Raw genomic sequence first — 72,089 nt, 5'->3', positions numbered from 1 at the left:
CCCTCGCACATCTAGAATATATCCCACTTAATTGTGGTGTATAATTCTTTTTATGTGTACATTGTTATAGTCAATATCCTAACACTTTGTTAAGAATTTTTGCTTCTATGTTCATGAAAAATATTGGTCTGTAGTTTTCGTGTTTGAAATATTTTTATCTGTTTTTGACATTAAATTAATGTTAGTCTTATAAAATTAGTTAGGAAGTATTCCTTCTGCTTCTATTTTCTGGAAGGACTTATAAAAATTCATGTAATATCTTCCTTAAATGATAAGTAGAATTCATCAGTTAGCCTATCTGGACCTGGGCTATTTAATAATAATTGATTCAAATTCTTTATTAGTTATGAGCCTGTTGAGATAATTTATTCCTCTTTCTGTGAGATTTTGTAGATTGTATTTCCAGGTTTATTAGTCCATTTTCACACTGCTGTAAATAACTAAGACTGGGTAATTTATGAAAGAAAAATGATTTATACAGTTCCACAGGCTGTATAGGAAACATGGCTGGGAGGCCTCAGGAAACTTACAATCATGGAGGAAGGCAAAGGGGAAGCAAGCACATTTTACCATGGTGGAGCAGAAAAGAGACAGGGAAGGGGAAGTGCTACATACCTTTAAACAGTAAGTTCTTGTCCGAACTCACTCACTGTGATGAGAACAGCAAGGTGGAAATCCGCCCCTATGATCCAGCCTCCCGCTAGGTCCCTTTCCCAATATTGGGAATTGTAATCTGACATGAGATTTGGATGAGAACACAGAGGCAAACGATATCATTCCACCCCTAGTGCCTCCCAAATCTCATATCCTCCTCACATTTCAAAACAGAATCATGCCTTCCCAAGAGTCCCTCACAGTCTTTACTCATTCCAGCATTAACTTAAATGTCCAAGTCCGATGTCTCATCCGAGAAAAGACAAGTCCCTTCTGCCTATGAGCCTACTTAAAAAAAAAAAGGCTTTGGGCAAATTCTTCCATTCCAAGAGGGAGAAATCAGACAAAACAAAAGGTCTACAGGCCCCATGCAAGTCTGAAACCCAACAGAGCAGTTATTAAATCTTAAAGCTCCAAAATAACCTCCTTTGACTCCATGTCTCACATCCAGGTCACATTGATACAAGCAGTGGGCTCCTAAAGTCTCAGGCAGCTCCACTCCTGTGGCTCTACAGGATACAGCCCCCACTTCTATTTTCACAGGCTGGCATTGGGTGCCTGCAGCTTTTTCAGGCACATAGTGCAACTTGTCAGTGGATCTGTCTTTCTGGGGTCTGGAAGATGGTGGCCCTCTTCTCACAACTCCACTAGGCAGTGCCCCAGTGGGGGCTTTGTGTGGGGCTCCAACCCCATATTTCCCCTCTGCACTGCCCTAGTAGAGTTTCTCCAGGAGGCTTCTACCCCTGCAGCATTTTCTGCCTGTACATCCAGGCATTTCCATACATCCTCTGAAATCTTCGTAGAGGTTCTCAAGCCTCAATTCCTGCCTTCTGGGAATCTGCAGCCCAACAGCATATGGAAGCCACCATGGCCTGGAGTTTGAGCTCTCTGAAGCAATAGTCTGAGCTATACCTTGGCCCCTTTTAACCATGACTAGAGCTGGAGTGGCTAGGACACAGGGTACCATATCCCAAGGCTCCTCAGAATAGTAGGGCACTGTGTCTAGCACAGAAACCCTTTTTCCATCCTAGGCCTCTAGGCCTTTGATAGGAGAGGCTGCCACAAAGGTATCTGAAATGCCATGGAGGCATTTTTTCCCCTTGTCTAGGCTATTAACATTTGCTTCTTCTTTGCTTATGCAAATTTCTGCAGCTGGCTTGAATTTCTCCTCAGATTTTCTTTTTCCTACCACATGGTTGGGCTGCAAATTTTTCCAACTTTTATGTTCTGCTTGATTTTAAAATATAAGTTCTAATTTCAGATCATTTATTTGTTTATTCAAATGTGCTTATCTTGATATGCCAGGCCATCTCTTAAATGCTTTGCTGCTTAGAAATTTCAAGATATGCCAGGCCATATCATGAATGCTTTGCTGCTTAGAAATTTCTTCTGCCATGTTTCCTAAATCATCTGTCCCAAGTTCAAAGATCCACAGGTCTCTAGAGCAGGAACACAATGTTGCCAGTGTCTTTGCTAAAGCATAACAAGAGTGACCTTTTCTTCACTTTCCAATAAGTTGTATCATCTCTATTGGAGAACACCTCAGCCCGGACCTCACTGTATACATCACTATGAGCATTTTCAGCACAATCACTCAACAAGTCTCTGGGAAGTCTCAAACTTTTCCTCATCTTCTTTCTTCTTCTGATCCCTCCAAACTGTTCCAACCTCTGCCCATTACCCAGTTCCAAAGTCACTTCCACGTTTTCAGGTATCTTTAAAGTAATGCCTCACTGCTGGGACCATTTTTTATTCTTCAGTTTTCACCCTGCTATAAAGAACTACCTGAGACTGGCTAATTTATAAAAAGAGGTTTAATTGACAGTTCCTCAGGCTGTACAGGAAGCATGGCTGAGAGGCCTCAGGAAATTTATAATCATGGCAGAAGGGTGAAGGGAAAGCAAGCATACGTTACTGTGGTGGAGCAGGACAGAGAGAGTGTGAAGGGGGAAGTGTCACACACTTTGAAACAACAAGATCTCATGAGAATTCACTCAATATCATGAGAACGGCAAGCGAAAAATCCACCCACATGATTCAATCACCTTCCACCTGCGCCCTTTCATAACATTGGGAATTAAATCCAACATGAGATTTGGGTGGGGACACAGAGACAAACTATGCCACCAGGAATTCTTTTTCATGAAATTTGTCAACTTAGAGTTTTCCATGTTTATTCATTATTCTTTTATGATCCATGGGACTTATAATGATTGTTGCTTTTTTTTTTTTTTTTTTCCCAATGGTAATTTTTGTCCTTGTTCTTACTTTATCTTTCTTTACTTCTTTTATGTTTTTTGCATTAGCCTAGCTAGAGTTTTATCAATTGTATTTATCTTTTTTAAAGAATCAACTTTGGGATTCATTAATTTTCTCTACTGATTTCCTGTTTTCCATTTAGTTGGCTACAGGTTTAATTTTTATTCTTTCTTTTATTCTTACATTTGATTTAATTTGCTTCACTTTTTCTAGTTTTCTGAAGACAAGTTCAAAGTAACTATTATCCTTATTCTTCTATAGCAAGGTAATTTTCTTTCTGGCTTCTTTTAACCGTTTCCTTTGTGTTTGATGTTCTGTAGTTTGAAAAAACTACACGTAGGTGTAATTTTTTATTATTTATCATGTTTGATGTTTTCTGAGCTTCTTGTATCTGCTGTTTTGTATCTGTCAACAATTTTGGGAAATTCTCAGCCATTATTGCCACAAATATTTTTTGTTCCTTTTTCTCTTTCCTCTTCTTTGCTATTCCCATTATGCATATATTACAATTTTTGTAATTATCCCATAGGTCTTGGATGTTCTATTTCATTTTTCTTTTATTCTTTTCTCTCTTTGCTTTTCAGTTTGTGAAATTTCTATTACCACATTTTGAAGTTCACTGATTCTTCAGCTGTGACAATTATTTGAGTTCATCAAAGCCATCTTTCATTTCTGTACATTGCTTTTGAATTCTATTATTCCCTTTTCCTTTTTTCTTAGGTTTATTGGAGGCAAAAATCACCAATAATATTTATGTTACCTATATGTTTTTGCATGGTGTATGCTTATTTCCATGATATCTTTTAGTATATTAAAGAAAATTATTTTAAACTTGTGGTCTTATCATTACAAAGTCTCTGCTATATTGAAGTATGATTCTAACTCTTGATTTGTCTGTTTAAGCTGTGTTTTGTCTTTTAGCATGCCTTGTAATTTTTTGTTGATAGCTGAACACGGCATATCAGGAGAAAGGAACTGAATTAAAGAGAACATTAGTGTGTAATTTTATTTTTACTTAGCTAGTGGTTATGCTGTGTTTACTGTTTATTTTATCTGTCAGTAGCAGAGGCTAAAACTTACCTTATGTTTTTCTTTTTACCTCTCCTGTTGGCTTTAGTTTCCCCTAGAGACCCCTACTTAGTAGTATCTGAGACATGCAGTTCTTTGCATTGTAATCCCCTGTTATTATTCCAGAGCTTTATTGGTGTGGAAGGAAAGGCAGTGTTCTGTAGTTCTATGATTTGCTTTCAGTCTGTTAGTGATAATTGGCCCTTGGAATGTGACTTTTGCAACCCCTTCTAGGCATCTCCACCACCCTGAGATGAGACAGAAGGATTGCAAGGGTCTGAAATTGTGTATTTTCCTTCCCTCAAGTCAGTTAAGCTCTGGTAATTTCCATGTGGGTTAGACTTTGGCAACATCGTTTATGATAAATGCAGGCTTTGCTAAGGAGAACAGAAGGCTTTGTACTTCTTTCAAAATGACCACTTTTATTCCTTTTTCTGCCAGAAACTCTGGGGAATTTTTCTCTGAAAATATAAATGGGCTCCCAGAAGTAAAAGATACAAAACTGTGGTATCCCCCTTAATGCAATATCCCTACCCTGGGAGTTTTTTAACTCTCAAGCTCTTCCACACTAAAGTTCCAGCAGCAATTTGTCAGTCACAGTTTATATTATTTCTTACTGCTGTACCCAGGCTTCTGCTCCCAGGAAGCTACAATTTTTCTATGTTTGCTTGTTTTATTCAATTTGTGACCTCATCTTTACAAAGAATCTAAGAAGAGCTGTTGTTTTTCTGTTTGTTGACACTTTTTCTTTTTGGGATGAGAGTGATGAGTTCCAGGTTCTTCATTTGTTGGAATGAAAACTAAGCCACATTTTCAATACAGAAACTATTCTTTTGAGAAAATTATTTCTTAGTAAAAATAATTATTTAATATAAAAATTTTGAAATGCAGAAAAATATAACAATGAAAGTAAGACTCTTTCATTATTATGTTACATTGATAAAAATACAATTACTTTTTTGTACATAGTTTCTGTTTGTCTTTTCTTTACATACCAGTGTAATCACAAGGTTATTCTCTTTATAACTTGTTTCCTTTATTTCATAATATACCTTCTGTTTCCAAACCATGACTTTAAATAACTACATACTAATCTCTCATATGGCTATTATAGAATTCTTTTTAACAAAACACCTATTGTTGAAACTTTATATCGTTCCATTTTTGCACAATTACAAGTTGAAGGGCAATGAATAGAATTGCAAATGCTCTAACAGTGTCTGTTTATTTCCTTACAGTGAATTCTCAATACAAAAGAATTTGTGGGTTAAAGGGAACATACATTTCTAAAGGTTTTCATTATCTTTGCTAAATCATTTTCCAGTAAAGTTTTGCATTTATACTCCAACAATATGTGGCTATAAATATAAATTTGTTTGCAAACACATCTGAATCTGGTCAATGAGGCCAAATGTACTGAATTACCAGGTGAGGAATCTGCTTAGAGATAATAGATTGGGCATCTCCTTCTACATTATGCCCTATTTATCTGTCATTGATGTACCTGAAACACATTACTGGCCCTTGCCCAGATGAATTTTCAGCAAGGATATAAGACCAACATGATTAGTTTAGGTCACTTGAATTGTTTCTTCCAAGGTTAAATATGGAATCTGCTTCCTGTGAAACTTATGACCACACAAAGAAAGTGAGTGACTACATAGGATTAGTGTTGGGTGAAATAAGGAAGAGAGGAAAGAACATGTGTTGGGTGGAACTGATTTGTGTGCTTTACACTATTTGTCACCTTTGCAAAATAGTTCTTTGTAAGGTACAAATTCTTTACAACATTGTTTTCTAGTAGTGAAATTGACCATTTCTAATGAGATGAACTTTTATTCTCTTGACTAGAAAATCCAGTAATGATATGGATGAGTTGGGAAATATACATGTGATTTGTAAATGTGTTTTAACATAGAAATAAGAGTGGATTCAAAATAATTTATATAATAAATTATTTTTTTCTTAACAGTGAAAACACGGTTAGTGATCACTAGGTTGTGTTCACAGCCCACAACAAACCTTACTTATAATGAATGTCTATTGCATCAATAATTGTCACAAATACTTATCAATTGTTTGTTAAACAATTTACTTTGTGCACCAAAAATAAAATTCTAAGTCCCACAACCTACTGAATGGACCCCTCTCTCAGCTGAGGGCACTCCAAAATAAACCTGAAAAACTAATTCAGGCCCTGAGGGGAAAGGATGGTTGGAAATGTCTCATTATACTCTCTTCCCTTTGGAATTTGTGAGCAACTGACCAGTATTAACATTAAAATAAGATCTGACGACTGACAAAACAGACTCTTTGTAGGAATAATATATCAATATAGAGTTCCTAGCTGACTCTAGTATAGCATCACATGACAGCAGGCCCTGAAAGAAATTGTAGTATTTTACTTCAAAATATCCTTGATATATTTTGAAATGGCCCTGTGAAGCTGTTTCTTGCAGGAAAATCGACATCCTGTAGAGAACCCTCTTCCCTTTCCAGATCTTTTCCTGATCCGGGAGATATTTAACTAAGAATGTGGCATTGTTTTCGGTCTCATAGAAGGCATTTACCATCTATTCTCTCTGAAGTCTGTTACCTGAAGGCTTTATCTACATAATGAGAACCTTGGTCGCTACAATCCCTTATCTTAAGCTCATTATTTCCTTTTATTAATTCCAGGTCTTTAGACAATAACTTAACTCTTTCGACCAAATGGCAATCAGAAAATCTTTGAATGTAGCTATGACCTGGAAGCTTCTACTGAAAGTTGTCCTATCTTTCTGGACAGGATCATTGTATACCTTACATGAATTGATTGATGTCTGCCTATAACTTCTGTCCCTCTCAAATATATAAAAATTGAGCTGTATGTGAAACTAGGCCTCATAATTCCTAAGCCTCATAAAATTTAGAAAGCTTGGCCATCATGAAACTTAAACCCCAGATGGCCACGGATAGCCCCCCGATGTTCCCAGAACCCAAACAGAAAGACAATTCCGGGAAATAGCCTCATGGGGTCCCACCCTGATAACCTCATGAGGTCCCACCCTGATAGCCTCATGAGGTCCCACCCTGATAACCTCATGGGGGTCCCACCCTGACTCAATGTCCCCGATGTTCCCGGAATCAGCAATTCCAGGAAAGAACCTCCTAAGGTCCCGCCCCAACCAATCAGAACAAGATACCTTGCTCAGGCCATAGACAGACCCAATTACCACGCGCCTAAAGCTTTGTTTGAATTTCGCGCCCTAAGCTGTGTTTGAACTTGTGTTTGCCTATATAAACAACCTGTAACAAGCACTCAGGGTCCCAGGGCCAACTTAGAGCTTGGGACCCTAGCGCGCTAGTAATAAATAACTCTCTGCTGTGAATCTCGTGTCGGTGATCCTTCGTGGCGACCCCTGCCCAGGAGGGAATCAACAGTTCGGTTCCAACATATGCCAACCACTTTGGGCACATATTCTCAGAACCTCTTGAGGCTGCTCCTCAAGACTTGGTAACTCATTTATCTTAGAATTAATCCTTTCAAATATTTTACAGAGCTTGACTCTTTTTGTCAACAACTTTAATTCATTATCATCATCTTTTATTTTAAAAAAAAAAAAGTTACCTTTTTGAAAAGATAATCTTGAAGTTTCAAAGATGTTATCCTATATTAGAAAATGGAAAAAAGCTGAGAACCACAACTGATGAGAAATTTAGCAACCTCTTCTCCTGTGAGGACGGGATTCAACCCAACCTTTTTTGAAACTTCTGCTTTTCCATTTCTCTGTTCTCTTAATTTTGATTCACATTTTACTGAGTCTAGGGAATTTTTAAAACTTATAAAAAAACACTGTGTCAACTTGGATTTGAGTTGCTGTAAAACTTTAATGGGTCTGACCCTTTTATTTCACCTCTCAAAATATAAAGCAAAACAAAAATATAGTGTAATGCAATGGCACTTTAGTTAGCATACATTTTTATCTCATTTAATTTTATTGCAATTTTTTGAACCCCCTAAATTTTATAGAGCAATAAAACTATGTTCTCAGGAAAAAAATACACACATAAAAGAGCAATAAGCTAAGTAGTAATTTCCAGATACCAGGCTCATTTTTACTACTACTTATTGACACCGAATGTGTGTTCTGTAAAATAAGATGTAGCTCATGCTGCAAATGAAAATTGACTTTTGTTTGTCAAAGAAATGTAAATATTTTTGTTATAACAGAGAATGAGAGAGCAGCTTTATCAGATCAATTAATGAATTAAATTGACTGTGAATTTTATGATCTTTTACCATTAGTTTTCATTTGAATTCCTGCTGATTTTGCAACGTACGACATTAAATTAGATTTAATAAAATACATCATTATTAACAACGTCTTTAAGTGAAAATATAGTAATACCTAAGAAATCTAATCAAATATTGAATCTGTTGGAATTGATTTTGTCTTGAAATATACTTGAGAAAATCTTCAGAGATTACTAAGTAGATGAAAGTATTAAAAATTATTTTAGTCTATAACTTAAACATGTAAGTATAAATTCTATATGTATAACTGCAGACATTTATATGAAACTAGCACAAACATTTTTTTAAAAAAAATTCCAGCAAAATTACCAGGATGTCTTATGTATGATGTATGGAATTATACATAAAATATATATGCATTTATTTATAGAAATAGATAAATCAAAGTTACAATTATCATCTACATAAAAAATGAGATCTCCTTGAAAATCAGTGAGAATTATTATTTTATGTCATTATTAATATCACCTGGAAACACATTTTAAAAATTTTTGTGTTTGAACCTGGGAGAGAGGACACCAGTGAAATTTTTCTGTTTCCAAAGTATAACTATGTAAGTATCTATTCTTGTGGTCTTCTTTCCAAAACACTCTGACTTTTTTTCATAAAGTGAATAGTGTAAAGTTTTATTTCATCAAAGGTCAGTATTATAAATATTATAATCATGTTGGCACAAGCATAAATAATGTCTGATTAAAGCTAAGCCTATACTCAAACAAAATGCATTGGAAAAATATCTAATATAAGTTTTCTTGAAATATATTTATCTATTTTCCCAGAAATTAGAAGGAAGGAATTCAGTTGTGTAATATCTAGTAAAATGTCTAATCTTATTTTAAAATAAATATCTAATATTATTGTAATAAAGTAAGACATTTAAGAAATTTTTAATACTATCAAATTTTCAAGTAAAATATATTTTTTGAAAACCTCAGTTGCAACTATGGATTTGTCCATTTTCCCATTGCTGATAAATACATACTGGAGCCTGGGCAAAAGAAAGAGGGCTAATGAACTCACAGCTCCACATGGCTGGGAGGCCTCAGAATCATGGCAGAAGGAAGGAGGAGCAAGTCGCATCTTACATGGATGACAGCAGGCAAAGAGAGAGAGCTTGTGCATGGAAACTCATTTTTAAAACCATCAGATCTTGTGGAACTTATTCACTATGAATAGAACAGCATGAGAAAGACCCACCCTTATGATTCAATTATCTCCCACCAGGTTCCTCTTATAACATGTGGGAATTATGGGAGCTACAAGATGAGATTTGGGTGGGTCACAGAGCCAAACCATATCATTCTGACTCTGGTCCCTCCCAAATCTCATGTCTTCACATTTAAAAACAAATCATACCTTTCCAACAGTCCCCCAAAGTCTCAACTCATTTCATCATTAACTCAAAAGTCCACAGTCCAGAGTCTCATCTGAGACAAGACAAATCCCTCTCACCTATGAACCTGTAAAATCAAAAGCAAGTTAGTTACTTCTTAGATACAATGGGGGTACAGGCATTGGGTAAATATGGCCATTCCAAATGGGAGAAACTGGTCAAAACGGAGGGGCTAGAGGCCCCATGAAAGTCCAAAATCCAGCAGGCCAGTCAAATATTAAAGTTCTAAAATGATCTCCTTTGACTCCATGTCTCACATCCAGGTGATGCTGATGCAAGAGATAGGCTCCCATGGTCTTGAGCACCTCCACTCCTGTGGTTTTGCAGGGTACAGCTTTATTCCCAGCTGCTTTCATGGACTAGCATTGAGGGTCTGTGGCTTTTCCAGACACGGTGCAAGCTGTCAGTGGATCTACCATTCTGGGGTATGGAGGACAGTGGTCCTCTTCTCACAGCTCCACTAGACAGTGCCCCAGTAGGGACTCTGTGTGGGGACTCCATGCCTACATTTCCCTTCTGTGCTGCCATAGCAGAAGTCCCCCATGAGGACCCTGCCCCTAAAGCAAACTTCTGCTTGGGCATCGAGGCATTTCCATACACCTTCTGAAATCTAGGTGGAGGATCCCAAACCTCAATTCTTAACTTCTGTGCACTCATAGGCTCAACATGACATGCAAGCTGCCAAGGCTTGGGGCTTACACCCTCTGAAGCCACAGACCAAGCTCTAAATTGGCACTTTTTGGCCATGGTGAAGCAGCTGGGACACAGGGCACCAAGTCCCTAGGCTGCACACAGCACAGGGACCTTGGTCCCAACCCACAAAACCACTTTTTACTCTTAGGCCTCCTGGACTATGATGGGAGGGGCTGCCATGAAGTCCTCTGATAATGCCCTGGAGACATTTACCCCATGGTCTTGAGGCATAACATTTGGCTCCTCATTACTTCAGCAAATTCCTGCAGCAGGCTTGAATTTCTTCTCAGAAAATGGGATTTTGTTTTCTATTGCGTTGTCAGGTTGCAAATTTTCTGAACTTTTATGTTCTGCTTCCCTAACAGAACTGAATGCCTTTAACAGCACCCAAGTCACATCTTGAATGCTTTGCTGCTTAGAAATTTCTTATGCCAGATACCCTAAATTGCCTCTCTCAAGTTCAAAGTTCCACAAATCTCTAGGGGAGGAGTGAAATGCTGCCAGTCTTTTGCTAAAACATAACAAGAGTCACCTTTGCTACAGTTCCCAACAAGTTCCTCATTTCCATCTGAGACCACCTCAGCCTGTACTCTATTGTCCATACTACTATCAGGATTTTGGGCAAGGCCATTCAACAAGTCTCTAGGGTGTTTTGAACTTTCCCAAATTTTTCTATCTTTTGAACCCTCCAAACTATTCCAACCTCTGTTTGTTACCCAGTTCCAAAGTCACTTCCACATTTTTGGGTATCTTTTGAACAGTGCCCCACTCTACTGGTACCAATTTACTTTGTTAGTCCATTTTCACATTGCTGATAAAGACATACCCAAGACTGGGCAATTCATAAAAGAAAGAGGTTTAATGGACTCACAGTTTAACATGACTGAGAAGGCATCACAATCATAGCAAAGCAAGGAGGAGCAAGTCATGTCTTACACAGATGGAGCAGCCAAAGAGAGAGAGACCTTGTAAAGAGAAATTCTCATTTTCAAAACCACCAGATCTTGTGAGACGTGTTAACTCTCATGAGAACAGCATGGGAAAGACCCACCCCCATGATTCAATTATTTTCGACTGGGTCCCTCCCACAACACTTGGGAATTATGGGAGCTACAAAATGAGATTTGGGTGGGGACACAGAGCCAAACCATATCAAACTACAGGCCTCAATTTTAGAGATATCTACCCTTGTACATTTGAATTCTTACAGATGGTTGAGTCTGTAATTATAATTAATATTTTTATACATACATTTTTAAAATTTATCAACATAAATATTTTCCCCCTGCTATAAAATAAAAAATTTACCTCAATATCTTCACCTTCCTTTATCCTCTTTCAAGATTTATTTTTAAAGTCTCTATCAGTTTTCTTTTAAACATTAATTTCCAGTTGTAAACCACTATTTCCGCTCCATAAATTTAAGAAGTAGACTTTTTTTGTCATTTTTTTAAATATGAAAAACTTCCCAATTGCCTTCTTTCCTTTAGCTTCTTCTATTTAACTTTTAAGTTCGGGGGTACAAGTGTGTGTTTGTTACATAGGTTAGCTTGTGTCAAGGGGGTTGTTTACATATTATTTCACTCCGAAGGTATTAAACCTAGTATGCATTAGTTATTTTCCTAATCCTCTCCCTCTTCCCCATCTCCAACCTTTTAGAGGTCCCAGTGTGTATTGTTCCTTTCTAGGTGTTCACATGTTCTCATCATTTAGGTGCCATTTACAAGTGAAAACATGAGGTATTTGGTTTTCTGTCCTTGTGTTAGTTTGCTAAGGATATTGACCTACAGCTCCATCCATGTCCCTGAAAATGTCATGATTTTATTCTCTTTCATGGCTGCATAGTATTCCATGATATATGTGTACCACATTTTCTCTATCCAGTCTATTATTGATGGGCATTTAGGTGGATTCCATGTCTTTGTTATTGTGAATAGTACTACGATGAATGCATGTGTGCATGTGTCCTTATAATAGAATAATTTCTATTTCTTCGGGTATATCCCAAGTAATGGGATTGCTGGGTAAAATAGTCTTTGCAGATCACTTGTTTTCCTCAATGGCTGAACTACTTTACACTTCCACTAACAGTGTACAAGCATTCCTTTTTCTCCACAACCTTGCCAGTATCTGTTATTTTTTGCCTTTTTAATAACCACCATTCTGACTGGCGTGAAATGGTATCTCATTGTGCTTTTGATTTGCATTTCTCTAATGATCAGAGATGTTTAGCCTTTTTCCATATGATTGTTGACCTATGTGTATGTCTTTTTTTGAAGTGTCTGTTCATGTCCTTTGCCCACTTTTTTATGGGGTGGTTTCTTGTAAATTTATTTAAGTTCTAATGATGTCCAGTGGCCAGAATTTTTACATTTAAATGTCTATAGTATTTGCAATCTGGTCACTATAGTTTTTCTAACTTTTTCTAGTCAGTGTTTAGGAATATCTTAATAATATAAAGGGCATTTATATTCATGATTACTTAAATATTAGCCTTTACAGAATTAGCGAATCTGATTATATCTATTAAAAAGGGAATATAATAATGGGATGAATTCCTCCAAATCACAAAGGAATTCAAGAAGGGGAAGACTAGTGGTTACAGAAATAATGGATCCTGCGCACAGCAGCTCATGCCTGTAACCTTAGCACTTTTGGAGGCTGAGGTGGGTGAAACATTTGAACTCAGCAGTTCAAGACTGGCCCAGGCAACATAGTAAGGCCTCATCTCTACTAAAAATACAAAAAATTAGGTGGGCATGTTGGTGTATGCTTGTAGTCGTAGCTGGTTTGTAGGCTGAAGCAGGAGGATCGCTTGAACCTGGGAGGTCAAGGCTTCAGTGAACCGAGATCATGCCACTGCACTCCAGACTGGGCAACAAAGTGAGACCATGTCTAAACAAACAACCAAACAAAAAGAAAGAATGGGAAGAACCCTGGAAAGCTTTAGAAATAATTCAGACTATCATTAAGTAGTATTGTTTTACTAGCAATGTAAGAGTAAAATGTGGTAATGTAGGACAGATGTGATAGTTTTAAAAGTCCTATAACATTGTAAAGGAGATAAATATAGTGAGAAATATACAGGTCTTCCATTGAGTTACTAGTTTTGTTACAGTATATGTCTCAAATTGAAAAACCCAAGAAAAAGTCTTAATAAAAAAAATGCAACATTGTAAATTACTCAATTAACTTATTCAATTAACTCTACTCAATATGGAGTAGAGAAATATGTTTTTTAGAATATGGAGTGGAGAAATATGTTTTTTAGAAGATACTGGACTGTTTTTTATTTTTTTCCTTCCAATTTTTATTTTGGATTCAAGGAGTACATGTGCAGTTTTGTTACATGGATAAATTGTGTGTCACAGAAGTTTGGTGTACAAATTATTTCATCACCCAGGTAATAAGCATAGTAATCAATAGGCAGCTTGTTGATCTTTACCCTCCTCCCAACTTCTACCCTCAAGGAGGCCCTGGTGTCTATTGTTACCCTCTTTGTGTTCATGGGTACTCAATGTTTAGCTCCCAATTATAGGTTTCTGGTTTTGGTTCCTGCATTAATTTCCTTAGGATGATGAGCTCCAGCTCCATCCATGCTGCTTCAAGGAACATGTTCTCATTCTTTTGTTATGCCTTTGTAGCATCCCATGGTGTATATGTACCACATTTTCTTTATTCAGTACATCATTAATGGGCATTTACTGTTGATTCCATGTTTTTGCTATTAGGAATAGTGTGTGCATGTGTCTTTATGGTAGACCATACATGTGCATGTGTGTTTATGGGAGAACAATTTATTTTCCTTCGGTTATATACCTAGTAATAGGATTGCTGGATTGAATAATAGCTCTGTTTTAAGTACTTTGAGAAATCTCCAAACTGCATTCCACAGTGGCTGAACTGGTTTACATTCCAGAAGCAATGTATAAATGTTCCCTTTCCTTCAAAGTCTCACCAGTATCTGCTATTTTTTTACTTTTTAATAGTAACCACCCTGAGTGGTGTGAGATGGCATTTTGTTGTGGTTTTGATTTATATTTCTCTAATGATTAGTGATGCTGAACATTTTTTCATATGCTTGTTGGTAGTATGTATATCTTCCTTCACGAAGTATCAGTTCATGTCTTTTGTTCATTTTTTAATGGAGCTGTTCACTATTTGCTTGTCAATTTATGTTTTATATAAATTCTAGATATTAGACCTTTGCCAGATGCATAGTTTGCAAATATTTTCTCTCATTCTGTAGGTTGTTTGTTTACTTGTTGATAGTTTCTTTTGTTGTGCAGAAGCTCCTTAGTTTAATTAGATCCCATTAGTCAATTCTTGTTTTTGTTGCAATTGCTTTTGGTGTCTTTGTCATAAAATTTTCATCAGGGCCTATGTCCAGAATGGTATTTCCTATGTTATCTTCCAGAGTTTTTATAGTTTCAGATTTACATTTGTCTTTAATCCATCTTGAGTTGATTTTTGTATATGGTGAAAATAAAGGTTTCAGTTTCAGTCTTCTGCATATAGCTAGTGAGTTATCTCACCACCATTTACTGAATAGGGAGTCCTTTCCTCATTACTTGTTTTTGTTGATTTCATCAAAGATCAGGTGGTTGCAGATGTGTGGCTTTATTACTGGGTTATCTAATCTGTTCCATTTATCTATGTATCTATTTTTATTTATATTTTATACCAGTACCATACTGTTTTGGTTACTGTAGTCTTGGAGTAGAGTTTAAAGTTGGGTCATGTGATGCCTTTGACTTTGTTCTTTTTACTTAGGATTGCTTTGGCTCTTGGGGCTATTTTTCGGTTCCATATGAAAACTAGAACAGTGTTTTCTTATTCTTTGTAAAATGTCATTGGTAGTTTGAGGGAAATATCATTTAATCTATAAATTGCTTTGGATACCACAGCCATTAAACAATGTTGATTCTTCTTATCTGTGAGCATGGAATGTTTTTTGATTTGTTTGTGTTGTCTTTGATTTCTTTCTGCAGTATTTTATACATTTTGTTGTAGAGTTCTTTCGTTGCCTGTTTTGCTGTACTTCCAGGTATTGGATGTTTTGGGGGTCTATTCTAAGTGAGATTGTATTACTGATTTGGTTCTCAGATAGGATGTGGTCAGTGTATAGAAATGCTTCTGATATTTATACATTGATTTTGTATCCTGAATCTTTACTGAAATAGTTTAACAGATTTAGAAGCTTTTGAGCAGAGAATATGGGGTTTTTAGGTATTCTAGAGATTATATTACCTGCCAAGAGATACATTTTGACTTTCTCTCTTTCTTTTTCTATTTGATCACCTTTTATTTCTTCCTCTTGCCTAAGTGCTCTGAGAAGGACTTCCAGTACTATATTGAATAAGAGTGGTAACAGTGTGGATCCTTGTCATGTTCCAGTTCTCAAGAGGAATGCTTGCTCCTTTTGCATGTTTGGTATGATACTGATTGTGGGTTTGTCATAGATGGCTCTTATTATTTTGTGGTATATTCCTTCAATACCTACTTTATCGAGGATGTTTAGCATGAAGATATTGAATTTTATTGGAAGTCTTTTCTGCATCTGTTGAGATAATTATGTGGTGTTTGATTTTAGTTCTGTTTATGGTGAATCAATCTTGCATCCCAGGATTACAGCCTATTTGATTGTGAAGGATTAGCTTTTCGCTGTGCTCCTGGATTTGGGTTGCTAGTATTTTGTTGAGGATTTTTGCATCCATTTTCACGAGGTATGTCGGCCTGAAGTTTTGTTGTTGCTGTTGTTTTTCTGCCAGATTTTGGTATCTGAATAATGCTGTCCTCAGAGAATGAGTTAAGGCAGAGTCCCTACTCTTCAATTTTTTGGAATAGTTTCAATATTATTGGTACTAATTCTTCTTCATATGCTTGGTGAAATTCAGTTTGAATCTGTCTAGTACAGGGTTTTTTTGGGGAGGGCTTTTTATTTCTTATTCAATTTTGGAGGTAATTATTTGTCTGTTTAGAGTCTCAATTTCTTTCTGGTTCAATCTTGAGAGGTTGTGTATTTCCAGGAATTTACCCATTTCCTCGAGGTTTTCTAGTTTCTGTGCATAGAGGTGTTCATAATAGTCTCTGAGGTGTTGTTTTCTTTTGTATTTCTGTAATGTTGGTGGTAATGTCCCTTTTGTCATTTCTGATTGTGTTTATTAGGATTTTCTTCCTTTTTTTCTTTATTAGTTTAACCAGTGGCCCATCAATTTTATTCTTTCAAAGAAACAACTTTTAGTTTCATTGTTCTTTTACGTGTTTTTTCACATCTCAATTTCATTAAATCCAGCTACAATTTGGTTATTTTCTTCTGCTAACTTTGGAGTTGGTTTGCTGGTTTGCTCTTCTTTTTCTAAATCCTTTAGGTGTGATATTAGTTTGTTAATTTAATACTTTTCTAACTTTTTGATGTGGGCATTTAGTGCTTTAAATATTCTTCATAATGCAGCTTTAGTTATGTCCTAGAAATTTTGATATATTGTATCTTTGTTCTCATTATTGTTAAAGAATTTCTTGATTTCTTTATTCATAATTCCTTAATTTCATTGTTTACCCAAAAGTCATTCAGGAGAAGTTAATTTCCACTTAGTTGTATCGCTTTGGGAGATCTTCTAAGTACTGATTTCTATTTTTATTGCACTGTCTTCTGAGATTGCGGTTGGCATAATTTAATTTTAAAAAAATTTTGATAATTGTTTTGTGGCTAATTGTGTGGATTTAAGAGTATGTACCATGTGCAGATGAAAATATTGTATATTCTGAATGTAAAAAGAGACCAAACTAACACATCATTGGCATTCTTGAAACATGGGTAAAAGAGCAAGCAATTTGGAAAATATGCTTGAGGATATTGTTCAGAATGTTTATTCTGTTGCTGTTGGGTCGACTATTTTGTAAATATCTGTTAGGTCCATTTGGTCAAATGTTGAACTCAGGTCCTGAATATCTTTTTAGCTTTCTGTCTCAATGATCTGTCTAGTACTGTCAGTGGGGTGTTGAGGTTTCTGTATTAGTCCAAGAACTACCTGAAATTGGGTAATTTATGCAGAAAAGAGGTTTAATTGACTCACAGTTCTTCAGGCTTAATAGGAAGCAAGACTGGGGAGGCCTGAGTAAAGTTATAATCATGGTGGAAGGTGAAGAGAAAGCAAGAACCTTCTTCACATGGTGACAGAAGAAGGAGTAAGCAGGAGGGGAAGTGCCACACATTTCCAAACCGTCAGATCTCATAAGAACTCACTATCATGAGAAAAGCAAGGGGAAAATCTGATCCAATCACCTCCTCCCACCAGGCCGTTCCCTCAATTTGACATGAGATTTGGGCGGGGACACAAATCCAAACCATATCAGTCTCCCACTATTACTGTGTGGTTATCTAAGTTCCTTCATAGGTCTCTAATAACTTGATGTATGAATCTGGATGTTTCAGTGTTGGATGCACATATATTTAGAATGGTTAAGTCCCCTTGTTGAATTCAGCCCTTTACCATTAAGTAATGACGTTCTTTGTCTTTTTTCATCATTGTTGCTTTAAAGTCTGTTTTATCTGAAATTAGAAAGGCAACCCCTGCTGTGATGGTTAATATCTAGTGTCAACTTCATTGGATTGAGGGATACAGAGTATTAATCCTGGTTGTGTCTATGTGGGTGCTGCTCAAAAGAGATTAACATTTGAGTCAGTGGGCTGGGGAAGGCAAATCCACTCTTAATTTGGTGGGCACAATCTAATCAGCTGCTAGTTAATATAAAGCAGGCAGTAAAACGTGAAAAAGAGAGACGAGCCTAGCCTCCCAGTTTACATCTTTCTCCCATGCTGGATGCTTCCTGCCATTAAACATCAAACTCCAAGGTCTTCAGTTTTGGGACTCAGACTGGCTCTCCTTGCTCCTCAGCTTGCAACTAATACAACTAGCAACAGCATTCATAGGCTGCGTGCTCCCATGAGGCCAGATACCATTCTGAGGTGCAAAAGTAATTACAAATCTACTATCAGTAATTCCATATGTTCAAACTGACCTTGTACAATGAATCTGAGGTGGATTCTTAGTTGACAAAGCCACTCTTACACGATTTTTCACCTTCCATTTCATCTGACCCTTCATCTTTACAGCTCTGACAGCTGTTCACCTTTTATTCCTACATGAAACAGGTTCTAACAACCCTTCAGGGGTTTCATCTGACCCTGACAAAATTACCTTCCATCTCTACCATACAAGTAAAGATATTATAGGTTTAATCTTTCTCCTCCTCCTTCTAATAACTCTAGTACTATTTTTGCCTGACCTCCTGAGTGACCCAGACAACACGCTTAAGGACCCCCTCAACAGCCCACCCCACATTAAGCCAGAGTGGTACTTTTTGTTTGCCTACACAGACCTATGATCCATCCCTAACAAATCAGGAGGCGTATTGGCCCTTGTATCCTCCATTCTCATTCTAGCAGTTATTCCCATATTTCACATGTCTAAACAACAAAGTGTAATATTCTGACCATTAAGTCAATGACTATTCTGAATCTGAATTCTGAATTCTGAATGCCTATTTTAGGACCTTATGATCATGTAAGTTAATACTTAATAAGCTCGCTAAACTCTATCTCTCTCTCTCTCTCTCTCTCTCTCTATATATATATATATATATATCCACATATATATCCATATATATATCCATACACACACACACACACGCACACACACACACAGGATATATCCATATAAATATCCTATTAGCTCTGTCCCTCTAAGAGAACCCTGACTGATACAGATTTTGGTACCAGGAGTGGTTCTAAATGAACAGAATATTAAGGATGGAGTTCTTTCATTGGTTTTGGGGTTTCTGGTGTTGACTGCTTAATATGATTGGACCCAAAAATACTAACAACTCACTTCTATTATTATGGAGAACACTGATAGTCCTTGGCATGAACTGTTTGGAGAGTTATGCAAAATAAATGCATTTGACACTCCTGATTCACTGCTCATGAGAGGCAAAGAATTCAGTGACTCTGTACATAATACCTTTGACCATTTGTGGAGAACAAAGGGACATAATGAAGCTGGTTGGTTGCTTCTAATTTCAGTGAAAAAGTGGTGAAAGCAAATGATGAACTCAAGGGTTCTGTCTCAAGGTTTCAGAAGCAGATACTGAGCCTCAAATCTGCTAAGATTGCCCTGTCTTATCTACTGTAGGGAAAGAGCTGGATTTATGGAAAAAGAGACAAGCTTTTATCATGAGAGTGGCTGACCTGAATGAAAGATGCATGCACAGCCTCGCCAGGTGTCTACTGTTAAAGTGAGGGCATTCATTGGAAAAGAATGAGACCTTGCAACTTGGAATGGAGATGTGTGGGAGGACCCCGATGAAGCTGCGGATACTGAGTTTGTAAACTCTGATAAATGTTCTTTGCCAGAAGGAACATCTTCCCCATCCCCAGTAGTGGCAATATCCTCTCCCTGACTCATGCTGCCATCAGCCTTTCCACCTTTGTTTGAGGAAAAATACCCTGCACTGTCTGAGACAACAGTAATGGCCTCTCCAAAGGCAATTGCCAGGCAAGATAATGTTGATTCTCCTCAGAAGTCACACCCAACACCTCTGTTTGCTTCTAGACCTGTAACTAGTCTAAAGTCTTGGTGGGCCCCCAGAGGTGGGGCTGAGAGTGTGACCCATGAGGAGATGCCCTACACTCAAAAAGAACTGTTTGAGTTCTCTAATTTATGTAAACAACAGTCTAGAGAACAGGCATGGGAATGGATATTGAAGTCAATGGGAAAGTACAACAGCCAAATCCAGACAGGACTACAAATGCTCCAGACCCTTCAGGAATGAAGGTTTGGGTCACTCCTCAGGAAGAAAACCACCACCTGCTGAGGTGCTTGCTGAAGGCAAAGGGAATACAGAATGGGCAGTAGAAGAAGGTAGTCATCAGTACCAGCTACAACCACATGACCAGCTGCAGAAATGAGGACTGTAATTGTCATGAGTATTTCCTCCTTCTTGTGTTAAAAACATGTTTGTGCATGTGTACACTTGTACTAAGGAAATATCTTCATGTTATTTCCTTTTCCTTTATCATGTGACATAAGATTTATTGACGTCATATCAGCATTTAAGTATTGTTAACTTTATGTAATAGTATTTGGGTTGGGGATTGGTGCATTTCCCCTTGTATGAAGGATAGTTGTATTATGTTAAGCATAATTATGACCTCAATATTGTCTTTATTTGAAGATTACATATGATCTCAGGAGATGTAGGGGTGGACTTGCATTGTTAATACTGTGAATTTGATTGGATTGAAGGATAGAGTGTTAATCCTGGATGTGTCTATGTGGGTTTTGACCAAAAGAGATGATCATTTGAGTCAGTGGGCTGGGGAAGGCAGATCCACCCTTAATCTGGTGGGCACAATCTAATCAGCTGCCAGCAAATATAAAAGAGGCAGAAAAACATGAAAAAGAGAGATGGGCCTAGCCTCCCAGCCTACATCTTTTTCCCATGCTGTGTCTTCTAAATGGGGCATTTAGCTCATCTACTTTCAAGGTTAATATTGATATGTTCAGATTTGGTCCTATATTTGTGTTGTTAGCTGGTTATTTTGCAGACCTGATTGTGTAATTGCTTTATAGTGTCAATGGTTGCATTACTAAGGGTTCTCCAGATGGATAGAAATAATAAGATATATATGTATATATAAAAGGGAGTTTATTAAAGAGTATTGACTCACACGATCATAAGGTGAATTCCCATAATAGGCTGTCTGTAAGCTGAGGAACAAGGAAGCCAGTCTGAGTCCCAAAACCTCAAAAGTAAGGAAGCCGGCAGTACAGCCTTCAGTCTGTGGCTGAAGGCCGGAGAGCCCATGACAAACCACTGTTGTAAGTCTGAAGGTCTGAAAGCTGAAGAACTTGGAGTCTGATGTTGGAGGGCAGGAAGCATCCAACACAGGAAAAAATTGAAGGCCAGGAAACTCAGCAGGTCTGTTCTTTCCAACTTCTACCTGCTTTATTCTAACCACATTGGAAGCTGATTTGATGGCGTCCACCCAGATTGAGGGTGGGTCTGCCTCTCCCAATCCATTGACTCAAATGTTAATCTCCTTTGGTAACGCCCACACAGACATACCCAGGAACAATACTTTGCATCTTTCAAGCCAATCAAGTTGACAGTGTTAACCATCACAATGTTCTATGTGCATAAGTGTGTGTGTGTGTGTGTGTGTGTGTGTGTGTGTTTTCCTTTGGTGTCTGATAATGGCCTTTCATTTCCACATTTAGCACTCCATTAAGAACTACTTGTAAGTTAGATCTTGTGGTAAAATATTCTGTTAGCATTTTCTTGTCTGTAAAGAATCTTATTTTCCCTTCATTTAGTTTAGCTGGATATGAAATTCATGTTTGGAATTTCTTTTCTTTAAGAATGTTAAAAATAAGCCTTCAATCTCTTCTGGCTTGTAGGGTTTCTACTGAAAGGTCTGCTGTTAGCCTATTGGGGTTCCCTTTGTAGGTATTCTGCCCTTTCTCTCTCGTTTCCTTTAATATTTTTTCTTTCACATTCTCCTTGGAGAATCTAATGACTATGCATCTTGGCAATGCTTGTCTTATATATAATTTCTTAGGGCTTCTCTGCATTTCCTAAATTTGAATGCTGACCTCTCTAGTGAGATTGGAGAAATTTTCGTGAACAATATCCTCAAATGTTTTCCAATTGCTTGCTCTTTCCTCCTATGTTTCAAGGATGCCAATGATTCATAGGTTTGGTCTCTTTTCACAATCTCATATTTCTTAGAAGTTTTTTCATGCTTGTAATTATTATTTCTATATTTTTATCTGAATTAGTTTATTTGAATAACCTGTCTTTGAGCTCTGATATCCATTCCTCATCTTGGTCTATTCTGCTGTTAATATTTCTGATTGTATTACAAAACTCTTATAGTGCATTTTTTCAGCTCTGTTAGTATGGTTTGGTTCTTTCTTAAAATGGCTATTTTATCTTTCAGCTCTTGTGTCATTTTATTGGATTCCTGAGATACTTTGGCATGTGTTTTGACTTTCTCCTGAATCTTGATGATCTTTGTTCCTATCCAGAATCTAAATCATGTTTGTTATTTCAGCCATTTCATCCTGGTTCAGAACCATTTCTGGGGAGCGAGTGTGGCCATTTGGAGGCAAGAAAACAGTCTGGTTTTTTGAGTTGCTAGAGTTCTTGAGCTGGTTCTTTCTTATCTAATGGTGTTCCTTTAATATTTGAATGTTTGAAATTGCTGTCTTTTGGATATTTTTTTTCTTGCTTTTATATTATTTGATGCCCTTGAAGATTTGACTGTGGTATAAGGTGGGTTCGGTCAACTGATTTCATTTAGGGAAGATTTCAGGGGGCAAGTCTCAACTCAACACACCTATGCTGTGTGCTCTAACCCTGTGGGTCTGCTACCAGGCTCACAGTTTTGTTCCCTGTTTCCCTGATATTAAGCACCTGCTGTGCTAGAAGGGCTGAGGCGTTCCTAATCTGCTGGTAGCAATACTCTGATGAAGGCTGCCAGTCAAAGCACTTTGTTGTGGCAGTGGCAATGGGATCCAAGCTCACACATGCATGAGAGCAGCAGAAATGTGCAACAGGATACACACATGTCAGTGGGGATGGGGTGATGGGGTTCATGCGTGTTGGTGGGATGGAGTGCTGGTGTCCGCATGTGCTCATGCTGACAGGAGTAGGGTGGTGAGTTGTTTGTGTCCGCACAAGTGGAAGCAGGGCAGTGAGGTCTGGCTATGTACATACACCATCGAAGTGGTGGGGGTGGGGGCTGTGGATGCATGTGCACCAGCAAATGGGTGGGCAGAAGTTGTGGTGGGGGAAAGCTGCAGGTTAATGGGTATGCACTGATGAGGGGTGACTGGCTGAAGCTCCTGTTTGGTCAAATGTAGTATGCCAGCAAAGGAGCTATGATGGTAGCTGCCAGGAAGTACCCTGGTTGGGCACCTGAGGCTGCACTGCAAGTGGGTGCAGACAGGCGGGAACTCTGGGAGAGGCCAACAGACAGGGCAGTGCTCAGATAAGACTAGCCCCATTATATTGGCAAGACTGTTCTGCCCTGTCAAGGTCTGACAGATCAAAGCCCAAAACCACCTGGGGGAGCGTGGCAAGCCTTAGGAGACAGACATTCTGCTGTGCTTCACCGCAGCTATTCCCATGCCAGATCCTCTGGGCTCTGCTCAGACTGGAGTCCTGTCCCTGCCACCTCTCCCTGCAGCTCTCCCTGTCAGCTCAAATGTCTGCGGGTAGTTGTGTGGTCTCCTGCAGCTAGGATTTCAGAAGTCTGTGGTCAGAGTAGGCCACTCCTCACCTATTTAACTCACCTCTTTCTCAGGAGCCACTTGGGACCAGGAGTTAGTCCTAGTGCTCAGCAGCCCCGTGCAGAGTTCCCAGCTTTCTCCCACTTCAGCCCAGAGTCTGCATCCTCTGATTATTCTCAATGCCTTCCTTCTGAAGATCGGCTTGGAGTGTGCCAGTCTTCTTTATGATCTGTTCTCTCAGTGGGAGATTCTCTTCCTGGTCGCGTCTACTTGATCATCTTGGCTCCCCCTTAAAACCCTTTTTTTGAATTTTGAAGTTTCCCATAAGGAAACACTCAGCATTATAGTTTAACTGTGTGTATAGTATGAGTACTTAGCTAAAAATCGCTCACAAATCCACTCCCAAAATGACCAGTTGGGTCTGTTTTTATATTTACATATTTATACATCTATGCATTTATAATCCTATGTATTAACATAACTTCATATATATCCATATATTTATCTACATCTATTATTTATCTATTAACCTATCTGTATTAATATGCATATGTCTCTAACCTCCAGCTCTAGCTCTATTTTTATATTAGCTTATTTTTCCCAGGGCACAATTACATGGGGAAATATATCAAGTCAAAATAATGATAATAAATCAAATCTCTATTTCTCTGGCTCTAACTGTATTCACTCTGCTAGAACTACATCTTCCTCTAATTTCTCTCAATTACTTCAGGCATCCTCTGGGAGTATATCATATTTACACAAGGAATGCACCTATTATGATAGTGGCATTTGTGATTTTCTTCTGCTTCCAGAGCTGTAGAGAAATATCACTTATTGCTGCTGACACTTCAAAGCTGCCAACAAAACCATTTCAAAGCCAGATGTCCTTGCCCACTGTAATTTTTCCACTCTAGATATAGGATATTTATGCCATTGTGAGAGTACTATATCTTTTGTAAAATGTATAGTCATCCTGTAGAAATCCTAAAGAGAGGACAAGTGTCCTGTTTCTAATTTAGGGAATGCAATTTAATGTATAAAGCATTCAATGTAGTGCTCTTTGTGTCATTCCTTAAGGAAGTTTTATAAATCAACTTTATTGGGGTATAATTTGCATTCAATAAAATGCTCCCATCTTAAATGTATAGTTTGATGAGTTTTGGCAGATGCTTAGAGCTGTGCGTGTTATTCAGCTAGGGCTGCCATAACAAAATAGCACAGACTGGGTGGCTTACGCTGCAGACATGTGTTTTCTACAGTCAAGATTGGAAGTCTAAGGTCAAGCTGTGAGCAAGGTTGGCTTACCCTGAGGGTTCTTTTCCTGGATTTAAGATGACTACCTTCTTGCTATCCTCACAGAGCCCTTTCTCTGTGTACTGCACTCCTAGTGTGTCTCTTTCTTCTTATAAGGACACCAGTCCTATTGTATTCAGGACCCACACCTGTGACCTCATTTTATCTTAATTACTGCTTTAATGGCCCTGTCTCCAAATACTGTCACATTGTGGATTATTGAGTTAATATAAGAATTCTGGGAAACATAATTCAGTCCATAACTCCATGGAAGCACCATCACAAGGTGAAGAAGCATTTTATCAACCTCAGATGTTTTCCCACTCAGATTTGCAGTTATTCACACCAGACTATCATCTATTGCTGACCCCAGATAATCACTGCCATTTTTAAAATGTCATACAAAGAAATCACTGAGTATATACTCTTTTGATCTAGTTTCTCCAAGTCAGCAGTCACCTATGTTGTTGAGATTTATCCATGATTTTACTTGCATTAGTAGTTTATTGATTTTTGTGACTTAATGTTTGACTTACTGTTAAAAGATCCTTGAGGTGTCACTTTTCTGGGCAGAAACCTCTGTCGCCACTAGTACCTTTGCCCAAGCAAAGCTTGGGTCCACTGGGCTTGTTTCACCCATTCAACCTGGCAGGCTGTGCTCGGCTAACACTACCAGCCTAGATTCCACACCTGCCAAGGGCTTAGATCCCATGCCTGCCAAGGAGGAGTCAGGCATGGAGCGGAAAGGGGTGTGTGAGTGAGTGTGGGGTTCAGACACTGAACACACTCAGACATGCTGGCTGCTGCAGCCAGGCAGGCAGCTCCAGGTGCTGGCACAGGCGCTGGCTCTCTGTGAGGCTGTGGCTAGACCAGGCACACCACAAGCAGTTTCTACAGCTGGCACAGGGGAATCTGGTGGTGCCCAGAAGCTTGGAGATGCCAGGAACCATGGCAGCCCAAACAGGGAGTCTCAACCCTGGTTCAGGGAGTTCCCATGTCTGGGCTCCCCAGAGGACCACAGCTCTTCTTTCCTTCTCTTTGCCTGCAATGTGGTGAACAGTGGGCATGTTTCAGGCCTGCTTGTGTTATAGCTCTTTTAACCTCACCATTCAGCTTATCCGGAGTTCTTGTCCTGCAACCAGGAAACATGAGGTATGCAGGCAAATGAAGAGTGAACAAGATGAAGTGAAGCTTTATTGAGCAATAGAACAGCTCAGAGGAGACTTATGGGGGAAGCTCCTTTCCACAGCGGGCTGTTCAGCTCCCAGCAGAGAGGGTAGCTCCTCTCTGCAACTGGTCATCTCAGTGAGTATTCAGTTCTGGCTGAGCCTAGGGCTTTTATGGGCTTCAAAGGGGAGGAAGTGTGCACTGACTGATCCCTGGGTGGTCATAGGTGCACCTGGAAAAGGCACTGCAAGTTCTCACTCCAGTCTGCGGGACTGGCAGCCTGACCCCCGCCTTGAGGCCCTCCCTGGCCTGAAGGTGGGGCCTCACTGGGAGCCACCTTTTTCTGCACAGGATCCTGTCTGCCTTCTGCTACTGTCCATGATACCCAGACTGCTCATGCCAAGGGGCACCTGCAGGCCAGCACTGAGTTGCCCTCAGCCCCTCCCCAACTTCCTCCCAATGCTTGTAGGCATTCAAAGTCTGGAGGAGGCTAATGTGGCAGGGGGCTGGTGTGTCAGTGCTGCCCTGAGTGTGTGCACACCTAGCTGTGCTGTGCGTTCAGGCTTGGCCCCAACCCTGCTCCAAGGTCAGAGTGGGCACCAGCAGTGGGGAGAGGTGAGACAGTGGGAGCAGCAGACACTCCAGAGCCTGCAGGGGCAAGGGGGACTTCCTAGGCCCCAAGGGTGCAGACTGCAGAGATGCCTGGTCCTGTACTTGCGAAGGCGAGGCTCCGCCCATTCCATGGAGCATGCAGGCAGCCCCAGCTGCACCTCCTTGCAGCCTGGAGTGGCGATCCTTGTCCTTACTGGGCCCCTCTCTGCCCGCCTTTCTGTGCCTGACCACACTGCTCCCCTGCCTTCAGGTTGCTGGACTCAGCACCATGGCAACGGCCCCTAGGGCAGCAGCCTCAGGGAGGGCTCCTGCTGGTCCCTGGCTCCCGCTGGCTCTGTGGAGTGCAGACCCAGCTCTGCCTCTTCCCTGTGCCCTCTCTGCTGTGATGGCACAACAGTATTCTAATATATGAATATGTCACAATTTGCTTATCTATTTACCTATTGATGGATATTTGGGGAGTTTCCTGTTTTGGTAAATATTACTAAAGTTTCTATGAATATTTATGTATACATTTTGTCTGGATATAAGTTTTTATATATCTTGTGTAAATACCTTGAATTTGTAGTTCCAATGATTAGTATATATTTAATGTAGAGACAATGTAAGTTGAGTACGTGGTTAATTCACGCTTAAATTTACACATTTAGAAAGCTTCCAAAATGCTTTTAGAAGTAATTGTCACATTTTGTTTATTTTTTAAAAAAGACTCATTTTCTCACAAAATTAACTTGATATATTTATTAAAAATCTATTGACCATATATGTGTTAATTTATGTCCTCTTTTTTATTGATCTGTTGTTTATGCTAGTACCACTATAGCATAATTATTTATTTTTATAATACATCTTTTAATATGATACTGTAGATTCTTTAGATTTTTCTTTATTCAAATTTTTTGACTATTTTAGATGATTTGCTTTACTATGGAAATATTCCATTTAGATTGTCAACTTTTATTTAAAAAGTCTGATAACAATTCTGATTGGAATTGTGTTAAATTTTTATCTTATTTATATGTTAAGAATATATAAATAAAATTTATCAGCCAGGCACAGTGGCTCACACCTGTAATCCTAACACTTTGGGAGGCTCAGGTAGGTGGATCTCCTGAGGTCAGGAGTTCAAAATCAGCCTGGCTAATGTGGTAAAACCCTGTTTCTGCTAAAAATACAAAAATCGACCAGGCGTGGTGGTGCGCACACCTGTAATCCTAGCTACTCAGGAGGTTGAGGCCTGGGAATTACTTGAACCCAAGAGGCAGAGGTGTCAGTGAGCTGAGATCATATCACTGAACTCCAGCTTGGACGACAAAGAGAGGCTTTGTCTCAAGAAAAAAAAAATGTATATCTTAAAAATACTGGGTTTTTGAACCCAGAAATATATATTTTTTCCATTTATTTAGGTCTTTTAAAATTTTCCTCACAAGTAGATAGTTGGGAAAGAGAGGAATATTTTAATAGCCTTATCAGATAATTATATCTGATGATGCACAGCAAAACTAGACAAGTGGCAATTATTTACAGTTTAGAGTTAATGTGTAATATGAAAACATATAAGGTAATATTTTAAACTCAGGTCTATTAAAATTCATTGATCTATTTTGCAGTTTGAATAGATTGTTTTATGTATGCATTTGTCACTTAGGAATGTTGGTTCACAGAGTAATGCGAATGTTGGTTCACAGAGTATTGCAAATGTTGGCAGAAGCTGTAAGGGCTTGAGAGCTTAGAGAAATGGGGAAAGTCATCAATCTCATGCCATTCCTGAGTTCTTAAAATAAGCTGCATAGAGTCGATATCCTTCCTGCAAAGATTACATGAAAAGGTTGGGCTGTTGAGATGCTCCATAGGGAGGCCAAAACACTATAGTGTGTATTCTCACATAATACAAACGTTTGCTTGAGCTGTCAAAAAATTTTCAAACTATTAGCAGTTTTTGTTTCATGGTATTATTGAGAGGCGTCTTCCATGAACCTCTTATACTCCTATGCATTTTTTCTGAGTGTGTAAAAATTGCAAAGCTATGACCTCAGCTTCTTTCATACAAGCCACTTTTCAGGTTTGTTTATGCAGACAGAAACCTGAGAGGTGAGATAATGCTTTAGGAGAACGTACCACTTAGTATCACATTAATGTTTAGGAAATGTATTACAGTGGATTTCATAAACCCGTTTTTTTGTTTTGTTTTGTTTTTCCTGTGGTGAACCCTGTCCATACACTGGCTCCCCTGACACACTGCATCATCAGGTGGGAGTTGGGACACAAAAAACACGTGCATCTATGCTGATATTCTTGCTATTGTTTTTTCCTGAGTGAGAGTCTAGTGTGGCTGAGACAGTAGTCTCTTGTCTTTTGTCAATGTCCATAGAAGGTCAGGGGTAATTTACTAGCTGATAAAATTATTTTGGTAGGAGAGATTCTGCTTCTAGCTCCTCTTCACATTGCTGAACTTACTCAAATAGGGTAAAATCCAAATAGTCCTGGCCACAAGAATAGGATGCTGATATAACCATGGCTTTCTGGTAAGTGCAGAGAAGAGGCTGTTCAGTGGAATTTGAAGGAAGACTCAGGGATTCAGTAGCAGACATTTTGACGAAACTATATATTCAATTGGCAATAAACAGTTTTCCATTTCTTGCCTATTATTGAGAAAGAATTGAGGACATGTTTGTAAGACAAGAGTCAGGGAGCAGGCTCAACAACAGCTGCCCGGAGTTGGACTTGTGGGTCAAATAAAGTATTCTAAATTACTTGCTATAAATGTGCTCTATTACAGGACATCTTAACCTGGTATCACAGAATTCAGGGGAAATTTATGGATGAGCTTCATAGGCTATGAAACCATGAAATTACATACAAAATTGCTTGATGATTCTGTTTTTTTGATAGAATACAATCTATAAATTTTATGACATTAGCAAAGAGATCCATGATCCCAGAAAGATTCAACAAAGCATTGACTCTTTATATGAAACACAAAATAATTTGCAACAGTTTTATGAAAATACTTGAAATTTGTTTAACTTCATCAAAGAGCATTGCCCTTACATATAAAAAAAAAAAACCCACACAAGAACCCCAAAACTCCTTCTTCTACCTACCTCAATTTCATTCTCATATGTCCATAATGTAACACAGTTTCTCCCAATAATCTAGTAATTTTAGTGAGTATGGGAAATCAGAATATGAAGTATTTATTTCTGATTTTAGTATAAGTGAGTAGACAGCCCCATAAGTGAGCCCTATAAGTGAGTAGAAAGTAAGTAAAGACTTACTTTCAAAATTTTTAAAGCAGACTTTTATTTTTCCAAATTATCATTAACTTACAAATGCTGAGAGCTGGAGTGAAGTTCTTACTGTCCATGATAGCTCCTATGGGAGCTCTGGGGCCCCCTCTAAAGAATTCATATGTCTATTTTCCAAATCATTTGAAAGGGTTCCTCCTCTAAATAATTTATATGTCTGCTTTCCAAATCATTTGAAAATCTCTACATGATAACAGTACCCATGCAAGGATAAAACACTTTTAAGCTTGTGAGCAGAAAAAAAGAATATTGGCATAATACAGAATTCTAGAGTCCTCTATTCTTATAGTAGTCATTTATTTCTCTCTCTATGCTCACCCTCATAAATCTCTCATTTTTGCTAAATTTATTAACTAATATTTACCTATTTATCTAATATTCCCTTTTTATCCCAATGTGTCCCAATTTAGGTGCATTGCTAATAATTCAACACTGGACTTCATTTTGATGAATAATGGCTAGTACAGTTGGTTCTATCAAAGGTTAAGATGAAGTGTATTGGATGGTAAGGCATGGGAAGAGAAACTGTGTGTTCAAGTTCAAATGTCTGTGTACATAAACTTGAAAATAATTTGAAATGTCTATGTTAATTTTTAAAGATAAAGATAATCCTTATATTTCCATGTTTCAAATGAAATCTCTCTGTGTCTGTTGCTGTTTATTTGAATATTGTGAGAAAAGTATTCTATGTAAATATTCATCAAGATTGTGAAGTGGCAATTTTGTTCACTTTCCTCACAGTTTGTGACTGGGCTCTGCCAACATTATTGGGATCAAATTCAGTTGTGTTTGTGGATCCAGTGGCTGACCATTTGCTCTCCGGATTTCTAGTGCTAATGCAATTGAACAAAGAATTAGCCCCTGTACAAGGCAGCACCCTGGTCAGTAGCTTTTAAGTGAGAGATGAGAAACTGCTGTGAAATCTTTGTAGCGAGAGAACAATGGGGCGCCTGCTGCCCTGTGTGCTGTCATGGCAACCTCTCACCCAAGGTGTTCTTATTGTTTTGAGATGCAGAAATTTCCCATGGGGTTGGAACAGCCTGGAAGGCATGTGAAAGAGTGCCTTTAGTTTTAATCCCAGTGTTTCATAATTTCTGTGTGAAAGTATTTGTTATACTTGTTTTCATTTTTTTCAAGTGTAACGTTTAAAAATCCAGTATAATTTAAAAAAAATGCAGGTTCCCATATTTCACTATTAGAACTCTTCCAACATTCTTTTGATATTACTGTGCTCTGATTTTTCTATACTAGAAAAAAAGTCTCCTAACATATCAATGAGATATCTAATGTTGTTGTTATTGTAGATTAAAGTTGCTTTTACGTGCCTAATGCATCTATCCATCAAAATAAGCTAGTATTGGTATTAATCTGACAGAATATATTATTTTTGCCAAAATAAAACATCTTAATGTTAAATCAGAATTATGCATATTGAAATGTCTTCTTGGTAGCTTCTTCAGACTTGTCGCTAAAATATCTATACAGATGTGAAGTGATCAAAATTCACAGTTACATGGAAAACCAAGATTTAGGGGAAAAAATCCACTACAACCATAATTGCTAAAAACTTTTGGCCCGTCGCGGTGGCTCACGCCTGTAATCCAAGCACTTTGGGAGGCCGAGATGGGCGGATCACGAGGTCAGGAGATTGAGACCATCCTGGCTAACACGGTTAAACCCTGTCTCGACTAAAAATACAAAAAAAAAAAAAAAAAAAAAAAAAATTTACGTGGGTGTGGTGGCGGGCGCCTGCAGTCCCAGCTACCCTGGAGGCTGAGGCAGGAGAATGGCGTGAACCCGGGAGGCGAACTTTGCAGTGAGCCGAAATCGCACCACTGCACTCCAGCCTGGGCGACAGAGCGAGGTTCCGTTTCAAAATAAATAAATAAATATATAAAAAGAAAAAAAAAAAAAACGAAGAAAATCTTTTACTAATTTCAAGTTGATGGATAGGAAGAACAATTTGGGAACCACCATGCTATGCCCATTCCTGGAAAACAATCAGCCCAGCTTCGTGAAAGTGAGTAGAAAAGCCCAGACAAATCTGCAGAGAACTGGGGTAGGGCAGAATGCTACCCTCCACCTGTTTACCCCACCCTTCCCCAGTCAGTGACTTAAACATTACAAAAAAGTTACTCCAGCCATTTTCAGAATTAAACTCTTATTGATTATTAAACAAAATTACTACCTTCTAAGAGCCAGGCTCTTGGGGAATAAATTATGTTCAGGAAAAAAAAGTCTTTTCAATGCATTCTGGTGTATGCAGCTCCCACAAATAAAGTGACATGAGTAGTTTTGAAACAGTAAAAGTTTTCTTTGCAGTGCAATATATGGAGTAGAGATTTTCACATATACTTGTATTGGGTAAAGGAAATGACAATGGGTTAGGATGATCTTATTGTAGTACTATGGAATTGATTGGATGAAAGGTTGTGTTTCACCAAACTTAGCTAGAAGCTGGAGATTTCCACTGGCATGCAAGATGAAGACCTGAGTAGGTAATTATGCTAGCCCTACTGGGACAAGAGGGACTGTGTTGGTAGGAACCGGCTTACCTTCAACTGAGAATGAATATAGGAAAAAAAAAAAAAGTAAAATATAAATTAATCAAAATACTAAGCTTTCAGAGGAAAAGTCCATTTAAAAAGTGTGTGTATGATTACAAATTTGACTATGCTAAAAATCACCATGTTGGTAAGTTTAATTATTCAGCTTAAGGTACCTTTTTTTTTTTTTTTTGGTTATTTTAGAAATCCCTTCCCTTATTTATCCCTATCTTTGACATTTAAAAAATAAGTTAATCTTAACTAGTTCCCAGCTCCCTTACTTCATAATTGTGTAATCTTGAGAGCATTTATTTATTTTAATGTAGCTAACTATATGCCAGGGTTTAGATATACTAGCTAATTTAATATTTATTTAATATGAATATTAGTAATCATAATATTCATTTAGATATAGTAGCTAATTTAATATTCATAAGCATTTGAAGTATTTTTAAATATTCATAAGCATTTGAAGTATTTTTAGATGTACTAGCTAATTTAATCTTCTCAAACATTTGAAGTATTTTCCTATTTTACCTATGAACAAATGGAAGCACAGACATGATACATGATTTGCCCAGGGTCACATAGCTAGTGAAAAGTGGAGTCTGGCTCTAAATTTCGGGGTAACAATGATGCTATGCTGCTTCTGACATCAGTTATACTGATCTGTGTCATAAAGACTATGTGAACATTGAAAAGGTACACGACTTCTGTGGATTATATCTTGTATACAGTAAATTTGCAATGAATGTTAGCTTTAAAAATAAACACATTTTAGAATAAAAACATAATTTTATAGTCAGCATAATATTACCTGAGTAATAGACTCAAATTTATGTACACATAAGTGTAGCAAAACTAACTGAATGAACTTTACCACAAAATGTGATAGGACTATAGGTGATAGATATGAATAAGTATGTGTGTATGTGTATATATATATATTTGGAATTTGTTTTCCTCCTAGATTTGTGACAAGTTGAACAGGGAGAGTTGGATTATTAAAGAAGGTGGCCAAAGAACAATGCATTTGGCATTTAGTTTCTGTACAGGCTTTTCTGTGTATAATTAATAGAAGTAATAGCATAAAATTTATTGTTTAGAATATGTGAAATAACAAAGGAATTGATACTGCTGTTCTGCTCTCTGTTTTTTCTATCTATCTATCTATCTATCTATCTATCTATCTATCTATCTATCTATCTATGTATCCATCCATCCATCTATCATCTACCTACCTACCTACTTACCTATCTAATAACACAGCTAAAACATTTTGTGGAACAATGGAAAAACTACAAACATAGTTTGATAGGTGCATGAATGGAGTAGATAGATGAAAGATAGATGGATGGATGCATGGATGGATGGATGGATGGATGGATGGATAGATAGACTAAAATGAATTGTAAATTATTAAGTTTTTCTTTTTTTCATGTCCTAATGCACACCTAAATAAAATGAAAGACTTTCAAATAGAAAATTGTATTTCTGAAAATATAAAATTACTTTATAAGTGTAAATCTTAAAGTAAGAGACATTTAAGTTAAAAAGAGAAGTCCCAGGAGGGGCCTGAACTCTTTTTATTTTTAAATTATTTTTTGTGATATTCCAGTTGATACTTTGTTCCTACTATAAATCGACCATTTGTAATTATATAATTTTTATGGCATACAAAGTGAGGTAATAATCAATAAGATGTGAAATAATTAAAAATCAAACTAGTTAATATATTCATCACCTCAACTATGTAACATTTTTGTGATGAGAACATTTGAAATTTGCTCTCTTATCAATATTGAAATTTACAGCACTCTTACTATTAACTATATGCACCAAGTTGGGCAATAGAACCTCCAAAAAGGGGGGAAAAAATCCATGTTCTTCTTGTCTAGGATTTTGTACCTCTTGAGCATCATCTCTCCATTCTCCCATCCGCAGCCTCTATAACCATCATTCTATTCTCTGCTTCTATTAGTTAAATTATTTTTGATTGCACACATTCTCAAGAAGACAAACAAATGACCAACGGATACATGAAACAATCCTCAACATTGCTAATCATCAGAGAAATGCAAATTAAGACCGCAATGAGATACTATATTACACCTGGTAGAATGGCTTTTATCAACAGCACAAAAGGTAATAAGTTTTGGTGAGGGTGTGGAGAAAAGGGAATCTTATACACTGTTGGCGTAAATGCAAAAATTAGCACAGCCATTCTGGAAAATGATATAGAGGTCCCTCAAAAAACTAACAACATAGATATGTAATAACTGTCTTTATTAAAATGTGGGAATATTTATGTGACTATTCATGTAGAAGAAAGATCCCTAAGTTGTTCCCAAAATAAGTCGATCAGATAGAAACTGGGAGCAGTAAGATTCTAATTCATCTGAGGAAATATTTAAGTCTTTTATCACTAGGAACTTAGGCATTCGTTGAATGAATGACCCCTCTTGTCAGGAATCTGGTAGAACTAGCAAGTACTTGTGGTGGCTGAACTTTAAATTCCCTTTAAATGTTGTCATCCTATAGTTCTGTTAGAAAGTGGAGAAGATGAGAAAACATGTTCTGGTTGCTCCTGGAGTCATTATTTGTATTTTTGACTTCACTGTCCCCTGGTACTCTACTTTGTCAGGAATTACAAAGCCTCTTATGTGCAGATAATCCAACATCTTAAATCTGCAATTGATATATTATTCAATCAACCTCTTTATTTAATAGCAAAAAAATGCTTGGAAATTTAATCAGTGAGTGACCAATTCATGAATAGAGTCTACATATTCTACTGCGTGTCTATGATTTTCATTCTGTTCTGCTCCTGGCTGAAAGCCATTTCTGACTCTGTTCGTGACGCCTTCATGTGACGCCTAGAAGTGCAAAAGTTATCTTGGCTCCCTTTAAGTAAAAAGCAAAAGGTTCGAATAGTAGGAATAAAAAGAGGATAAAGATTAGCAAATATGTGAGCTATGAGATCAATTGTACGTGGTTCACTGCGTGTCATGAGAAAAAGGAAGACTCAAGACTGATTCAAATTTCTGGTTTGTGTAGAAAGATTTAGAATTGGGGAAGAATAGTTGGAGGAACTTGACAGAATATTTTAAGGGCACATCAGGATGGTCATTCTGCATGTATTTAGTTTAAAATGTTGATGAAAAAATCCAAATCAGCTTATCATGTTGTCATTTAAATAGATGAATCTGAAACTCATGGTGGAAACTAGCTTTGGAAGTAATTGTTTGATAGCTATAAGTACACCAATAATAGGCAAAACTATGGGTCCAGACCTGACCACCCCAGAAAACTAGCATGGAGGGAGAAGAACAGTGGATTGAAAACTGGGGAACTCTCTTGGTAGGGGGCAAGTGGAAGAAATTTTTCTCTCTGCTGATGTTTTCTTTCATATGAAAGGAGTTCATCTTGCCTAGCACTCCCTCCTCTTTCTGTCTTCTTCACTCTTCCCTCATCAGATTGGTGACTTTGGAAAGAGAAGTGAGCATGCATATTTTGGGTATTTGGTCTCTTTTTCTCTTTCTTTTGGGTGCAAGACTACCTGTAAAGAACATATATTTTGCCCTGTTCTATGCATGGGATGGCAGAGTCCTAACTCTACAGGCAGTGTCTACTGATAAAAAACCACACCTTCCAAGACCACATTTATCATTAATACATGTTTGTTTTCCTCATGCCTGCCTGAAACTTAATATTTTTTTGTCACAACAATGTCATAATCTAGAAAAGATAGAGAGGTGTTATTTATTGGGCTCCTGCAAACCCCAAAAAAGAAGATGCAGGGCCCATGAAACAGATTGGGGAATTATTGTTGCAGATCCAAGAGCTATAGGGTCTTATTCTGTTATAGTAGCAGAGACTCTGGGATAAGGGAACAAGAGGATATACAGCAACCTCCTGCTGCTAGTCTCCAACACATTCTCTCCTAGAAGGGTTGTGCCCTAATGAAGAGGTCACTTTTCAAAATTTGCATGTTAGGGCAATTACTAAGTTTTCTTAAAATCAGACAGCAGTTAGTGTTCTGTATGACATATAGAGAATCCTATTTGGCTTCTACAAACTACTCAAGCAGGAACATTTTAATTTTATGTGCATGTGCTTGGACAAGTACATCTTAACTGATTGATTTAATGAAAGCTGATACATCCTATCAAGCAGATAGTATTCCAAGTATTAAATATACCATTGTAGATGATTCTTCATTCCAATTTTATAAGATAAGTGGAATGCCAAGTAGATATTTGATGTGCTTACATCTATTACATTTCTAGGAGATCAATAAAGACTCTAGTACCAGCTATACACCCAGGTGAAAAGAGAATGAGTGAGCAATTGACATCTCATATTGAATAGTCGTTTACAAGCTCAAGACAGCTACTATTTTCCCTTTCTAAAGGCATTATACTGCCAATATAGAAAAAGGTCAGGATATCATAATACATCTGAAATTAGAATTCATTTTAATCATAATATAATCATCTAAATGCCATTATACTTACTCAAAGGTCAGTTTTAACACTTTTCCCTTTGGGACAAAATATGGAGCTTTAACTTTGTCCCCTGAAAGTAAGGGCAATATGTTATGACAAAGTCAATCCTATTTCAGAGCTTACTTATTCCAAAAACTCTTCAGTTTATGCATAGTAAGATACACAAGACATACACACAAATACAAAACCCTAGAAACTCTGAAAAGGCTAAAGTGTCCTTTTCAAGTTGAGTTAATGAGGGACAATACTGAAGAACACAATACACCAAAACTACTTCTAGCTGGAAAAATCATATTGATTGTTTTTTGACTATATGATTATTTCAATAGCCCTTGCTCCCAGATCCCAGAACTTCCTAACCCTCTAGATTCTATTATAGACAAAAGAGTTTTGTTTCTCTCAGAAAAGATATAACCATATCTCTGTATCTTTATCTCTCTTTCTCTGTCTCTCATATATGTGTGTGTGCATATATGGACATACATATACACATATATATTATACATATACATGTAAACTATTAAAATTAAAAAGGCTGTTATTTTATGGACTCTCCTTATTTCATGATATCTGTTTAAATTATAGTTGAGGATAGATTTTCTTGTTCTTCAGTACCAATTCTAATAAATTTTGCCTCATGTTGTGGCATGCATGGCTGCTGGGCAATACGGTTGAAAAGATGGTTTCTGTCTTAGAATTCTTATTTATCTTAATTCTGTATTAGACCTTTCTGTTTTATTTCCTTGACCCATATTGTATTAACTCAAATTGGATAATTTTTTAAATTGACATATGCTGACATATGCTTATGCCTACAAAGTTGAAGTTAAGTTTAATTTTTCTTGAGTCTACAAACACTCATTAATTTTTACATACATGTCTATATGCATGCATACACTCTCTCATGTCTTTAGTTATTAATTCCATAGAATGTTGTTTTCTATGATAAATAAATTTATGTCTCCTTCAAATTGGATTTTCTATACTGAGGGAGGAGAAACGATACTTAAATTGGTTACATTATTAAACATTTTATTGGAATAATGCCCATGGAATAGATATTAATATGTGAAAAGCTTAGTGTGTACCACTGGCAGCCAAACTGCTGTGGATATTATGGTATTCGGTCTTGTGGCTTACGGATATGCAGCAAGGAAAATTGTATTTGATAATCATGAGCGAAAGATTTATCTGATTGAAGTATTTTGATAATTTGCCCTACCATAATGATAACCCATGCGTAAGAAAATTGTTCAATGAGATCACTTAGACACAGGAAGGGGAACATCACACACCGGGGTCTATTGTGGGGAGCAGGGAGAGTGGAGGGATAGCAATAGGAAATATACCTAGTGTAAATGATGAGTTAATGGGTGCAGCACACCAACATGGCACATGTATACATATGTAACAAACCTGCACGTTGTGCACATGTACCCTAGAACTTAAAGTATAATAAAAAATTTAAAAAAGAAAATTGTTCAACTCATAATTTTGCCTTTTGACATGTAATTTTTAAATAATGAAGAGATTCCCACCATTTCCATTTTTAAAGACTAGATGCATAACTATCTTTAGGTAACAGAATATTGATATTTATATAGTTACATAAAGAGTAAGATCAGATCATTATAAACACGGAAATACTTCTTTAACACTACCTTTAATATGTGACTTGACTTTCATGTTTGAAGAAGAAAATCAGAGTTTATCATAAATCTTTTTGGTATTTGAATACAAATAGCTACTTATATTTTAGAATACTTCTACAACAAGTTTACTTCAATTTTAATACTTGTCTACTTCATAATAATGCTTTCATAATATATATATTTATACAATATTTGATTATTCTGTCATTTTAAAAATTGACATTCCATAAAGCAGATCATTTAAAGAAACAATTAATATTGGCTATTCATTTTGTATGTCTAATATTCTTAGCATATTATTATAATATCATGGCTTGATGTCCTGCCCCAGATCACAGGAATGGCTATAAAACTAAAACCGTGATGATCATAATATTTTTGCCTCTTCACCTAAGGTGATTAATCCTGTGGGTTGAGCTTTGTTGCAAATTGGCTTGATGAATATTTTTCCTTGAAATTTTTCAAACTCAACCTAGAATTAAAAATTCAATATTGCTCTAATGGTGAAATGTGAAAGATGTGAGACATGGGACTGATAATCATGGCCGAACCATTATGAAACAATGAAGCTATTATCTAGGATTTAAAATGAGAGAAGAGAGATAAGAAGATAATTGTAAAGCTATCAGGATCTGGTTCTAAATTATTGTATCGCTGTATTTAACCTTATCCTTTACAAACTTTATGGATCAATGAACTCTGCTTTTCTCATAAGCCCTGTGGGTTTTGGTTACTTTCAATCAAATGGAACTTGAAACAGAGCTAAAAGCAGGGAAAGCAGAAGGGAAGAATCAGGTCCATGGAGGGAGGGAGAATCTCTGTTCCAGAAAGCAAGGCTCTTTCAAGTTCAAGAGATGTGAAATAGACACTCTTGACTTAAGCAGATGAACTTCTAATGTTTTCATTTCATCCAAAGCTCTGTATCAACTTTTGTGACTCTATAACCTTTCTTCGTGCCACTGAAGGAGAGTGCACAGCATTTGAAGCACCAATCTCACCGCTTGTTTCAATCCTGTCTCTCACCCCTCAACCTCTAAACAGTCCTTTGATAGGCAGGCCAGTGGTGATTACCTCTTGCCATCCCTTGTCCATCACATGGGCAGGATTCTGCTAAAGGATCCTGGGTCACCTTCTCATATTCCCTCACCAAGCTCACAAATGGCTGTTGTCCATCTACTCTAGAAAGTCCTATCTCTGAAAGCATCCAAACTCCCTGTAAAATTTGACAAGAAGTGTAAGGGTCTGAGATTTGAATTTGCTTACGAGCTATTGTTAGTTTGCTGTCAAAACATACGCGACTCTTTAGTCAGTAAAACAGGACTTTATAATACAAAGTCTAGCTGGCAGCATGAGCTTTGGATTCACATTGGTTCTCCTTGCCAACCTACCCCTGTCCCAAGTTCCAGGAAAGTGACGGTAAGCCAGGTTCAGGATGATGCTGTACACACTGTGAGATTTTATTACAGTTGAAGAGCCCCAAGATAAAGAAACCCTGATCTTTTGTAAGGGGGTGTAAGCAAATCTGCCCAAGTGGATGGAGACATTACATATATACGTATTACATTGGATAACAAATCTGCTTTCTACTTCAGAGAAAGAAACTATCTGTGTCTTCCATACCTGTTGAACATACAAATATCCATGAAAAGATACTCTGGAACAAAGGATGAAAGTGCCTCTACTGCAAGATATAGGAAGAAATACAAGTGACCCCTGGGTATTTGTCTCCCAGTACCCATTTACATTTATTGTTTCTCTCAGAGCACTAGAACTGCTGATGAGTTAATATGGCTCACAGTCATGAGGGTCTGAGCTTTATTCCGGCATGCAACTATATTTTTAAAATAGAAATTAAATCAGGACGTGTTTTGATAGAAGATAACTTGTTTTCTTAGAATGATGGGTCCATGATGAAGAGGAATTGTGCCCCAGGACGGATTATATTCACATTCTCAGTTTCCACTGATTTCAATAATTTAGGTGGTGAGATTTGAGACTTTTGAATTTATGAATTTAAACGGGAGTTTAGACTTTGAGTTGATGCAATGGTGGGATGAGAACTTTGAGATCTTGGGATGGAGTGAATATATTTGCATTTGGAAGAGACATGAACCTTTGGGCAATATAAGGAAGACTGTGGTAAGGAGAATGACAGACCCTCCTAAAGAGTCCACACCCAGCTCCCTGGGACCTGTGAATATGTTACATGGTATAGTGAAGGGGTTTTTGCAGAAATGAAGGTCACAGATGTTAGAATAGGCAGATTATCATGGATTACCTTGGTGGACCAAATCTAATCATATGAGTCTTTGAAAACAGATAACTTTCTCCAACTAGAGAAGACATGTTTCATAAGGGGAAGACAGGAACATTTGAAGTGTGTAAAGGACCTGAAATGCTGCTGCTGGTTTGAAGATGGAAGGGGCAGTGTCATGAGAGATACAGGTGGCCTTAAAAAGCTAGAAGAGTCTTCAGCAAGGAAACCAGGACCTCAGCCCTACAGTTGTAAGGAGGTGAATCCTGCCAACAACTAAATGATGTCAGAAGTGGATTCTCCCCTAGAGCCTCCAGAAAAATACCATGGCCAGCTGATGCCTTGATTTTGACCTTATAAAACCAGAGCAGAGGAAGCAGAGAGTCCATATGGAGTTTGACCTTTAAAACTGTGAGATAATAATGTATGTCCTTTAAAGCCACTGAGAATATGTTTATTTGCTGCAGTGCCAAAAGTAAGTAGATACACTATCAGTTTTGGACTGGATATGCGTATAAAGCTTTACGTTGGCCAGAGCAGTTTGAAGTCACCAGAAAGTAATGGTATCTGTTGCATATTTCACAAAAGGATGGAAAATGAAATATTTCACCTATGAAAATTGAAAGCAGTGTTTAAAGGTAGTAAGATAAATTTCCATGATAATCCTCAAAAAGTGAAGAGTCTAATATATTGATAATTTGTGATACAAATTTGGAAATATGTAAATCCCAGTTGTGAAAATGGGTAAGTGTAATGAAGCATATTCACAAAATATCTACTCTACAGCAGTTAAAAACAAATGGAATATCTCTCAATGAATCAACAATAATGGTTCTTGAAAACAGAAGTTTATATAAAAGAAGAAAATTTCAGAGGGATAAATGAAATATGATGTCATTTAGTCTTGCACACCAAAGCAAAGACTTTTTAGAAGAGAAAATGAAAGCTATTTAAAAATTGTAAGCACAACATGGCATAATTTGACTTGAAATTTAGTTATCACACTGGTGTTAAGAAGGAGGGCAATTAATAGAAGGAAGACAAGAGAGATTAATTAGTAACCTACATAGTGACTCAGGCAAGTGATAGTAGTAGCTTGTCTTAGGGTGGTAACAGTGGAGATAAAGAGATGTGCTCATATTGTGGAGAGACTGTGAAGGTAGAACTGACAATATTTGTTCCTACATGGAATATGAGAAGTGAGAAAATGAGTGAATTCAATAAATACTGCAAGTATTTTGGTGTGAGCAACGCAAAGAATAGAATTGTCATTAACTGTAATTGGGAATGATTACAGGAGCAGCATGTAGGGAAATCTATTATCTCCTAACTCATTGCATGTTTGATACAGTCTTCTTTGAATTCTGCCTGATAGAGGAAGCAGCAGTGTACACATGATGTTTAAAGCAATGCGACTGAATGAGATCAAAGAGGATTCAAGTTTCGATGGAGAAGGTTCCAAGTCCTGAGCCCAGACAGGGCATTCTAAAACTTGTTAATAACTGAGATGAGGAGACACCAGCAAAGAAAAACAAGAAGTAGCAGCCAGTGTGGCAGTAGTAAAGCCAGGGGATGGGGTACTCTGGAAGTCAAGTCAGGAAAATGATTCCAAATGAATAAAATGATCAAGACTATCAAATATTACTGACAGGTCAAGTAAGACTAAATTTAGACAAACAAATAGTTGTCATTGATGAGATTGTTTTTGTGCATTGCTGGGGACAAAAGCTTGTTTTGACTAGGTTAATGAGACAAGGAAAATATAATTTGGGACAGTGAGTAAAGAAAACAGTTGGACACAGGAAGGGGAACATCACACACCAGGGCCTGTTATGGGGTTGGGGGAGGGGGGAGGGATAGCATTAGGAGATATACCTAATGTAAACGACAAGTTAATGGGTGCAGCACACCAACATGGCACATGTATACATATGTAACAAACCTGCACGTTGTGCACATGTACCCTAGAACATAAAGTATTAAAAAAAAAAAAGAAAATTATCTTAAGTAACTTTGCTCTTAAGAGTTAAGAATGAAGGAGGGACTAACTGGAGGGAAATATTGAATCAAGGGATTTTTAAAAATAAATAAGATGTTACATTGTAGTTTTATTATAATAAGAGCAATCAAGAAGTGAGGAAGAAACTGACCAGACAGATGACAATACAGAGCTGCTGAAGCAAAATAATTGAGGACATAAAAATGGGCAGGATTTAGTTCACAAGGGAAGAGGCAGCCACATCTGTCTATGAAAGGCTGCAGACAGTTCATTCATAATAGCACAGAGAAAGATAGAGTAGGTGGGTGCAGATAAAAGTAAGTGGAGGTATGTGCTTTGAGGGTATTTGAAAATGATCTTCTATTTCTTTTCACAATAAAACAAGAAACTAGGTCAGTAGCTAAAAGTGAGATAAAGATATGGGGTGTTAAGTGTTCGTGTAAAGACAAGGTGTGAAAAATCCATCTAGGAAAGTGGGAAAATGTAAAAACTAAGGAAATGTTGTAGGATTGCCAGGCTACTGAGAGACCAATTAAGGTAAGTAACCAGAAATTTGAAATGAGACCACATGATTTTATTCCTTGTTCCTTCAGTTGCATTAGGCAATTCAAGTGACTTCCAGAGGTGGTAGGTTGGACTTAGCCAGGGTGCGGTGTTTCTAGGCCAATATTAAAAAGGGTGAGAGAAGCAAGGTGGTTGATTGTGTATGCAAAAGAGTGACCAAAATAGACTGAAAGCTGGACTAAAAGGAAGGAAAGAAAATGAGGGCATGCATGGGATGAAACAAAGAAACTTCAAGAGGAATGATTTTACTATAAATCCTAACAGATTGAAGCAATTTGGAGTTGTGTTCAAAACATATAAAGTGGTAGACTGGGAACACACTGCTTGGAATGGTGTCAGATGAGGTTTTTGGTAATGAAATTACTCTAGGATATAACGTTGGGGGCAAATTAGGGAGTTAGTGAGTTATCAGGAGAAAAATTAAGGAAGTTGAGAAACTCAAAGTCGCCTTCAGTAGTAGACAGATTATCAAATTTTCATCAAAAGTTATGATTGGAGCAATGTTAAAGGGAATCAACCTAAGTGTTCATCAATGTGTGAATAAATAAAGAAAACGTGGTGCATATGTCAATGGAATACTATTTAGTCACAATAAAAGAAATCATGCAATTCGCAGCAACATGGACGGAATTGGAGATCATTATGTTAAGTGAAAAAAGCCACGTGCAAAAGGGCTATCACATATTCTCACCGATATGTGGAAGCTAAAAAATTTGAACACATGGAGATAGGGTGAAAAATAGATAACAGAGCTGTAAAGACTGAATTGGTTGGCAGACAAGCAGAGAAGTGGGTTTAAGGTTAAAAACATAAAGTAAGATCAAGGAAATAAATCTGATGTTTGATAGCAGAGTAGGGTGACTATACTTAACAAAAATGTATTGTACTCCAGTGGTGATTATAGTAAACATCCCTGATTTGACAATTAATCATTATGTATATATAACAAAATTGCTTGTGTACCCCCCAAATTTGTACAAATATATTTTTTAATTTGAAAAAGTAAAAATATAAAATAAAATAGACATTAACATTTTATTTTCTTTCTTTTTTTTTTTTTTTTTTTTCCAGACTGAATTTTGTTTGCTCTTGTTGCCCAGCTGTAGTGTACTGGTGTGATTTCAGCTCACTGCAACCTCCACCTCCCGAGCTCAAGCTATTCTCCTGCCTTGGCCTCCCCAGTAGCTGGGGTTACAGGTGTCTGCCACCATGCCCAGCTAATTATTGTATTTTCGGTAGAGATGGGGTTTCACCATGTTGGCCAGGCTGGTCTTGAACTCCTGATGTCAGGTGTTCTCCCCTCCTCAGCCTCCCAAAGTGCTAGGATTACAGACGTTAGTCGCCGCACCCAGCCAAAATTAACATTTTTAGGGAATGAAAGATTGAGAATCAATGACTACAGTGCAGAGGGACAGCAGATGATAGGGTTTGAGGGCATGAACTTCAGAGCTAGTAGTTTTCGGAAGGAGTGGGAGTGGCCTGTAAAGTGCATTGAGAAACCAGGACAACAGTCCTTACTAATCATGCTGAGTACCTCTACCGAAAAGTTCTAGTGGGAGAACAATGTACTCAAAGGAGAGATAGGGAATTAATTGTTAGAGCAATAAGGTGAACGAGCTGTTCCCGGAAAGAATGGAGAGTGTAGGGGATTTGGCTGAGGAAGAGTCATGAGCTGCTGTGACATGATGGAAGGTTTGAAGGATTGAGGTAAAGCCATGTTACAGAGTAGGTGAAAACAAAGAAGAATGCACTCACAACATCAGAAGAGTAGAAATATCCAGCACAAAAGGGAGATGAAACTGTAGGAGGGAAATAGAAAGCAGGTTTTAAATATAGTTGTGGCATTTTCTTTAATCTGGAAAATAATTAATAATTGGTAAAAAAAAAAAATGGAGCTTTTATAAAATGCTAAGTGTAAGCTATATGGGTACCCCAATATTAGCTCTGACAAAATAACCTGAGGACCTGAGGTCTAAGGTACTTTTATTGGTATTATTTCAGTTTTGTTTGTTTGTTTGTTTGTTTTGTAGAGATGGGATCTACAGAGGTTGGAATCTAGAGATGTTGCCCAGGATGGTCTTGAAATCCTGGGCTCAAGCAATCCTCCTGCCTTGGCCTTCCTAAAGTGATGGGATTACAGGGCATGAGCCACAGCCCTTGGACTGGCATTTTGCTTTTAAATGGTACTGATTTATGCCTCAAAGACTCATTTTTCAGTCCACAGGTACAATTATTTCAACTTATATTATCTTAGATATTAGGATGATCTCAAGAAGTAACTTTTAAAATGTACTTCCGCCCTAAATTAGAGAGATGTGACTTCTATTTTTAACAAAAATTTCTGAATAACGGATGTTACATTATGCGGTTTTAGTAGGCATATTCCAAAGTCTCATCTTTTTATTCACAATTTACTCTCTGAATCTTATCACCTTTACTTTTAGTCACTGTATTCTATAAAGGTCTAAAACATTTTTCTGCATTATATGAAGTGATTTTCTCTGTCTTTAAAGGTACTAAAGCCTGATAAAGATTGTACTAAAAATAAAGCTAAAGACCAATTTCACTCATGAATATCTATGCGACAATCATAAATAAAATATTAGCAAACAGAATTCAGCAGTACATTTAAAAGTGATACAGCATACCAAATGGAACGTACTTCAGAAATGCAAAAATGCTTCTTCAATGAGGAAATATTTTAATGTAATTTATTATATTAATTCTAATAAAATAAAATTTATTATTAATGCCACAGGTTCTGAAAGGTATAATAAAGTGCACATTCTGAGTTTTAAAAAGGCTCAAGAACATGGACAGCAGATAATTCCATAATATGATTAATTTGTGTTTGTGTTTGTGTGTATGGGTACAACACAACAGTTAAAAATTGTACTTAATGAGGCTTTCCCAGTAAAATCAGTAAAATAAAATGGTCTGAGGTACTGCTAGTATCTGAAACTGCATTGGAGGAAAGAACTATTGGGTCTGAGATCTGATCTTATACTACTTACAAGCTAATACGCTTCTGTTTTATGGATGTTGGGTAAAGATACGGGACTTCTGATTTAAAGACAGAGAACTTTGTCACTATAGCACAGAAACCTGCATGATATGATGAGTACACCCATTCCCCTAGCCCTCTGAGTTCACAGTGGAGTGAAGGGTGACATGGATGGACCAGATGAATGCTGTGTACACACCGGGTATGCAAGAAAAACTGAGCTGCTTTGGGAATAGGCTACTTTTATAGCAATGATAAGCAAGCCTACTCTTTGTCCTCGGAAAAGATACTTCCATCTTTCCAAGTTGCTTTCTGCAACACAAAAAAAGTCCCAAGAGAAAGCCGAGGTAATGAGCTGTCAAGACTCTGCATTTGTAGCACAATCGGTAAGATGAGTATGAGCCTAAGAGATATACAGAGGAGTGTCTCCCATTAGCCAATGCAATTAGATAAGAGAAAGCAATAATTTAAATAATATTTTGGAATATAGAAATAAAATGATCTCTATTGACAAAATGATATATGAAAAGCCTAAAGCAAGCAATAAGAAAAAGAAACCTGCTGAAAGGGAACGTATGTAATATTTAATAACAATTTATAAAATTAATACACAGACATTAAGAGTCTGCATGTATTGAGACAGTAGCTAGTAAGAAGATACATTGAAAGAGAATAATTCATTTACAAGAGCAATAAAAACATCAAATACTGAGGCCTCAGCAAAGTATTTCTAAAATCTACATGAAGGAAACCTAATCATTGAAAGACACGAAAGTGAACTTGAATAAATGGAAAGGCATACCATGTTCTAAGATATGAAGATTTAGTAGTATAAAATGACAAAGCTCTAAGTTAACTTGTAAATCTGACATCATTTTAATAAAAAAATCCAATATGTTTTTTCTAGAGCTACATTATTTAATTCAGAAGTCCATATGAAAAAATATTAATAAGCAAGTAAGACTAATTTATAAAAGAAAAAGAAATGTCAGCGAGGTCCAGTCCCATCATATTAAAATAATGAATCTTTATAACTAAACACAGTGAGGCGCTGACTCAGGAATACATAACTGTATTGTCACAACAGAACGGAAGATGAGAAAGGAGATCTAGACATATATTAAACTATTATGTATGATAAAAGTGATGTTTGAAATCAGTGCAAAAGTATGAGCTTATAATAAATGATACTGAGGAAAGCTGAACATCTATTTTCAGAAAAAAATAAAATTGTGTTCATATCTGATACGTCACAGTAACTTAAATATTTATCAGAAATATAAATGTAAAAACCAAAATCATGTAAGTACATAACGAAAAGCCTAAGTAAATTTTCTTATAACTAGAAAATTGATACTGTTCAAAATTACCTAAAATTCAAAGTCAGAAAGTCAAAATATTGATAAATACTACTAAATACAAGTTTAATAAATGTCTAAAAATAATGTCAAAAGACAAACTAGGAAATGATTATAGGAAATGTATCACAGAAAATGCACCAATATATCTAATAGGAAAATACATGAAGAAAAAGGCCAAAGGCTGACGAGAAAATAAAATAAAATTTGAAAGAGAAAGGTCACAGAAAAAGAGACAAATAACTCTTACACATAAAAACTAAATCCAAATAGGGTCTCACTATTGCTCAGACTTGCCTCAATTTGCTGGGCTCAAGTCATTCTCGCGCCTCAGCCTCCTACGTAGTTGGGACTACAGGCACACACTACCACGCCGGGCTCAAACTGGCTTTTAATGAGAAAATGAAAAGTAAGTGTGTGCAATGATACCATGTGTCACTTACTGGATTTAAACAATATACATTTTAATTTGAAATAATTTTTAATCTAAAAAGTGCAAGTAAATTAAAAATAACTTTTATTTTGAACCATTTCAGAATAAGTGTCTAATCTGTTGCCTTGTCATTCTTTAATACTTTAGTATATATGTCCCATGACAACATTCTCCTATATAACTGTAATGCATTAATCAAATCAGGAAATTGACATTGATAAATTACTGCCATCAAATTATCAAAAGATCCTTTGAATTTCCATCAAATGTGTCAATAATGTTAACTATGTAGTTAAAATAAAAAAGAAAGTCCTGTTCACAATCACATGTGTGATTAGTTGTCATGTCCCTGTAGGCACTTTCATTCTGAAACAGTTTCTCATTCTTTTTCTGATGTCCATCATCCTGATAATTTGTAAGTTACAAGTTAGATATTTTGTAGAATATCTCTCATTTGGCTTAATGATGTTTTCTCACAAGTGCATTGAAGCTATTCATCATTATCAGGAATATCACAGAAGAGGTGCTGTTTTCTTTTTTTATTATTATTATTACACTTTAAGTTCTCGGGTACATGAGCACAATGTGCAGGTTTGTTACATATGTATACATGTGCCATGTTGGTGTGCTGCACCCATTAACTCGTCATTTACATTAGATGTATCTCCTAATGCTATCCCTCCTCTCTTCCCCCTCCCCACAATAGGACCTGGTGTGTGATGTTCCCCATCCTGTGTCCAAGTGATCTTATTGTTCAATTCCCACCTATGAGTGAGAACATGCAGTATTTGGTTTTCTGTTCTTGGGATAGTTTGCTGAGAATGATGGTTTCCAGCTGCATCCATGTCCCTACGAAGGACACAAACTCATCCTTTTTAATGGCTACATAGTATTCCATGGTGTTTATAGGTCACATTTTCTTAATCCAGTCTGTCACTGATGGATGTTTGGGTTGATTCTAAGTCTTTGCTATTGTGAATAGTGCCACAATAAACATACATGTGCATGTGTCTTTATAGCAGCATGACTTATAATCTTTTTGGGTATATCTCCAGTAATGGGACGGCTGGGTCAAATGGTATTTCTAGTTCTAGATCCTTGAGGAATCGCCACACTGTTTTCCACAATGGTTGAACTAGTTTACAGTCCCACCAACAGTGTAAAAGTTTTCCTATTTCTCCACATCCTCTCCAGCACCTGTTGTTTCCTGATTTTTTTATGATTGCCATTCTAACTGTTGTGAGATGGTATCTCATTGTGGTTTTGATTTGCATTTCTCTGATGGAGAGTGATGATGAGCATTTTTTCATGTGTCTGTTAGCTGTATTAATGTCTTCTTTTGATAAATGTCTGTTCATATCCTTTGCCCACTTTTTAATGGGGTTATTTGTTTTCTTCTTGTAAATTTGATTGAGTTCTTTATAGGTTCTGGATATTAGCTCTTTGTCAGATAAGTAGATTGCAAAAATATTCTCCCATTCTGTAGGTAGCCTGTTCATTCTGATGGTAGTTTCTTTTGCTGTGCAGAAGCTCTTTAGTTTAATTAGATCCCATTTGTCAATTTTGGCTTTTGTTGCCATTGCTGTTGGTGTTGTAGACATGAAGTCCTTGCCCATGCCTATGTCCTGAATGGTATTGCCTAGGTTTTCTTCTAGGGTTTTTATGGTTTTAGGTCTAACATTTATGTCTCTAAAAGTCTCTAATCCATCTTGAATTAATTTTCGTATAAGGAGTAAGGAAAGGATCTAATTTCAGCTTTCTACTTATGGCTAGCCAATTTCCCCAGCACCATTTATTAAATAGGAAATCCTTTCCCCATTTCTTGTTTTTGTCAGGTTTGTCAAAGATCAGATGGCTGTAGATGTGTGGTATTATTTCTGAGGGCTCTGTTCTGTTCCATTGGTCTATATCTCTGTTTTGGTACCAGTACCATGCTGTTTTGGTTACTGTAGCCTTGTAGTATAGTTTGAAGTCAGGTAGCGTGATGCCTCCAGCTTTGTTCTTTTGGCTTAGGATTGTCTTGGCAATGCGGGCTCTTTTTTGGTTCCATATGAACTTTAAAGCAGTTTTTTCCAATTCTGTGAAGAAACTCATTGGTAGCTTCATGGGGATGTCATTGAATCTATAAATTACCTTGGGCAGTATGGCCATTTTCACAATATTGATACTTCTTATCCATGAGCATGGTATGTTCTTCCATTAGTTTGCGTCCTCTTTTATTTCACTGAGCAGTGGTTTGTAGCTCTCCTTGAAGATGTCCTTTACAACCCTTGTAAGTTGGATTCCTAGGTATTTTATTCTCTTTGCAGCTATTGTGAATGGGAGTTCATTCATGATTTGGCTCTGTTTCTCTGTTACTGGTGTATAAGAATGCTTGTGATTTTTGCATGTTTATTTTGTATCCTGAGACTTTGCTGAAGTTGCTTATCAGCTTAAGGAGATTTTGGGCTGAGACAATGGGATTTTCTAAATATACAATCATGTCATCTGCAAAGAGGGACAATTTGACTTTTTCTTTTCCTAATTGAATACCCTTGATTTCTTTCTCTTGCCTGATTGCCCTAGCCAGAACTTCCAACACTGTGTTGAATAGGAGTGGTGAGAGAGGGCATCCCTGTCTTGTGCCAGTTTTCAAAGGGAATGCTTCCAGTTTTTGCCCATTCAGTATATTGGCTGTGGGTTTGTCATAAATAGCTCTTATTATTTTGAGACATATCACATCAATACTAAATTTATTGAGAGTTTTTAGCATGAAGGGCTCTTGAATTTTGTCAAAGGCCTTTTCTGCAACTATTGAGATAATCATGTGGTTTTTTTCTTTTGTTCTGTTTATATGCTGGATTGCATTTATTGATTTGCATATGTTGAACCAGCCTTGCATCCCAAGGATGAAGCCCACTTGATCATGGTGGATAAGTTTTTTGATGTGCTACTGGATTCGGTTTGCCAGTATTTTATTGAGGATTTTTGCATCGATGTTCATCAGGGATATTGGTCTAAAATTCTCTTTTTTTGTTGTATCTCTGTCAGGCTTTGGTGTCAGGATGATGTTGGCCTCAAAAAATGAGTTAGGGAGGATTCCCACTTTTTCTATTGATTGGAATAGTTTCAGAAGGAATGGTACCAACTCCTCCTTGTACCTCTGGTAGAATTCTGCTGTGAATCTGTCTGGTCCTGTACTTTTTTTGGTTGATAGGCTATTAATTATTGCCTCAATTTCAGAGCCTGCTATTGGTCTATTCAGAGATTCAACTTCCTGGTTTAGTCTTTGGAGAGTGTAAGTGTCCAGGAAATTATCCAATTCTTCTAGGTTTTCTAGTTTATTTGCATAGAGGTGTTTATAGTATTCTCTGATGGTAGTTTGTATTTATGTGGGGTCGGTGGTGATATCACCTTTATCATTTTTTATTGCATCTATTTGATTCTTTTCTCTTTTCTTCTTTATTAGTCTTGCTAGTGGTCTATCAATTTTGTTGATCTTTTCAAAAACCAGCTCCAGGAATCAATGATTTTTTGGAGGGTTTTTTGTGTCTCTCTATCCTTCAGTTCTGCTCTGATCTTAGTTATTTCTTGCCTTCTGCTAGCTTTTGAATGTGTTTGCTCTTGCTTGTCTAGTTCTTTTAATTGTGATGTTAGAGTGTCAATTTTAGATCTTTCGTGCTTTCTCTTGTGGGCATTTAGTGCTATAAATTTCCCCCTACACACTGCTTTAAATGTGCCCAGAGATTCTGGTATGTTGTGTCTTGGTTCTCATTGGTTTCAAAGAACATCTTTATTTCTGCCTTCATTTCATTATGTACCCAGTAGTCATTCAGGAGCAGGTTGTTCAGTTTCCATGTAGTTGAGCGGTTTTGATTGAGTTTCTTAGTCCTGAGTGCTAGTTTGATTGCACTGTGGTCTGAAAGACAGTTTGTTATAATTTCTGTTCTTTTACATTTGCTGAGGAGTGCTTTACTTCCAACTATGTGGTCAATTTTGGAATAAGTGCGATATGGTGCTGAGAAGAGTGTATATTCTGTTGATTTGGGGTGGAGAGTTCTGTAGTTGTCTATTAGGTCCGCTTGGTGCAGAGTTAAGTTTAATTCCTGTATATCCTTGTTAACTTTCTGTCTTGTTGATCTGTCTAATGTTGACAGTGGGGTGTTAAAGTCTCCTGTTATTATTGTATGGGAGTCTAAGTCTCTTTGTAAGTGTCTAAGGACTTGCTTTATGAATCTGGGTTCTCCTGTATTGGGTGCATATACATTTAGGATAGTTAGCTCTTCCTGATGAATTCATCCCTTTACCATTATGTAATGGCCTTCTTTGTCTCTTTTGATCTTTGATGGTTTAAAGTCTGTTTTATCAGAGACTAGGATTGCAAGCCCTGCTTTTTTTTGCTTTCTATTTGCTTGGTAGATCTTCCTCCATCCCTTCATTTTGAGCCTATGTATGTCTCTGCATGTAGAGATGGGTCTCCTGAATACAGCAAACTGATGGGTCTTGACTCTTTATCCAGTTTGCCAGTCTGTGTCTTTTAATTGGAGCATTTAGTCCATTTACATTTAAGGTTAATATTGTTATGTGTGAACGTGATCCTGTCATTATGAATTAGCTGGTTATTTTGCTTACTAGTTGATGCAGTTTCTTCCTAGCATCGATGGACTTTACATTTTGACATGTTTTTGCAATGGCTGGTACCTGTTGTTCCTTTCCATGTTTAGTGCTTCCTTCAGGATCTCTTGTAGGGCAGGCCTGGTGGTGACAAAATCTCTAAGCATTTGCTTTTCTGTAAAGAATTTTATTTCTCCTTCACTTATGAAACTTAGTTTGGCTGGACATGAAATTCTGGGTTGAAAATTCTTTTCTATAAGAATGTTGAATATTGACCCCCACTCTCTTCTGGCTTGTAGAGTTTCTGCCAAGAGATCTGCTGTTAGTCTGATGGGCTTCCCTTTGTGGGTAACCCGACCTTTCTCTCTGGCTGCCCTTAACATTTTTTCCTTCGTTTCAACTTTGGTGAATCTGACAATTATGTGTCTTGGAGTTGCTCTTCTTGAGGAGTATCTTTGTGGCGTTCTCTGTATTTCCTGAATTTGAATGTTGGCCTGCTTTACTATGTTGGGGAAGTTCTCCTGGATGATATCCTGCCGAGTGTTTTACAAGTTGGTTCCATTTTCCCCGTCACTTTCAGGCACTCCAATCAGACGTAGATTTGGTCTTTTCACACAATCCTGTATTTCTTGGATGCTTTGTTCATTTCTTTTTACTCTTTTCTCTCTACACTTCTCTTCTCGCTTCATTTCATTCATTTGATCTTCAGTCGCTGATACTCTTTCTTGCAGTTGATCGAGTTGGTTACTGAAGCTTGTGCATTTGTCACATAGTTCTCATGTTATGGTTTTCATCTCTATCAGTTCTTCTAAGGACTTCTCTACATTGGTTATTCTAGTTAGCCATTCATCAAATCTTTTTTCAAGGTTTTTATTTTCTTTGTGCTGGTTACGTAGTTCCTCCTTTAGCTCTGAGAAGTTTGATTGACTGAAGCCTTCTTCTCTCGACTCATCAAAGTCATTCTCCATCTGACTTTGTTCCATTGCTGGTGATGAGCTGCGTTCCTTTGGAGGGGGAGATGTGCTATGATTTTTTTAATTTTCAGCTTTTCTGTACTGCTTTTCCCCCATCTTTGTGTTTTTTTCTGCCTTTGGTCCTTGATGATGGTGACGTACTGATGGCGTTTTGACGTGGGTGTCCTTTCTGTTTGTCAGTTTTCCTTCTAACAGTCAGGACCCACAGCTGTAGGTCTGTTGGAGTTTGCTTGAGGTCCACTCCAGACCCTGTTTGCCTGGGTATCAGCATCGGAGGCTGCAGAAGATAGAATATTGCTGCACAGCGAGTGTTGCTGTCTGATTCTCACTCTAGAAGCTTCTTCTCAGGGTTGTACCCCACCGTGTGAGATGTGAGGTGCCGGTCTGCACCTAGTAGGGGATGTCTCCCAGTTAGGCTACTCAGGGGTCAGGGACCCACTTGAGCAGACAGTCTGTCCATTCTCAGATCTCAACCTCCATTCTGGGAGATCCACTGCTCTCTTCAAAGCTGTCAGACAGGGGCATTTGCCTCTGCTGAGGTTTCTGCTGCTTTCTCTTTAGCTATGCCCTTTCCCCAGAGGAGGAGTCTACCGAGGCAGGCCGGCCTCCTTGAGCTGTGTTGGGCTCCACCCAATTTGAGCTTCCCGGGGGGTTTGTTTACCTACTTAAGCCTCAGCAATGGTGGGCACCCCTTCCCCAGCCTCACTGCCACCTTGTAGTTAGATCTCAGACTGCTGTGCTAGCAATGAGGGAGCCTCCATGGGCGTTGGACCCTCTGGACCAGATGTGGGATATAATCTCCTGGTGTGCCGTTTGCAAAGACCCTTGGTAAAGTGCAGTATTAGGGTGGGAGTTACCCAATTTTCCAGGTGTTGTGAGTCTCAATTTCCTTTGTCTAGGAAAAGGAACTCCCTTCCCCCTTGTGTTTCCCAGGTGAGGCGATGCCTCGCCCTGCTTCAGCTCTTGCTGGTCAGGCTGCACCCGCAGACCAACGCCAACTATCTGACATGACACGTCCCAGTGAGATGAACTCGGTACCTCAGTTGAAAATGCAGAAATCACCCGTCTTCTGTGTCGCTCATGCTGGGAGCTGGAGGCTGGAGCTGTTCCTATTCGGCCATCTTGGGTGTGTCCCTGCTGTTTTCTTTTCATCCCATCTTACTAGGTGGTTCATGATTTGATTTGTCCTATTATTGGTTATATTCACTTTGATCACCTGACTAAGATGGTTTTTGTGAGGATTTTCATTTGTGAATTAACTTTTTGAAATAACGTAAATGTTCTCATTTAAAATTGAAGCTTTCAATTTACTTATTAAGCATAAATGTGGATTCATGGATTTCTATTTTATTCAAAGAATTAAAACATATTATTCTCATTCTTTGCTTTGATACACAAATTGTCCCAGGTTTCTTTAGTTCTTTAAGACATACTCCATTTTTTTGTTGTTTTTTTGACATGTGTCTGTGTTTTGAGCACATTTTTACTTTCTATCTCAAGTGTTTCCAAACTTATTTTGTCTTTTCTCTTCTCCAGTCTAGAAGCAGCCATTTCCCTAAGAATCAGACATATTTAGAAACCAAGATAAATGTGCTAGCTGTGCTCCTAGTTATTGAGATATCACTAATTCTGGGTTCTGTGACTGAACAGAGCTGAGGAATATATTTATGTGTACACATACAGAGACATACAGTTTGAACATTTATTTATTTGTATATCTATCCTTGTTTACTAAAATCGTGAATATTCTAATTCAACACCAGGAGATTTATTCTGGATTTTCCCTTTTGCTGTTTGCAAATGAGAAACCTTCTCTCATTGTTCTTAATATCTGTACCTATTTGATCAATTGCTCTGATGTAAATAATATGCCATTGGCACACCATCGTGTCTCTTGCATAGCTGTTCTACTTAACACATCATGCTCAGAAACTCCTGGTATGAAGGCCCTACTCAACCAGCTCAGACACTGACAATCTCACTGAGTCTGGCCTGAATATTGATATCTCTCTCAATCTGTTGTCTTCATATGACTTGCACTAGATCACTCTCTACATGGAAGTCCTTCTCCCTCACTCAGCTCTGACTCCATGCCAGGTGGCTCTCCCATGTGAACCTGTTTTCCTTTTTGCCTGGGCTCTCTTAATTTTGGGCCATCACAGCTCCCCATCACCCAACCAGATGTGGATGTCCACCTAACCCTGACCTAATGGCTTTCGAATCTAAGTGTTCAAGAAAAGAAGAAAACTAAACAAGGTGGAGTCAGGAGCAGGAGGGGGAGGAAAGGAAGAGTAAGAGTCAGAATTTGCAATATCAAAAATAAGTATGAGAGAAAGACTTCATTGTAGTATGTAATTTACTTATACAGAGTTTGATTTTAAAAGTTAAAATTACAAATCCTGACCCATACTCTAGAATTCTGGTAAAGCAATGGCTTCAGAGATATAGTATATGTATCATGCAATGACTACGGAATTCTTCTTGGAGTATTACTACTTAAGTATCATGCTAATTATTCATAGAAAAAAGTTTATATAGTTTCCTTCATCCTCTTCCTTTTCACCTTCTCTTTGAAACTGGTCTTCTTTAAACATTTTCTGATTTTCTCCCTTAAAATTTGTATTTAGGTTTAATTTATTGTTAACAGTGACCTAACATGTCAAACCGGTGCTAAATGTATTTACTCAAGTATCAATCTATTGATTCAACAGTTGCAAGGCCAAGAGTAGACTAGCCTAGAAGAAATCTGAAGTCTCCAAGTGTGTCCGTTCAATTGCTATTTGAGAGAAATTTAAGAAAGTCAAGCTTGAGAAAAATAACAGGTAAATAACTTCACTTTCTTAGAAGTGTTTAAATGGATATTGAAGAACTCTTCAAGGCACATTAGTTTTCTACTTAGAAAGTAGATTTGATTGTTTGTAAATGTAGGTTTTTATATTCTTTCAACAACACTAGATTTCTGGATTATGTGGTTGCATCTTGGATAGTTAAAAATAAATCTTGTCTATCATTTACTCAGGAGAATAAATCTAATTTCTAAGCAGTAACTAAGCAGTGCTACCAGAAAACCTTCCACCCCAATACTTTAAGAAATAATATAAAGGCAATGGCAGAAAAACAATGAATAGAAAGTTTAAAAAATATATCTAAGACACACACTAAATGCCAGATGTTGATGATTGCTCCATCAAATATGATGAATATTTTTGATGTTTAATTTTACTTATTTTCTTTATCCTAAGAACTAGGAAGTCAGCCTCTTATTTAAAAAAGGAAACATTTAATCAGTACAAATATAAATGTCTATGTACCATCATAACTTGTTCAAGAGCTGAATTAAATGAAATGAAATGTGTACTACTTCCACTCTATGAACTCCTCTTAGCTATCTCACAGACTTGTTACAAAGATTAAATAACTTCCATATAGGGAATATATATATAATATAATCATATATGTATGTAATATATAATTATATACGATGTATGTAATTGTTATATACATAGGTGTTATATATATATATATTGCACTTAGAACAGTGCGGAGGCAGGACAAGCATTGTCTTTTATTACCTTCCCTTTCAGGACAGCTGACTTCTGCCTTTCATTTTATTTTCTTTCCTTTGGCAAATATAAATTTTCTAACTGCCTGTCCCACTATCCTACAGCATAGTTGGTTCATCCTTCTGGATTCCAATAATTATCCTATTCAGAGTGAATTATCAAAATGTTTAAAGTTTAAATAATATTGAAACACTAAAAAGATGTAGACATTCAAAAGATTTTGGTGGTAAATGAAGCCACTCTGTTTTCTTGTGAAAACACCATGATTCAGGTGATGAATTCTTCTTCCCTTCCAGCTTTTTCTTTCTTCTTCTCTTTCTTCTCCACATCCTCTCACTCCACCTTCAATAAATTCTTGTAATTTTTCATTATGTTTCAAAAAATATTTTTGTCAGCTTGAAGACAAGACAGAGCCTGCTTTATAATTGTTCTAGGCTTTAAGAAGTACCCAGAAAACAGGCTGAGATAATCTACAGGCCCATGTTCCCCAAAAGGGAGATGAAAACCAGTTCACAAGAGAGAACAAAGAACTGCCTAAATAACTGGGCTCTCTGGGAGTATGCAAAGTTTAGAAAAAGACATGCAAGTCAAAAACCAAGGCAGAGATACTTTAAATATAACCTAAATTAGTGCTTACATATAAAATTTGTTTGCATCCTTTCATCTAGGAAAGGTAGAAGTTGGCCTGGATAATTGGCCCTCTTCCCACTTTGGAATCCTATAATTATGTGATCATAAACATGCTAGTTTTTTTTTTAATTCTTAGCAATGAAGACAGTAAGTCTAGCTCTGAAGCACAAAATTAATGTCATTATTACAAGCAGGATGGCCATAATTAAAGAAAAATTATAATCTTTCTTTCCCTTTGTAAAAAATTATAGATTGGGTGATTAAAGAATAGAAGATTAGCTTTTGAAAAGTCTTAGTACTGATCTATCCTGCTAATTTCAAATTAGAAGCTTTTGAATAATTTTGAATAGGGATATTTGAAAGTAGCCATTTTATAATAAAATGCTCTTGTCTTAATGATAAAGTTAAACATTATTCCATTTTCTATCATACTGAGATAATTAAAATCTTTAGAGCAATGGCATGGAATGTAGATTTGCTTGATTATTTTGAATTCAAAAATTACTAACTGAAATCCCTAAGGGAAAATTGTAATTTTAGTTATTCCTTGCTTCCATTTTGTGTTTATCTTACACATTCAACTTGAGTGGTCTTGATGTTTAACTAAGCAATTGTATGTGAGAAGTAAATACTCAATGTCAAGCCGGAGAAACCATGACAAATCCATTAGTATTTATATTTTGAAAATATTTGTTCACATAATTTTCTGTTTTATCACTTTTCATTTTACAACAAATTAAAATTAATACAAAAACTCATTGGGAATGTGTAACAGTTCTTATCATTCGACTTTGACGTAGTCAATAAAAGTTCTTGCAAATTTATATGGTTATTTTGTCATAGTCTTAGAAATGTCTATGCAAACAATGACACTTACTTACTCTGTCAATCACTAATTATATCTTGTCTCATTTAAAAATAAGCAGGATGTAGACAATCTCATGTAGAAGTTAGATGAACTCATCATGATAGTTGCGTCCAATTTTCTATTTATTTTGTATGCATACTTTACAGTCAGATTAAAGCAGTGAGGTTCTTTGAAGTGAAGAATATTTCTTCTCTATTTACTAGAAAAGATAAGATACATATGCTAAGTATTGAGGAGAATAATAACTACATCATTTTTAAATAATACTACAGTTTTATTGCAATGAAGAACTACAAAACACACCACATCCTCCTTGTTTCTACCTATCTCCCCAAATGAAAAGGATATGCTGAATTAGAATTTACAACAATACACTTTTTAATATTAGACTTAGCATACAGAACACTATGAAGAAGTAATAGGCCTTTACTTGAGCAGTTGAGATGGACTGAGATGATGTATAATTTTTAGTACTCTATCCCTGTGGAATGTTGAGATTATGTGGTTAAAAATTCAACTTTATGCAGTAGTGAATATCTAGATGTTTATCCTTTTATTTCCTTCTATCACATCAATAAAGATTGTTTTTAACTATTTCAAATCCATGGCAACTCAAAATAGCACTATGCATCCATAACGTTTACCTCTCTGTAACAGAGGACCACACTTGAAATTGTATTTTTAAAGCCATCTTGACAATTCCATGTTGTCTGGCAGAAAAAGACCCTCAATGAAATTAATACTTTCATTGTCATATGACTTCTTATTGCAGAAGTTCATAAGTTTATCTTAATCGTTTTGCTGTGATTGACTAATCTAATCTTTTACAAATTTGAAATGCTTCTGCGAGCACTTCTCTGATCTCTCTTCTTCATTTCTTAAGGCGATTTTTAATTTCATGCCACTTAAGGCAATGGACAGATTAGAATGAAGTGTCAGTGGTTTACATTTGTAAACCTTGTGGAAGCATTATTTGAATGAGTTGAAAAATTCTGGAATTTGGGCCTTCATGAAGATATTGCATATTGGTTGATTATTGGTATTTTTTACTTCTTTGAGACGAAGTTTCATTCTTGTTGTCCAAGCTGGAGTGCAGTGGCGTAATCTGGGCTCACTGCAAACTCTGCCTCCCAGGTTCAAGAGATTCTCCTCCCTCAGCCTCCTGAGTAGCTGGGATTGCAGGTGCCTGCCACCATGCCTGGTTAATTTTTGTATTTTTAGTAGAGACAGGGTTTCAACATGTTGGCCAGGCTGATCTCGAACTCCTGACCTCAGGTAATCCACCCGCCTCAGCCTCTCAAAGTGTTGGGATTACAGGGGTGAGCCACTGCTCCTGACATAATTACTGGTTATTAAAAAAAAACATTTTCCCCTGAGAATTTTTTTTGAGTCTTATTTTTGCAAGCATGAATTTATCTGATAAGAAAATTTTAAGTTAGCAAAAAAAATTTGTTCTTATAATCCTAGAAATTGATTATTAAGTAACCCTTTAAACAATATTCAGAAGACTCAAATGAGTACCACATTTTTCTCAATGCTATTAAGTATTATTTCAGATACTATGGTTTCCAGAGGTCTAATTCTGGAGACACTGAGTATGCTATAATTTTTTGTTCTTCAATTCTATGTGCAGAATGGAGATATCATATTGACTGTGTTTATGTAGGTGTGTAAGAAAGAAAAATACTCACACACCCATAAGTTGTCAACTTATCTTGTACAATGTACTCTTCATGTCTGTAGATATTCAAATGTATAACCCAATAAAACTGTTAGATATGAAATGACGTGTAGATTTAATGAGCTTTTCTATTTTGTGCTCTATTGACCTCATTAATGTTGTTTGTTTTCTTAATGTGAAAAACATCGCTCGTGGATGTGCTTCTTTGGTTTCTTGAGTCACACAATAATATGATCTTACATTCGATTGTATTTCCTTGAACTCACTAAAATGGTAAATTGTTTCATTTAAAAGGAATTATCTTATGTCTTTCTAATCAGCTACATAGAAGTGATGATGGATCATTTTAACATCACATGTACTAAAACTAAAACAATCCATAATTACTCACTACATTTCCTAAAACCCTTTTATTTTCTCAGTGGTACATGAAAGAATTCTTCATAGGACGTTGGTGAGCCCCTATAGTTTTAATAATCATGTTTATGTTAATAATCACATATTAATTTTACATATACATGGAAAATATAACTGGTACAAAATAGTACAAAATATTAATGACTAAATTGATGTTAATATTTAGGACAAATCTATGAAAAAGTAGTTCATTTAAGATTGATTAAAAGAAAAACATTAAGTAAACCAGTGGTACCCATTCAGATCGTATATAAAAACATTTTTGAAGATAAAATGCAAATAACAGAAAGTTGAAAAATCACTGAACTAAATAAAAAAAGATTTTGGAAGATAAATCTAATAGTCTAATGAATGCAATATTGGCCTTACCATATTATTGATCAGTTTTCAAGTGTTTTGGTCAAGATTAATCAGAATTAATGGTAAACTGTTTGAACTATAAACTATAATTTAGAAAACAATATCCATTTGGACAGGGTTTTATACATAAACACACACACATATACATTCTCTCCATGTATGTAGGCTAAGCATTAGTGTCAGTGTGAACATTCTTGTTGAAGATAATAATTGTTCTACTTTTATCATTTTAATGAGTTCTCTTTTCCTTCACAAAATTGAAGACCTGCTTTTAGTGACAACTTCATATTATACAAAAATAACACATTTTTATTTCTTCTGTCTTACCAATATACTTATCAAAAATCACAGAGAAAATGAGCTTGCCAAGATTAAATAGGAGCATTTTCTAACATACATGTTATTAAACCCTGTTTCCTCTGTATTTTTATAGTACAGTGGATTACAAGGGAACTACAGTGCACTAAAACAGATTTCGTCATTTGTGGTGAAGGCTTCACAAAGACATGTAATCTACCACACTTGGGAATATTTTCATTGGTAGATATAAAGTAATCAAGTCATCACTCCAAATGAAAGGTATACAAAACACAGGACAGATAAGAAGTTTAGATTTGTAAATAATATACATTTTTAAAAATTATTATTATACTTTAAGTTCTAGGGTACATGTGCATAACGTGCAGGTTTGTTATATATGTATACTTGTGCCATGTTGGTGTGCTGCACCCATCAACTCGTCAGCACCCATCAACTCATCATTTACATCAGGTATAACTCCAAGTGCAATCCCTCCCCACTCCCACCTCCCCATAATAGGCCCCGGTGTGTGATGTTCCTGTTCCCAATTCCAAGTGATCTCATTGTTCAGTTCCCACCTATGAGTCAGAACATGCGGTGTTTGGTTTTCTGTTCTTGCGATAGTTTGCTGAGAATGATGGTTTCCAGCTGCATCCACGTCCCTACAAAGGACACAAACTTATCCTTTTTTATGGCTGCATAGTATTCCATGGTGTATATGTACCACATTTTCTTAATCCAGTCTGTCACTGATGGACATCTGGGTTGATTCCAAGTCTTTGCTTTGTGAATAGGGCTGCAATAAACATACGTGTGCATGTGTCTTTATAGCAGCATGTTTTATAATCCTTTGGGTATATACCCAGTAATGGGATGGCTGGTCATATGGTACTTCTAGTTCTAGATCCTTGAGGAATCGCCACACTGTTTTCCACAATGGTTGAACTAGTTTACAGTCCCACCAACAGTGTAAAAGTTTTCCTATTTCTCCACATCCTCTCCAGCACCTGTTGTTTCCTGACTTTGTAATGATTGCCATTCTAACTGGTGTGAGATGGTATCTCATTGTGGTTTTGATTTGCATTTCTCTGATGGCCAGTGATGATGAGCATTTTTTCATGTGTCTGTTGGCTGTATGCATGTCTTCTTTTGAGAAATGTCTGTTCACATCCTTTGCCCACTTTTTGATGGGGTTGTTTGTTTTTTTCTTGTAAATTTGTTTGAGTTCTTTGTAGGTTCTAGATATTAGCCCTTTGTCAGATGAGTAGATTGCAAAAATTTTCATAATACAAGAATATACATTCTTGAAGTTACACAAGGGAATTCCCCAAAGAACACAGGATAAGTCTAAGCAAGTGGGGACTCTATCTCAACTGAGAAAAGACTGCTTAGCATTACATCTGGTTGTCCCACTTAGGTAGGCACTTTTTCATGCAATTAATATGTGAGTAAGTAAATTACATTGGAAACAGAGAGACTGTACTTAGGGAGACAAATTGCAGTAGAATTTGGGAGGGTTTTGAGACGATGGCAGTGAATAAACTCTGTGTCTAAAGACCTATAAACAAAGTGTTCATAAATTTGCCACCTCTTCTGTTCTGTTTGTGATTATCAATTCACGGGAGAAACACTGAATAAAGAAAAAACCAAAACTCAATTTCTGAATTTCTGGATCAATTTATTATTTGTTCAACCATTTATGATTCATCCCAAAATGCAGTACTATAAATGCTCCTCTTGTCCCTTGAAGCTGCAAAATAAAGTCCAGTTTTCCCAGTTGCAGCAGAAGTTGCATCGGGGCATGTTTGTGTGTGTGTGTGTGTGTGTGCGCGCGTGCGCGCATATGCATGCGTGTGTGTGTAGTTCAATATATAGTAGATACTTTTTCGAAACACATTATTTTTGTAATAATTATACATTTTCCTCTGCTTCCTTTGTTGTTTATCTATGTTATAAAAGAGTATTCAGTGGCAACACACTACAAGTCAGCCATATTCTACAAGGCTCTGAGTGATTTCATACTAGGAAACTATAATGTTAAGTGTAATAATTTAATCTTTGTACAAACTTGAACATTTTTGAAAGCAATAGAGACCACTAATAATTAGACTTGTACAATAGGCATGAACTGAAGCTATCAGAGGTCAAGGATAACACTCACATTTTCCATTATGTTTAATCATATCACATCTGTATAAAACATTTACTGCACTTAATGAAATCGCCTACTTTGGTGCAAAATAGTTCCTTAATAATCAATTGTGCTATCAAAAAATGCAAAAGAACTAGATTTTAATAACACGCATGTTAGACAAGTTCTTCACACTTCCTGTTCTTTCAGCCTGGAATGACTTTCTTTGATATATGCATAGCTTTATTCCAAATTTTTGCCGTGTGTGTGCATGTGTATGTCTGTGTGTGTGCGTGTATGACTTTAGAAAAAATATGCATTTTCAAAAGTAGTAGAAATGACTTCACCTATTTTCTTTTTACTCTCTGTTATCTATTAGAACACATGCTCTATAAGAACACACACTTTTAAACTGGTTTTTCTTTCTTTGCTGCTATGGCACATAATAGGCACACAGTATGTATTTGTTGAATAAGGTTGCTTAAAATCTCCTTAATAACCTGAGTCCTGCTTACTTGCTGAATCTCAACTCTCATCATCCTTCCTTGGATGATATGTGAGAGTTAAATTAATTAACTTAATATTTTTGCAATGACAATGATGTGTGCTCACCTGAAATCTGGGAGTCATCATTGACTCCATTAATCTCTCATCTCCAGGCCTTCATTCATGATATTTCCCTTCCCTAGGACATTTATTATCACACCATCAAACATTTAAGTCCTAGGTATTCTGCAACTAGCATCTTAAAAGCAAAGCTCTTTTCAGACCGTTTGAACTAAAACCACGTACTCTTCATGTGTCTTCTCATCCTCGCCTGTGTTTTCCACTCACAATATATAGTAGTCGCTAATTTAATAATGTCTGCTTTGCTAAACTGTGCAAAGACAACAACACCTTTTCTTTCTCACCACTGCATCCTTAGCTTCTAGTGCAGCACATGCTATCAGGTGGATTCTTAATAAATGGTTGCAGAGGCAGGCAGATCACGAGGTCAGGAGTTCGAGACCAGCCTGGTCAACATGGTGAAACCCTGTCTCTACTAAAAATACAAAAATTAGCCAGGCGTGGTGACGGGCACCTGTAATCCCAGCTACTCGGGAGGCTGCAACAGGAGAATCACTTGAACCCGGGAGGCAGAGGTTTCAGTGAGCCAAGATCGTGCCACTACACTCCAGCCTGATGACAGAGTAAGACTGTGTCTCAAATAAATAAATAAATAAATAAATAGTTGCAGAATGTTTGAAGGTAAGTTTTTATGCTGTAAGCCAAAATACAGACACTAGGGTAAAAGATTAGGGATCAAATATTCTATTTGTGAAAGGAAAAAAAAGGTTTTGAGTATGCTGCTCTTTCTATGACTTTCATGTTGTCAAGAGAACAGCATCAGCTTCTCCAATATCCTGAGTACAATTTGACTTCTTTATTGGTTATTAGTAACGTTTTCCTATTATTTGTAAATTTCTCTTTCCTTTGAAAGTATACAATCTTTCATTTTCCTTACTCCTTGCTAAATACATGTCTTTGAGCTTTTAAAAGATCAATTTAGTCATTCTCAAAATAAGAAAATAAATACATACAGACTGTGAAAATCAAATGAATAGACAATGTAAAGCACAGAATGCAGACCTTGGTACACGGTAAATGCACAATAAATGTTAGATGTATTAGAAATAACAGTGATATTTATTTAAGATTAGATTAGAAACAGTAAACAGAACTCTCCACACTGTTCAGTATAGTCCTCAAGGCTGCCTCTAAGAAACCATAGAATTGGCATTCAAAGAGAAATCTCTTTTGTCAGTCCTAGATTTAAAATCCTAGCGTTCATACGCCATTCATTTACACTTTTTAGGATAGAACACTAGAAAAATGAGCTGGACTATTTCATCTCTTATTCTGACCTTCCTGAAGAAAGGGTTCTTCAGCCCAGCACCAATCAGATGTTTACCTTTGTTCCAAACAGCTATGTTTACAGAAGGGATGATGCTTTACTGTCATGACATTTAGCAGCTAGCTATAAAATCTACAAGACCATAATAAGTCAGAAGAAGCAAAGCTAATGTCTGCGTTGCAATGCTTAATAATTTCAAGTCAGTAGTTTCCCAATATTGATACAAATATACATGTGATTTATAAAACACGAAACAGCCTACTGATACAGACAAACTAATGATTACAAGGATTTGAACAATACACTATACAACATAAGAATTCTAAATGGCCAGAACTCAGGAGTTACACCTGATTCCTATTAATAATTTTTCTCGAACTCCTGACCTCGTGATCCGCCCGTCGAGACCATCCTGGCTAACACGGTGAAACCCCGTCTCTACTAAAAAATACAAAAAACTAGCCGGGCGAGGTGGTGGGCGCCTGTAGTCCCGGCTACTCGGGAGGCTGAGGCAGGAGAACGGCGTAAAAACCCGGGAGGCGGAGCTTGCAGTGAGCTGAGATCCGGCCACTGCACTCCACCCTGGGCGACATAGCGAGACTCCGTCTCAAAAAAAAAAAAAAAAAAAATAATAATAATAATAATAATTTTTCTCTAGTGTTATTTTAATTTTAAACCCTTCATACTATTTACTTTCTTCTTTTCTTAACTTGCATTTTCAAGTGTAGTCCCTGAGCAAAGAACACAATATATGAAGGATTTAACATGACAAACTAACCAGAGAAGAGGGATAAGTCAGACATCTACTGTAGGCTTTCCTGAATGCCCAATAAGTTCTTTAGTAACCAAATTAGCTCATTAAAATGACATTGTGCAATGATTTGTGGAAGTTCTCAAAGCGATTTTATCAAAATTTGAGGCTCTCCACTGCCACTATCAGCCTCATACTTGGCAATTGCCTTCCAGAAGTGTTTGTCCTGAAGTTGGCTCTGCTGTCCTGCTGAAATGTGTCACTACTGTTGCTAAGGTGGCAAATCACATGCTTCAGATGTGTTAGAATAAAAAAGACAGTTAAGAACTTTGAAACTAGGAATACTAGGGAATACCACAGTTTATTCTTGCTGCTGTGATATACCTTTTAAGCCTACCAAAAAAAAAAAAAAAAAAAAAAAAAACCAAAAGAATTAGTAAGCATAGCTGTTCATGCATACAAAGATATATGCACAAAACAGTGCTAGTTCTTGGTTGAATAAAACAAAAACAAAACAGGAAATCAGTCATTTTAAGGAAAGAGGCCAGGGATATAATTTTTTTTTTTTTTTTTTTTTTAAGACAAAGTCTTGCCCAGTTGCCCAGGTTGGAGTACAGGGGGCAATCTCAACTCACTGCAACCTCTGCCTCCCAGGTTCAAGCAATCCTCCCACCTCAGCCTCCTGAGAAGCTGGGACTACAGGAGAGTGCCGCCACGCCCAGCTAATTTTTGTACTTTTTGTAGAGATGGGGTTTTGTCATGCTGCCCAGGCTGGTCTCAAACTCCCGGGATCAAGTGATCCTCCTGCCTCAGTCTCCCAAAGTGCTGAGATTACAGGCATGAGCCACCACACCCCAGCCAGAAAACTCTGTTTGAGACAAGTGAAAGGTGAAACTCTCACTCCCTTCCCCCATTAGAGAAACAAATTATTTTCAGTGAATACATCCAGGCTGGGAGTCTGTACTCTGTAACTTCTGTCATTCCTCCTTTGAGCGTTTTTGAGTGATTTATTGAAAAGAAATATTTACCTTGATTTTGCCATCTGCATTATAGCTCTGTTGTTAGAAAAATATTTAGTTATCTTGTTTTCCTTCAATAATGGAGTATTTTCTACTTTCACATTCATCGTGTTTTACAATATGTTTCCTATTTCCCCTATATTTCCTATATCCTTTTCCATGAATACAGAGAAAACTATTTAAATGTTGACTAGGTTCTATGGTAAAGAAGTTTCTAATATTCAATGACATTCCATTATTAATCATTCTACTTTGGTATTCTACTAGGAAGAGTTTTCAGTATAAATAATACAACACACAGCCTTAAATTTTTCTTTGTTCCTGAATAGCATTAAACACCAGGATCCTTCAACATTAATAGAGAATCTTTTAATGATTTCTAACATGATCCCTAGGACAAAGCAAAGGGGGTAAAAATGTGTAGTAGATACTTTTCTGACATGTTTCAATCCTTAGGGCTACATATCAGACACACACACACACACCCGGCACACACACACACAGAGACAGAAATGAGTATCTCAGTGTAATATTGAGAGATGAAGGATGAACAAAAAGAAAGGATTTCGAAGAAATCTACTATACAAAGGGAATATCATTACTTTGTCAAGAATCACAAAATACTGATAAAAAATAATAAAAGTCAGAGTCTGTCTTGATATTGTTTTAAAATTTTACTTCAAAATGGTTGACAAATATTTCAAAAAGTTTTGACAGACTGTTTAAAATATGACTTGAAAACTGAATTCAGCTCGACCTGGATTTATACTCAGTAATACATTTAGAAAATTGGTAAAAGAATATAAAAAATTTATATTTGTAAATGGAAATTCTTAATATATGATGAGGACCTTGTAGGAAATCACGAATAACCCCTCTTACCTCCCTTTCATTTTAAAAATGTGTATCCTAAATATTAATATATCAAGGATTTTAAATTTGTAAGCTTTAAACAAGTAAATATCTCAAGTAGCAGCAGCTTAAATTTTTTTCACTCCCTCATGCACTGATAGAAATCATGACTTCTCAGAAGGGAAACTAAATTTTCTGCCTCAGCTCTGCTCAATTTGGGAGTAGAGAATATATTTGCTTATAATTGCTTATTACCATTGACCTTACCTTTCTAGATTGTTGGCTTAGGGAAAGCGAGAGAGCAAATCCACAGAGGCACAAATGAAGTGAATTTGTAAAGAGATAAGCTTTGTTCTCATTTTCTATTTTGTAACTTCTAATTCTAGCACATAAAGAAACAGTGTAGATAAGTTTTACAGAGGGAAATCCTTGGTTTACTATAAGGTTATTCATTGGGTAAAAATAAGTGCTTCGCTTTGCAGAAGCGAAAATAGAGAAATGGTTTTTGAATTTATAAGGTTTTAGAGTTTATTCTGATTACATGTACTGCCGACAGTTGATAAAATTGATGTGGGTTTCATGGAGAGAATTTACATTAACATTTACATTAGTGCTATGAAAATATAAAGATTAAAGTAGTTCTGTGGTTTTGCTGAAGTTCATTACCATTAGTTATTAATGAAAGAAGCACACTTAGTTCTTCCTAATGTTAATAACTTTGCATCATTTTAATAACTTTAGACATTCAAGGAGGAGATAATATAATTTTAAAATGAAACAGTAAAAATCCTTAAATAAGGGGTGTTGGCGGCTTATGTAAGGAAAATGGTTTCCATTATGTGGACTGATCCTCTAACCTTACGTCTCTCCCTGTGGAGGAATCTGCCCACAGGTCAACCTTTCTAACTTTCTGACCTACTCCACGTGACCACATCTTCCTCTCTTCTCCTTACAGAGGAAAAAACAAAAGGGTTATCTGATTGGTGGGTGATATTCATTTGCCCCTATGTTTATTGAGTAGGAATAAAAACAAAAAAAAACCCAACAAACAAAAACATCTGTAAATTGTTAGTCACTGGGGCATCATTTCTTTCTCCATTTCTTCCCCAGACAGTATAAGAAATATACACTTAATACAGGTCTATTGAGAAGCATCAAATCTTCTCCTGGGTGGACCGCTCCAACCTCCACAAAGGGAGGCTGAGTACAGTGGGTGAGCACATTCAGCCACAGATTTAAAGCTACAGTCTCCAGTTGGTGTTCATAAAAATATTCAGTATTTTTCTTTCCTGGGCTTGATTTTTGTTTCTTCTGTGTCTTAGTTATCAATTAAAAGTAATTTTTCAAAAGAAAGAAGTGAATGTTATTGATTAGCCCTTAATACACAAATGTATAAAAGAGAGTCCTTAAAATTTATACTGTTGTTTTTGTTTGCAAACACAAAGAATTTAGCTATCATAAGTATGTTTGCATCTTCAGCAATTTTATTAATCAGAAAATTCCTGATGGATTTTTTGCAACGTTGAACCACTCGTTATACAAAATATAACCAAATTTGCCATCTAACTACAATCCTTGCAGTTTAAAAACACAAAAATATGAAACATTTGTTTTGTGCAAAACATTGAGTAAATATACACCAAGGATTGAACACAGCCATCTGTATAGTTAAGGAAGGAAATAAAACTTCTACTAATTTTTATCTTAAAGGTAAAATGAATCATGATTTATGAATATATGAATCAACACTGGTATTCTCAGTTATTCCATTTCTCAGGCATTCTTAACTTTCTCATGTGAAGAAAAGTGAGAGATCCAAAAACTTAGGGTATTAGGAAGATAGCTTCACTCCATTATTCATTTTTAGCCTATGGTTATGTATTATTTTTAAAGCACATTTGGATAGGTGTTTTTAGGTTCTCGTATGTATTATAAATTAAACAAATATATTCAAAATAGACAAGTGCAAGGAAAATGACAATAGTGCTAATAAAAAATGGAACTAACACTTTTATTTCTCGAATTTTAATCTCATTTTATCATACTCAGCTAAATAAAACCTTTAATTAATACAGAATTTGTTATATAGAAGTGGGATGCTGTGGAAAATATAATAAGAAAACTGTGACATTGGCTGAAGGAAAGAACTTCACCATGGGCCGTAAGGATATAAATACTGGGGTCTGGAAAGCTGGTGACCTTTGTGATGCTGCAACAAAACATTTGGTCTAAGTGTTAAATTTTGTATCTTGGGAAAGAGCTGACTAATAACAACATGGTTAGCATAAATGGAAAGAAAATAAACATTGGGGGTATTGGTATGTTTTGCTTTCAATATGGCTCTGAATATTAGAGGATGAACATAGGTCCAATGTAGACAATGTGTGAGTAGAGGTGAAAAACATATTTCATTGAGTAATTCATCTCTGCTGTCTTCAAGTTTATTTGACAGAGGGTCATCTCTGCTGTCTTCAAGTTTATTTAACTGAGGGTCGACTTGAAGGATTGGGAAAAATACTCCTGTACTCCAGATGAAATGTTATCTAATAATTATAATATCTGCAAGATGATAGCCTTAGAAGGATAAGAGTCTCTTGTCATGGGCCTTTTCAAAATCTCCCCTTAAGAATTATCTGCTATTCAGAGGCCAGTAATTGTCGGCTTGCTGGTGAAAAAGATTGTCTTCATAACTGAAGCCTTTTAGGTTTTTATTATTTATATTTATTAATTGTTTATTTATTTAAGACAGAGTCTAACTCTGTTGCCCAGGCTGGATTGCAGTAGCACGATCTTGGCTCCCTGCAAACTCTGCCACCTGGGTTCAAGCAATTCTTCTGCCTCAGCCTTCTGAGTGGCTGAGATTACAGGTGTGTGCTATCACACCCGGCTAATTTTTGTATTTTTAGTAGAGGCAGGATTTTACCATGTTTGTCAGGTTAGTCTTGAACTTCCGGCCTCCAGTGATCCACCTGCTTCAGTGTCCCAAAGTGCTGGTATTACAGGGATGAGCCACCAAGACCAGTGTAAGTTTTATATTTTAAATTTCTTTAAAGCATTAACAATTAAGCTAAAACCCTTAGGATTTTTCAGAGCAAAGAAATCATTAGTTAAAATAGGAGAACTCACAGGCTTCAAGATATTTCTAAACAAGATATTTGGTTGTGGAAGATCATACCAGGAACTGACTGAAAGAAAATACACTGCAAACTCAGGTTTTAAGAAAATTGTACTGCCCAAAAAATATCTTGCTGAATTGTCAACAACCTGTAACCATTTTGATGGAAGACCGTCTCCAGCTTTGCAAAATCACACCAACAGAAAATTGGCTGTGAAAGCCGTGTAGCCACTAGGAAATATATTTCCTCAAGATTCACTATAGACTTCCATAGATTAAATGGACAAAGAAGCCCATGTAAGGCAGAAATAGTAACTGTAGGATATAATAGATAAGGCAATGTCTGCAAAAATCAGCACTAGAAATGTACTATTTTAATATGCAAAGGGTCCTCCCTATTGTATCTACTGGGATTAAATAATTGTTTTAGACGAGTGACAATTATATATTTCTATTCTCTTTCTGCCTGATTTAGAGCTTTTAATGCTAATTCTTATTGTAAGTAAAAACAAAATTTGAAGGCCCCCACAGCCATCTGAATGAACTTCCTCCCCCTTTGCCAGCACAGTCTAAAATTG

The sequence above is a fragment of the Macaca mulatta genome, chromosome 5 (assembly GCF_049350105.2).
Source record: "Macaca mulatta isolate MMU2019108-1 chromosome 5, T2T-MMU8v2.0, whole genome shotgun sequence".
NCBI lineage: Eukaryota > Metazoa > Chordata > Mammalia > Primates > Cercopithecidae > Macaca > Macaca mulatta.
Note: the sequence above shows the minus strand (reverse complement) of the source record.